The sequence below is a fragment of the Hordeum vulgare genome, chromosome 7H, assembly GCF_904849725.1.
Source record: "Hordeum vulgare subsp. vulgare chromosome 7H, MorexV3_pseudomolecules_assembly, whole genome shotgun sequence".
Taxonomy (NCBI): Eukaryota; Viridiplantae; Streptophyta; class Magnoliopsida; order Poales; family Poaceae; genus Hordeum; species Hordeum vulgare.
Genome location: NC_058524.1, coordinates 55,608,904 through 55,680,992, shown reverse-complemented (window position 1 = coordinate 55,680,992; position 72,089 = coordinate 55,608,904). Strand labels below are relative to the sequence as shown.

The 72,089-nt window shown below is 47.3% G+C and overlaps 2 protein-coding genes, 2 long non-coding RNA genes, 1 other non-coding gene and 1 pseudogene across 5 annotated transcripts; 5 read left to right on the top strand and 1 right to left on the bottom strand.

Moving 5' to 3' along the window:
- Window positions 1-3,406: 3,406 nt before the first annotated feature.
- On the top strand, window positions 3,407-3,567 carry LOC123414308. The gene has a single exon (XR_006614308.1). It is a non-coding gene; the product is annotated as a U1 spliceosomal RNA (small nuclear RNA).
- Window positions 3,568-21,280: 17,713 nt separating this feature from the next.
- On the top strand, window positions 21,281-23,851 carry LOC123409783 (anthocyanidin 3-O-glucosyltransferase 2-like). The gene has a single exon (XM_045102652.1). It carries the CDS (start codon window positions 22,220-22,222, stop codon window positions 23,714-23,716), a length of 1,497 nt encoding a protein of 498 aa, XP_044958587.1. The 5' UTR covers window positions 21,281-22,219; the 3' UTR covers window positions 23,717-23,851.
- A 1,108-nt stretch (window positions 23,852-24,959) lies between these two features.
- LOC123408268 lies at window positions 24,960-34,617 on the top strand (annotated as a pseudogene).
- Window positions 34,618-38,281: 3,664 nt separating this feature from the next.
- Window positions 38,282-38,680, top strand: LOC123408267 (probable calcium-binding protein CML16). Its single transcript, XM_045101415.1, has one exon. The coding sequence runs from the start codon at window positions 38,282-38,284 to the stop codon at window positions 38,678-38,680; it is 399 nt and encodes a 132-aa protein (XP_044957350.1).
- A 693-nt stretch (window positions 38,681-39,373) lies between these two features.
- LOC123412087 lies at window positions 39,374-40,371 on the top strand. Its single transcript, XR_006613406.1, has 4 exons — window positions 39,374-39,406; window positions 39,486-39,581; window positions 39,663-39,687; window positions 40,306-40,371. It is a non-coding gene; the product is annotated as an uncharacterized LOC123412087 (long non-coding RNA).
- Window positions 40,372-62,467: 22,096 nt separating this feature from the next.
- LOC123412346 lies at window positions 62,468-64,628 on the bottom strand. Its single transcript, XR_006613473.1, has 3 exons — window positions 64,470-64,628; window positions 63,428-63,664; window positions 62,468-62,638 (listed from the first exon to the last, which is right to left on the bottom strand). It is a non-coding gene; the product is annotated as an uncharacterized LOC123412346 (long non-coding RNA).
- Window positions 64,629-72,089: the final 7,461 nt, after the last annotated feature.

The following is a 72,089-nucleotide window of genomic DNA, read 5'->3' as shown; positions in this document are numbered from 1 at the left end:
CGTATAACTCATCGTCTCGTCGTTCCTTGAAAATATTTCTATCTAGTGCATAATACTAATCAGTATATACCTAATCTTGTAGGAGGAATTAAAGGTTGTAGTTCTAATGGAAGTTGTGTAGCATTTGTCGTGTTGATCTCAAGTTCAATTCAAATTGAGCAGCTCCAATGTGGGCATTGCCGGTGCTTCGCCTCCTTGGACCTTAAGCGAGAGGCTCCAGATTCTCTTGGGGACGGGTAGGGCAGATTGTATGGAATAGCAAGATTATAGTTCAACTTCTAAATTCACCTTTAACTCTCTGGAACAGAAGAATATACTTCATCTTCTTTATACATCAACACCATTTTTTAACCAAGTTCCAAAGAAGGGTTAGGATCTTTAATCATCAGCATCCCTCACAATGAATCAGTCTATAGTTCTTCTAAATTATACCCTAGAAACTGCTCCCCAGCGATGGTATATCTGAATTTCCATTGCACTTGGAGCAACAAACTTACGGGATCTCGTGGGAGGTACCATATGGTTCATACATAACACCTAATTACCTATAACATATAACTGCAATATAAAGACCCAATTAAAATATGGGAGTCATGTGCAAACTTACAAATGAAACTACCTGAAAGAAAGAACATAACGTGTTCATAATAGTTGTTTTGAAAAAAATAAGCAAGGAAGGAACTGAGCTTCAAATAAAAGAACAGCAAAGGGGGAAACAACTAACCTGCGAAGTTATTTCGAACACAACATTAACTTGATTCAAATAAGAGTGGACGAAATGCATAATACAGAGAATACTTGCATTCATCCCAGAAATAATGTCTGGATTGGCATAAAAAAATATATAGGAAATTGATGAGCAAATCAGAAACAACATGACTGATAATACCTTTTTGCATTGTATGGATTGTTGGAACTATCCACTATTATTAATTGTATGTACTTGGTATCTCTACTGCCTACTGTCTGGTGGAGCACGGATAGGAGGGAATCAGAAGAGAGAAGGGCGCTGCAGCGATTGGAAATAGTCAGGGAAGATGTCTAGCATCGGATGAGACTTGTCCATGGTGTTCTGGAGCAGCGGCGACAACCCTCCACCCACTGTTGGTCTGCACCATAGGCGCCTCCGGCCTAGGGTTTGCGGCTGCGACCCCTTGTGGCCAGTACACATCAAAGTGGGGGGAGATGAGGGAAGGGAAGCGGCAGAGAGAGCGGGAGCTGTGGCAGCGGCACCATCACACGCGGACGAAGATAGCGTCATCCTGTTGTCTCGTTCGTTGATGTCTTTGTCGTGCTGCCGCCGCGCTTGCCAGCTCCCGCTAGAGAGATGGGAGATCCAGGCCGAGGGCCGCTTCGACAGCAGTTGAGATGGCGAGGCGAGGTGGGCGGGGATGGACAGCCGGTGGCGGATGGCGGCCAAGAATGGTGGGCGCAGGCGGCGAGGGGTGGATCGGTGCGGGCCGTCTCTTTCTCTGGAACAACGAAAAAGAGGGTCGAGCGAGCGACGGTGTGCAGAGCCCGACTCAAGATATTATGGTGGGCCTTAAGCGGTAAATAGCCATGAGCATTAAAAAAAAGTCAAAAAAAGAGAAAAACCAAAGGGCTTGCCGGTTTAGTATTGTTATACTTATTAGTGGTATGACCTGGTCATGGGTGCCATCGTCCGCGGATCTGACCACTTGGACCGGTTCAGGGACAGGATGTGACAACTGCATACATGCAGACGGAAGCTTGCACATGCAACACCGCTCCCATGGCACCGAGAAAGGTTGAAGACGAGGAAATCTAAGACTTTTTGTTGGTTTTGTGTAGCTGCTGCAGTGCTCATATTTTGTTTTTTGAAGGGTAGAGAGTAGAGCTGTGCATGTGCATGTGCATGTATGGAAGCAGAGTCAGGTTCTGTTTCATTTTTGGAACAAGGCATTCTCTTGGAGCTGAGCCGAATTCCTCGCGTTGTCGGAAGTGGTACAGTGCCTAGTTTGAAGCCGGGTTTCACAGACATTTGATTCTTCATCTTCTCCCATGGTAGGGTAGGGTAGGGGACATCGAGGCGCTGGTACGCAAAACTCAAACTATGGATCCTGCACGAGAAGCAATATACTACTGTAGCGGCTGCGACTCTAGTAAAACCTGTGCAAGTAGGCGTTGCCGAGATGCAGCGGTTGGAACTTGGAAGGCTAGCTAACAAGCCTTCGTCCCTTCCGGCCGGCCACACACAGAAACTTACCGTGGTATACCGACGTACGTATTAGCTCCTTTTCATCGAGGGACACCGGACACGTATATCAGCTCTTTAGCTCGTAATAAAGTGGGCCTCTCTCCTTTTCTTTTTCTTGCAGAGGATGTCTGGCTCTCCTGACGGCTTGCAACTTACGAGGCTGGCCATGTGGAGAGGTCCTACATTGCGCCCTCAGCGCCACAAAACATAGTTGGCGCACACTAGCGATCCCTAATGGGCCTAAGCCCACTACTCCTTCGCTAGTTCTCCATTCGATTTTTTTCTGCTCCCTGCTTTTGCTACGCACTTAGAAAAACAAAAAACAAAATACAAAACACAAATTAGAAAAAAGATCATTGATTCCAAAAAAGATCATGAATTTGAAAAAATTTCATCAACTCTGGAAAAAAGTTCATCGTTTTTAAAACAAATCATTGAATTTCAAATAGTTCATTGAGTTTTAAAAAATTCGTCAATTTTGAAAAATGTTCATTCAATTTTTAAAAAGTTCATAGTCTTTAAAATATATTTCATCAAAATTGGAAAAAGTTCATCAAATTTTAATAAAGTTTGTTTTTTGAAAAAAAAAATCATAAAATAGAAAAATAAAAGGAAAAAGGAACAAGAAAAAATGAATAATGACTGGACGGAAAAGTACACAACGAACCGGGAAAACCGGTTCAGAAGGTTCTAGAAACTTCCTGAAACTGGGGGCTTCCCGCGAATTGCAGAAAGTATAAAAATGGAAAAAGATATACTTTTCACATTGGTTGTATGTGCCATAGTGGTCAATGCGCTAGAACGTAAACCTACATATCCTGAGTTTGAATCCATGTTGTCTTCCTTTTTTACCTTTCACAAGAGGAAGAAAACACAGATAAACGGGCCAGCCCAGCTGACATGGATGCAGGCGCCGGTTAGTAAATTGCTCTTAACCGACACCTGCATTGCCAAATAGGGTGTATATTGAGTTAATGGGACAGATACAACTAGGACCTAAGAATCCTTCAGGCCATTTCTGTTCTATAAAAGATGATGGATCACGAAATAAATATTGGTCACCCAATGTTTTTTATCGTTCGAACTAGACCGCAAGGCTAACTACACGTTTAGTCCCACACAAGAAGATTGAGAATACCGGCTCATGAAAGATGTGTATATAAGTGGAAGGTATGACAATGTTGAATCTTACTTACCTCCATGGGGTCTATGGGTGATCAATAAGGCTCATGGCCTAGATCAACGTCTCACATTGCACTTTGTGAGTGCGGTCATCTACCATCTTTCCTTGTTGGAAGAGTGAACGCCATAATTTGTCATAAAAAGGATACGCGTTCACGCGGTCCCACCAAAATTTGAATTTAAAATTTTAGTTTGTTTTACTATTTTTGTTTTAAAACTATATTGTTGTAATAAATTAATACACTCTAAAATAATATATAATTGGATCAGCATGCTAATGATATGAGTGCATGCCAAAGTCAGTTCAGATCGAAAAGATTGTACTCTTTGTCTAGCTGATACCTAGTTTGCACGTTAAAACATGGAGATCTTCAAATAAACATGTAGACTTGCCCTTCTACCATACCCCAAGATTAAATCAGAGCGGGACGACGAGTATATAGTTGGAACTTAAGGCGACCTTGAAACTTACTTACCTGGACGGGCATCTATGGATGATGAATAAGTCAGATGGCATGTTATGAGTGCGTTGTTCTACCATCTCCCTATGTGAGAGGGTAGACAGATGGGGCGCAAGCCTTGTTTTGAGTTTAAAATCTATACTCCCCGCAAAAAATAGAGAATTTGCAACATGGGTCAGGAGGAAAAGAGGAAGCAGGTTCTATTGTGTCCAGATCATGTCTCCTAGTTAACTTTACACCCAGGGATGGGCAGCCCAGCCGAACACAAAGCCCGAACCCGGTCGGAAAAATCCGGACCAGTCCGGGTCGGGCTTTGTGTTCGGCTCATGCTCGGGCTTGAAAACTAGGCCCGGTGTATATTTAGGGCCGGGCTCAGCAAATAGTCATTTTTCTCAAGCCCGACCCAAAACCCAGGTCGGGTATGCCCAGGTTTAGTTAACTTGCCCTAGTACATGTTTTTACAAGTCATTGTATACCTCAGAGGGGGTTAGCAATATGGATGCTGTCCTCAATGATGTACCAGGCAAAGTGTCGGCAGGGAAGAATGGAATTTTATGTGCACCCTATTCTGGTGAGGAAGTTAAAACCACTCTTTTTGAGATGTTTCTGTCCAAATATCCCGGACCAGACTATTTCCCAGCCCACTTCTATCAGTGGCATTGGGATCTTTGCGGTGTGAAAGTAATGGAGGCTGTGTTGCGGATTGTGCGAGGGGAGGATAGCCCGGAATCCATTAATGACACAGTTTTGGTCTTGATCCCCAAGGTACAACACTCTTCTTTGCTTTCACAGTTCAAACTTATTAGTTTGTGTGATGTGCTATACAAGATTGCATCAAATGTCATTGCAAATAGGCTGAAATAAAATTTTCCTGATATCATCTCGGAGGAGCAATCGACCTTTGTTCCTGCAGACTTATAACTGATAACATTATCAGTGCATTTAGAAAAAAGAAGGTTAAGGCTCCCGGCCTCTACATCAATCGATGCATACAACCATCTTTATGACTTATTTAACAAAGGTCTCACAAGAACATACATCAAGCCATCCGAAGCCCCACTCACACCTACAAAACGCGATAATGTGGAGTACTCTCACTTTTCATATCTAAAACCGGTGTCGTCGCGGATCCACCCACATAACGTATCAGAACTAACAGCCCGTGCAGCAGACCTAAAGCGTACACCACATGCACACGTTTTATCATCGAACCACTCACCCATCTTTAGGAGAGAAATCTGCATCATCTATGCCAGTCCGGCCATCCGTCGATGTCACCACGGCGCCCAACGACGCCACCTCCCTGCGCTCATCCATCCAGATGCGAAGACTCTCTAAGATCTGTCGTGTTTAGCACCTGCAGAACATGCATAACAAAGCGTAGCACCTATCGGCCAGGCATGACCTGACATCACCATCGAAACTCCGTGCAGGACGAAGACGCTCCACCTCCTGCCTCTGTCTTCCAACGCTGCTCCACAAACGATGCTACCTAGAGAGGAACGACACCGCAATGCCGCCATCGTCCGATCTGGAAAACCAGATCCTAGGGTTTCCCCTGAGCAGCACGAGTGGATCGACCTCCCTGCGCTCCTTCATCCAGACGCAAAGACTCTGTAAGATCTGTCGTGCGCAGCACCTACCGAACAGGCATGACAAAGCGTAGCACCTGTCGGCCAGGCATGACCTGACATCAGCACCGAAGCTCCGTGCAGGACAAAGACACTCCACCTCCTGCCTCTGTCTTCCAGCTCTGCTTCATAAACGATGCTCCCTAGAGAGGAACGACACCGCAATACCTCCATTGTCCGATCTGGAAAACCAGATCCTAGGGTTTCCCCTGGAGCAGCACGAGTGGATCGACAATAGTTACAGGACAAAACCTCCATCAAGGTAACATCGCAGAACGCCGCCATCGTCCGTCGTCGGCTCGGTTTTCACCAGCAACTATGTCCCCCCAACTCGCAGCCAGTACCCCGACGGAGGGGACGGCGCCACCACCATGGTCAGATTCAGGTTACCGTGCCACCGCCAAGACCGGATCCGGGCTAAGCCGCCGCTGTCATCCGTTGGCGCCCCTCATCGCCCCTCTGGCAGCTCCCCATCTCCAGCCCGATCCAGATCGGGGACGAGGGGATCCACCACCACCGGCCAGCCCCGCCCAACACATGGCCTGAGCTCAGCCACCGCCGAAACAGCACCGGAGAGCCGCCACGCCGGAAGCCAGCGCCGCATCCCACCATGGCCGCCCTGTCCCGCACCAGAGAAGTCGCGTGAGGAGTCGATGAGTGCCCCGCCGCCGACGGCGGCGGCTAGGCTTTGCCTGGCCGCGCCCTGTGGCGGCAGCCAGGAAGGGGAGCGGGGAGGGGAGCGCTCCTAGCGGCGGCGGCGCAGGCGCCCTCCCCGTTGCAGGCGGGGCGACGAGGGAGGGGACAGATCTCCATCTGTTGAGACTTGAGATCTTAAAAAATGGGGAGAATTTCACTTCCCCGCCTCTGCACCAACTAGTGAAAACCCCCGTGCATCATCTGTCGATTCTAGGAATTGAACTCGGGTCGTTAGGCTGCACAACCGCATCCCCAACCACTGAGCCAAGACTCTCTTTGCATTGAAACACGGTAAATCAAAGGTGAACAACTGTTGTGCTTTGAAGCTTGACACGATGAAGGCATATGATAGGCTTGAATGGGATTATCTACAAGCAATGATGTTAAAGTTTGGCTTTGCTCCATCTTGAGTTCACACGGTTATGAATATGGTACGGTCAGTCTCGTTCTCGGTTCTCTTTAATGGTGAGAGACTTGACCAGTTTATACCAAGCAGAGGTATTCGACAGGAAGATCCGATATCCCCATACATTTTCTTAATAGAATCAGAGGGCCTTTTGTGCCTCCTGAGATCCAGTTCTTCCTCATGGCAACTTGAAGGAATTAAGGTGGCTCCTATGACGCCGGTCGTGAACCACCTTCTTTTCACTAATGATTGTCTCACTAGTAGAAAAAGGGCTTTTTGCCCCGGTTCGTAAGGGCCTTCTGTCCCGGTTTTGGAACCGGGACTAAAAGGTCGTTACTAATGCCCTCGGCCTTTAGTCCCGGTTCTTACACCAACCGGGACAGATGGGCCTCCACATGGCCGCTGCGGCCAGGCCAGGCAGGGGGGCCTTTAGTCCCGGTTGGTGACACCAACCGGGACCAAAAGGCATCCACGCGTCAGCACCTGGCTGAAGCTGAGTTTTTTTTTAAAGGGGCTGGTTTAGGGGTTAATTTAGGTTGTTATATACACCAACCAAGGAGCATCCATGAGCAAGCACAAAAAGAAATAATTTTATCTTTCATCAATGAGCATCCATGAGCATGCACAAAATTTCATCAAGTACACCACCATCATACTTAAAAGTGCAGTAGCAGTTCAACACTATCGTACTTAAAAGGTTTACACTATAAAGATTAAAGTTCCATCAGGTTCTTAAGATCTTCACTCCCGCTTCTTCACCTTCTCCTCCATCATCCTGATGCGCTTAGAGCGGCGAAGCCCCAGGCCAAGCTGTGGGATGTACTCCTCTACCAGAATTGGCATGGCCCTGTCGCCCAGCTGTGGGATCACCATCGCGAGGCCATCGTCGCTGCTACTTTTGTTGTAGCCAGAGTCGCTGCTACTTTTGCTATAGCCAGAGTCGCTGATGCCGTAGACATAGCACCTGTCGCAGTACTCGCTGCTCCTGCTCCCATTGCCTTGCCAAATGCAAAAAAGTTTTTTTTAAAATGGGTGTGAGACATAGTCTAATGGATAGGAAGAAGAGACAGAGCGTACTGGCATCGTCGTCGTCCTGGTAGCGCCTTCGACACATAGTCGTGTCGAACACCTTCATGGCGAATGTGGTGTTGTCGTCGTACCTGAAGACAAGGAAGTACCCGTGCCGCAGGTCGTAGGAACGGACGAACTGCTTCCAGCCACGATCTAGGTACATGCTTCCATCGGTGTCGAACGCCACCTCCACGTCCCACAGCTTGCGAAGCCCGTTGCCCGCCTGCCTCAGCTTCATGTTCTGTGGCCGATGACCGTCCAACATCTTCACAAAATTGTCCGGCAGCACCTGCCTGCTGGAGGATTTCTCAAGTATAATCATGAAGAACTCCATCTCTGAAAAGCAGCAGAAGAGACCAATTACTACCCTTTACAACATTGTCAGTACTCGCTGCTCCTGCTCCCATTGTCTTGCCAAATGCAAAAAAGTTTTTTTGAATGGGTGTGAGACATAGCCTACTGGAGAGGAAGAAGAGACAGAGCATACTGGCATCGTCGTCGTCCTGGTAGCATCTCCGACACATAGTCGTGTAGAACACCTTCACGACGAACGTGGCGTTGCCGTCGTACCGGAAGACAAGGAAGTACCCGTGCTGCAGGTCGTAGGCACGGACGAACTGCTTCCAGCCACGATCTAGGTACATGCTTCCATCGGTGTCGAACACCACCTCCACGTCCCACAGCTTGCGAAGCTCGTTGTCGGCCTGCCTCAGCTTCATGTTCTGTGGCTGATGGCCGTTCAGCACCTTCACAAAATTGTCTGGCAGCACCTGCCTGCTCGAGGATTTCTCAAGTATAATCGTGAAGAACTTCATCTCTGAAAAGCAGCTAAAGAGACCAATTACTAGCCTTTACAACATTGTCATACAACATTTACAGCAACATGATCATTAATATTAGGTAGGACTTTTCTGCATAGTGCTCTTCAATTTTAGCATTCAAAGTAGGAGTACTTTTCCAATTTGAGCATTCAATAAGCAAAACCAAATCATAAAATAAAGTAGTATTCAAATTAGCATGCATTCAATTATAAGCAAAACTACAGCATCTCTTGTCATGCATATAGCATCACTAATACAGCTACAACCGTAGCGCCCGACGGGTATCGTCGCGGGCGGTGGACACCCAAAGAGAAGGAACCATCACAGGATCATAGCTCCAGTGAGATCCCTGAAGAACCTGCCAGGTATGGGAGAACCTGCCCTCCAACGCAACCATGTAGCGACGGACGTGCTCATCCTCCTCGCTGACACGGTGACGTACCACCTCCGCGGTGTCCGGAAGCCTCGACACCGTCACTGGCCCACGCGACCGCTACCAAACAAGGATCGGGTCAACAACGGGCTGCTTCCTCACCAACCTACGCTCCCCGGAAGGTAGCACCTCCCAATACCAGCCGGGTGGAGCCCAGTCCCAGACAGGGGCCCCCTGATCAAGCAGGTGTCCTCAGCCGAGTCGACGACGAGGATGCGGGATAGGCATCGTAAAATGAACTAAAAAATAAACTAGTTCTATTAATTTTCTTGCTAAAAATAAACTACTTCTATATATAGTAAAATAAAGTAGTTTTATTAAATCAACTAGTTCAACTACTAAGCACTTACTATAAATAAATAAAACCAAAGCTATATTCACTATGATGGTAATACTAGTTGTTAATTATCTGTCTCATATTGCACTACAACTAACAATCTAATGAACAAGAATTAATATATGCCATCTTTTGGTTGGTAAAAACATTAGATTAATTCAACTACCATAAGTTTTGCCACAGTGGCAGAAATGTTTATTCCAGTGAGCAAAAATTGCATATCCAATCCCATTGCTCATGCAGGACAACATATGATAAGCATATCAAAGGAAATGATGTTCCTAGAGTATCCGAAATGCACAAGTATCCGATATGCAGGACTACCAAAATAGGTCGAGATGCACAAGTATCAGATTCGTAGGACTACCAAAATAATGATATATGTTTCTTCTACGTTCGTGCCTACAATAATTATTTTTATCCTATAATTGTCACTTTTCAATAGTAGGCATTATTCCATGAAATTTCTAACATAAGTACTTGTACCTGTTATGGAAAAATGTCAATATCTCCTTCCTTGATCTTAATCAACTAATACGCGAATTTATTTTCTTTAGTTATTATGAGATGCATACTATCTAGATAACATCTTGCAAACTAGAACACAAACATATGGTACAAGAAATTAAAAACATTGTTAGTTTAATTTTAAAAAAAGGTTTCGAACAAAGATCTGGATGACTACAAATTTGACATATTCGATCTTTGCATATATATGAACATACAAACATGCATATTCAACAATAATATCACCAAAAAAATCAAAAATTAAAAACAATAAAAAAACAGAGTCGTGGCGGCGGCGGCTCACATCGGGGGCGGCCGGGGTGACGGCGACGGCGGCGGGGGGCGGAGGGCGAGGGCGACGGTGACGAGCGATGGTTCGGGGGCGGCGGAGGGCGACGGCGACGGCGGCGGGGGGTTGGGGGCGGAGGGCGACGGCGACGGGCGACGGCGTGGGCTCGGGGGTCGGAGGGCGACGGGCGACGGGCGACGGGTGACGGCGACGGGGCAGCCTAGCGGTGCCGTGGATGAGCTCACAGCGTCGTCGGGCGTGGATGAGCTCGCGGCACCGTGAAATCTGAAATTTTCCAAAGTGTTGCTTATATAGCAAAGGCATTGGTCCCGGTTGGCCAAAGGCCTCTTTTCAGCAGCCCAAAGGGCGGGAAACACAGACCTTTGGTCCCGGTTGGTGGCACCAACCGGGACCAAAGGCCTCTTTTCAGCAGCCCAAAGGGCGGGAAACAGAGACCTTTGGTCCCGGTTGGTGCCACAAACCGGGACCAATGCACCCCTTTAGTCCCGGTTGATGCCACCAACCGGGACGAAAGGTGTGTTCGCGGCAGTTTCGAAGAAGTTTAGTCCCACCTCGCCAAGCGATGCGCCCTGTTAATGGTTTATAAGCCCCTCTACGGCTGCTTATTCGAAGTGTCTTATAAAGAAAATTCAACCTAAAATCGAAGGGTGTTTAGGTTGAATTTTCTCTATAAGCGCATCTATTTTGTTGCAAATTTTTTGATTTTATGAAGAAAAAAAATTAGTTGATATTTTTTAGTTTTTTTAGTTCAGTCTTTTTATTAATGTTTTATTTGATTCTTTTTAGTCCATTTTTAACAAATAAATACCAACCGGGACCAAAGGGCATGTGCTGGCGCGGTGCGGTGTTATGTTTAGTCCCACCTCGCTAGCCGAGAGGGACTCGGAGTGGTTTCTAATTACTTATTTATTTTCTTTTATGATAATTCTTTTTGCTATTAAAGTTTGTAACAAAATTTTAATTACTTATTTATTTTCTTTTATGATAGTTCTTTTTGCTTTTAATGTTTTGAACAAAATTCTAATTACTTATTTATTTTCATCGAACTTCGAGAGGAGAAAGCTTAACTAGTGTGGCTCGGACATTTCATCGAACACCTCATGTGCATAGGAGGTGAACTAGAGCACCCAAATGCCCTCTCCTCGCCGGATTGAAAAAACAGAGCACTGTGGAGTGCTCTGTCGCGGCGGTGGGTATATAGAGGCAAGTTATTTGTCCCGGTTCGTGGCATGAACCGGGACTAAAGCTGCCCCTTCTGTCCCGGTTCATGCCACGAACCGGGACCAATGGTTGTGGGCCAGCAGCGAGGACCATTGGTCCCGGTTCGTGGCTCGAACCGGGACAAATGGTTCCACACGAACCGGGACCAATGCCCACGAGGCCCCGGCCGGCCCCCTGGGCTCACGAACCGGGTCTAATACGGGACTAATGGGCTGGCCAGGGCCGAACGATAGCCCTGTTTTCTACTAGTGTCTGTTGCTTTTTAAGTCAAGTAATGACGGGGTTGTTCAAGTATCAAACCTATTGGATAGCTATTGTTTGGCATCCGGCCAGAGGATCAACCATGACAAGTCCTCCATCTTCTTTAGCAGGGGTGCCCACCAATGGTAAGACACAACATCAAGAATGTTTTGAATGTACACAAGGAATCTCTCAGTGATAGGTACCTAGGAATGCCAATGGAAGTGGGGCATCCAAAGAACGGTACTTCCAGATATCTTTGGGACTCTGTTTGGGAGAAGGTGCGAGGAAGGATGGAAAAACTCTTATCTGTAGCTGGAAAGGAAATTTTGATTAAGTCGGTAGCATCCTATGGCATACTTTTGTCTTCCACGAGGTATTTGCGAGAGTGTCACTCTCCAATCCGGCAATTTTGGTGCAGCAGTAAACAAGGCCGGCTAAAGCCATGTTGGGTGGCTTGGGATGTCATGACCAAGCCTAAGCATATGGAGAACTTGGTTTCCGCGATCTCGAGAACTTCAACCTAGCCGTGTTGTCGTGGCAAGCATGGCGCTTGCTCCAGAACCCAATTTCTCTCAGCTCACGGATCCTTAAAGCAGTTTACTACCCAACAAAAGCAACATACTTGAAGCAACTTTGGGTTCGCATCCGTCCCTGATATAGAAGGCTATCCTAGATGGATGAGATGTGATCGTGAAAGGTCTTATTAAGAAAGAGGATAGGAAATGGTGAAGCCACGTATATTCGGAGTGAGAACTGGATTCCGAGAGCTCTCCTGAAGAGACCGATTACATGTTTGGTACAACAACCACCGATGAGGGTCTCAGAACTTATTAACCAGTCATCTTCTTCATGGAATGAGCCTTTTTTTCGGGGCCGTCTTTATACCTCTTGATGCAGAAGCTATTCTTCAAATTTCTCTCTGTACTCGGCACTTTGAGGACTTCTGGGCATGGAATGAAGAAAGGCGGGGAAACTTTACAGTATGTTTAGCCTATAAAACTATTCACAAAATAAAGATGACTCGAGAATCTTGGTTGGACGAACGTGAAGGACATTCACACACGGACTCTGATAGTAAAGGCTGGTCTGACTTGTGGAGCATCAAGGTCCCATCGAAGCTGAAAAACTTTCTGTGGCGGCTTGGACAACATTTCATACCAACGCCTTCTCTTATAAATCATCGTAATATGTGTTGAAATTGGTAGTGGGCTTTAGGCCCATTAGAGAATTTCAGAAAAATCTCTAAGGCCCATAAAGGTGGTGGCATGACAAGGTGATGGAAAGTTTAGTCCCACCCCGCTAGTGGATGAGAAGTTGGACCCCTTTATAAGGGTCTCTCTTCCACATGTTATTGGATAGTGAGAAGAGAAGGTGCCCTCACGCACTCCTCCGCCGCCCGCCACGACGCGGGTTGCGGGAATGAGCCGAGCTCATACCGAAGCGCTTATTTTTGCCGGTCAGGAACGGAGAATACGTAAAGGACACGACACGATCCGAAACGTCGGATCGTGGGCTGTTACCGACTCAGACGTGGGTTCGGCCCACGTTTCTCCACCCACCCGCCTTTATAAGCAGGCTATCGCCTACCCTAGCCGCCACGAGAATCAGATCGCATCTGCCTCACGCGTTCGTTCCTTTTGCTGCTGCTGCCGCCGGCGACTCCGTCCCGTTTACTGCGTACACGGTCGACGGGAGAGCAGGCCTCCGAAACCCCACCTCTCTGGTTCCTGTACGGGAGAGGGGCGATTAGGTTTTTGGGGAGCGATCACGCGACTGCTCGCCTCCGTCCGTCTGCTTCGTCTATGTCCGCGTCGCCCTCGTGATTGCCATGTCTTCACCAAGCGAAGCTGACCGTCTCGTCCGCGACAAGGCCGAAGCCGAGAAGAAGGCGACAGAGGATGCTGCCGCCGCCACCGCTGCTGCTACGGCCAATTGGCCGATCGGAGGGTATGCTATGTTTCTCTCTCTCTCCTGTTTCTGTCTGCACTAGTACTACTGCCTATATGCGTAGATGTTTCTGCTATATGCGTAGTACTTGCTAGTATACTCCGTGATCAGTATGTCATGAACCTAGTCAATGCCATGTTAGTAATTATTTCATGGATTAATCTACTCGGAAAATTGCCTATTTACTCAACAATCCAAAAACCTAATATGTGTACGAATTTTTTGGAGTAATGGTTTTGCTGGTGCACTGAAACCGGATAAGTTTACCGGTAATTTTTCAAGCGTTGGCAAACGAGAACCACCTTATGGCTCACGGCTATGAACGTGTTCTGGGTAGCCGGTGTCACTCCTATGGAAACTATCACTCCTGAACAGGAGATGATGTTTAAGGAGGCCACCGTCCTATTCCTTGGAGCAGTCATTAGCGTGATCGGAGATAAGCTGGTTGATGCATATTTACATATGCATGTTGCCAAGGACTTGTGGGAGGCACTCGAATCTAAATTCGGGGCCACTGATGCTGGGAGTGAGATGTATGTTATGGAGCAGTTCCACGATTACAAGATGGTTGACAACCGTTCTGTATTGGAACAGGCTCATGAGATAATATGCATAGCTAAAGAACTTGAGGTTCTTAAGTGCAATTTGCCGGACAAGTTTGTCTCGGGCTGTATAATTGCTAAGCTCCCTAATTCCTGGAGGAATTTTGCTACTACTCTGAAACATCAGAGGCGTGAGTTCTCAGTAGAGGACATCATCGGCCATCTGAGTGTTGAGCAGAACTCGAGAGCAAAGGACTCCAATGGAAAAGCGGTGGAAAGCTCTTCTGCTGCCAATATGGTACATCAGAGGAACCTCGATTCCCACAAGCCCAAGGGAAAGAATTCTGTCCAACAGAATACCGACTTCAAGAAGAAGGGAAAGAAGCCCTTCAAGAAGAATAAGAAGGGAGATGGCTGCTATACTTGTGGTTCAGAGGAACATTGGGCGAACAAGTGCCCAAACAAGTACAAGAAGTCGGCGCAGGACTCCAAGTCTGCCAATATGATTGTGGGCAACAATGAAAATGGTGCATCTGGGTACGGTAATTTACTTACTGTTTTACAGTTTGTGAGTCCACCGATTGGTGGGTGGACACGGGTGCAAATATTCATGTGTGTGCTGACTTATCATTGTTCTCTTCTTATCAGGCCACCGGTCGCGGGTCCGTATTGATGGGGAATGGCGCGAGTGCTTCTGTTCTTGGTGTTGGCACGGTCGATCTGAAGTTTACTTCGGGAAGGATCGTGCAGCTGAAGAACGTGCAACATGTCCCCGCCATCAAGAAGAACCTCGTTAGTGGTTCCCTTCTGTGTAGAGAAGGGTTTAAGTTGGTATTCGAGTCTAATAAAGTAGTAGTTATGAAATATGGACTTTTCGTTGGAAAAGGTTATGAATGCGGAGGTCTGTTCCGCCTTTCTCTCGCAGATTTTTGTAATAAAGTCGTGAACAATATTCATTCGAGTGTTAATGAATCTGAAGTTTGGCATTCACGTCTTTGTCACATAAGTTTCGGTGTTATGTCGCGGCTAGCAAAACTGAATTTAATCCCAACTTTCACTTTAGCCAAAGGTTCTAAGTGTCATTCATGTGTGCAAGCAAAGCAACCTCGCAAGCCTTACAAGGCTGCAGAGGAGAGACACTTGGCACCATTAGAACTCATACATTCTGATCTTTGTGAGATGAATGGTGTGTTGACTAAAGGTGAAAAGAAATACTTCATGACATTGATAGATGATTCCACTAGATTTTGCTATGTGTATCTGTTAAATACTAAAGATGAGGCTCTACACTACTTTAAAATCTATAAGGCAGAAGTTGAGAATCAACTTGAAAAGAAAATTAAACGAGTCCGGTCTGATCGTGGTGAAGAGTACTTCTCAAACGAATTTGATTCATTTTGTGCGGAACACGGCATTATTCATGAGAGGACGCCTCCCTATTCACCCCAGTCAAACGGGTTTATCCAAGGCATGGTGGGGGGAGGCTATATTGACCGCGTGTCATGTCCTGAATAAAGTTCCTACAAAAGATAATGAGGTCACTCCCTATGAGGAGTGGTCGAAGAGAAGGACGACGCTCTCGTACTTACGTACTTGGGGCTGCTTGGCGAAAGTCAATGTACCGATGCCCAAGAAGCGTAAGCTTGGACCAAAGACTGTGGACTGCGTTAATTTGGGATACGCTAAGAATAGCGTAGGCTATAGATTTCTAGTAGTGAAATCTGAGGTACCTGACGTGAAGGTCGGTACAATAATGGAGTCGAGGGATGCTACATTCTTTGAGGATATATTTCCCATGAGAGATATGCAAAGCACTTCTAGACAGGAATCTGAGATAACTCCTGAGCCTGCCATTCCTATGGAATACTATGAACAAACACATGATGAAAATCCTGAGGAGGATGACGAGGAAGCCCGTGGTAGGGGCAAGAGACAAAGGATTGCAAAGACCTTTGGTGATGATTTCTTCGTATACCTCGTGGATGATAATCCCACTTCTATTTCAGAAGCCTATGCTTCTCCAAATGCTGATTACTGGAAAGTTGCGGTCCGTAGCGAGATGGATTCCATCATCGCTAGCGGGACATGGGAAATCACTGATCGTCCCTATGGTTGCAAACCATTGGGATGCAAGTGGGTGTTCAAAAAGAAGCTTAGGCCCGATGGTACGATTGAAAAGTACAAGGCTAGGCTTGTGGCCAAGGGCTATGCCCAGAAAGAAGAAGAAGATTTCTTCGATACTTATTCACCTGTGGCTAGACTAACCACCATTCGAGTACTACTCTCATTGGCGGCCTGTCATGGTCTTCTCGTTCATCAAATGGACGTTAAGATGGCTTTCTTGAATGGAGAGCTAAATGAGGAAATCTATATGCAACAGCCAGATGGCTTTGTGATAGAAGGTCAGGAAGGAAAGGTGTGTAAGTTGCTGAAATCTTTATATGGTCTGAGACAAGCACCTAAGCAATGGCATGAGAAGTTTAATACAACTCTAACATCCGTTGGCTTTGTTGTTAATGAAGCTGACAAATGTGTATACTATCGCCATGGTGGGGGCGAAGGAGTTATATTGTGCTTGTATGTTGATGACATACTGATATTTGGAACCAACCTCAAAGTAATTGAGGAGGTCAAGTCTTTTCTGTCTCAAAACTCTGAGATGAAGGCAACGTTTTTTATGACTTATAGGTGGCATTGGTGGGTAATTTTAGTCAACTTTAAGGGCAATTTGGATGATGTACGGAAGAAGCACTATTTGCTTTATTAGTTGGTAAGATAAGATTAGTAGGTAAGATTTAATGGATTAATCTACTCGGAAAATTACCTATTTACTCAACAATATGTCAACTTCGAGTGCATGTGGCCTATGCTGGGCAGAGGACACCTGGAGGCACGCTCTGCTAGAATGTGCGGTCTCAAGAAGTACATGGGCTTCTCTTCGGACCTTGTTGTTGATCAGCTTAGCCTGAACCAACATGTTAATGCAAGAAAATGGTTGTTTCCCATGCATGGCACACTACCGCATGGCGAGTTCATCATCTTAGTGGTCACTCTATGGGTGTTGTGGGGAGCTCGGCGGAAGGCAATTCATGAGGGCATCTTTCGGAGCTCTTTTTTCATCCATGGATTTGTGCAATCCTACATAAGTGAGCTGAAGGCACTGCATACTCCAATATATACCACGCCCAGCCCGTCTACCACTCGGTCGTTAAGCTGGATAGCTCCCTCTAATGGGCTTGGAAAGCTCAATGCGGATGTTGCTGTAGCCTGTAGGGCCTTGGCGGATGATTTCTACGAAAGGAAGATCTTTGTAGCATCTGACTGCAAGGTGGTGATGACAGATATTCAGGAGAAGAACCCAACGACGTACGATGCTATTGTACATGAACTTATACATCACAAGTCTACTTTTAAAGTTTGTAATATTAGTCACGAATTTAGAAGCTCGAATTTCGAAACTCACAAACTCGTGAAACACGCTTTATCCCTAGGGCTGGACGCCATGTTTGGTTAGGACAACCTAATGGTCTTTATTTCGTCTTTGTAAACATTATGACGATGCAATAAAGCATCGGAATTTGTCTTTAGAAAAAAAAAAGTTAACTTTCCCTAGCATTGCCGCACTACTCCGTCCGTTCCCGAATCAATTAACCGGACATGACTGAATTGCAAGAAACCATCACATTTGAGGCATCGTTTGCAGAAAACCACGAGGTCATTAATCATTTGCAAAAACACCACATATTCAGTAAACTTGTTGCAAATTGCACTGATGAGGTGATTTAGCGTGGTTGCTCACTTTCTAACAAGTGGGGTCACATTGTAAGGAGATGATTTGATCAAAAATTCACATACTACTCCCTGGAATTCACAAAGACACCCCTAATCAGAAAATGAAAAAGCAATCAGCCCCCCTCCCACCCTCGTTGTGTGCCTCCTCTGAGGTGGTGGCCGACCACCGTGAGGCGGCCTTCGGCGAGACAACCTCTTTACTCCCTGGTCTTGCTAGCGGGGCGGGACGGCCTACCTCCTCCTTGGTGTTAGAATTAATCCGAGGCACTTCGTAGATCTACCGAGGACCAAGCAATCACACAAGCACGACACCGAGATTTGTTAACGAGGTTCACCGATATGGCTACATCCCCGGGGCATGACTACGGGCGCTCCTCCCCGTGACACCGTCACAATACCGCACCTCGGCCGCCCGGGCGCCGGCACACGTCGCCGGCTCCCCCGCGCACCCGTGCTATTATGTTGGCATATGTTACATCGTGTGTCTACCCCCGCTATATATGAGAGGCCTAGGATACAAGTGTCCTACCAGGACACGACTTCATATCCTGTCTAAACACAATACTACTCAGAGTCCAACTGTAACCTACCTTGTACAATAATATTCGACACAACTCTAACAAACTCCACCTTAGCGAATATTCTCCACCACCTTGAGTTCATCCATGCGTCAAACTTCCATGTACATTGGACTTGAGATACGCCATGAGCACTACTGCTACTCCCAGACTTCATGTGACTCCACCTGCAACTGTAGTCCCTTCTCGTCTTCTTCACAGTCAACCCTCGAACAAAGTTAAGTTCCTTATTACTCTACTTTGTGCTTCCAACTTCCGGAGTATCCATTCAACGCCATCACACACTGATCACTGACCTGCATGAAAGTGAACAACCCACATATTGGATGCCACGTATAAGAGTTATCTGAAGTCAACATCCTCGCTCTTCCTTGACCGTCTATCTGAAAATTGAAGGAATTTCACCGTCGCCTTGTGTCACCCTGAGTCAAATTCACAGTTGTCTCACCCTTTTTTCGAATAGTCTCTGACATGTCCCACAGCTATAGCACTACGCCTCCTTCCGTATTTGTTATCCGCACTTTGCCATGTGCACAAAACACCACACAATATACGGCCATGTACTCTCTCCGCTTTTAACAATTTCAGATTTTCCGCCACTTTCTCAGATTCTTCATGGTCAACCCTTGTCCATCAACTAGCACCGATAGACCCAGTCACCAACTTCAATCTGGTACTCGTCAACACTGCTTCAGCACCCTCTTCAAAACTTTTCTGACCACATGTCTGACCAGTAGTGTCTTGGTCTGTCGCTGTGTCCCGTGCTTACCGCACGCCTCGCCGCTATCACCGCGTCGAGCCTCTGCTGTCCTGGTCGAGTCTCTAGGGCTGCAGACCCACACCACTCAAACCCCCTACTGCAGAGAACCATCGATCATTACCGACCAATGCCGAGTATCACGTCTCTATCAGACCTCTGATACCCAATCTGATCCACGCGTCTCTCGCTATCCCACTGAAATAGGCTACGATTCTCCGAATTCTTATGCCGTAGCCCCTCCATCAGCACAGAGTGAAGTCTTCCCTAGACTCCAGCTCCACCTTCAACATGACTCCATGTAGCTGGCCATGCTACCGCACGCCTTGTCGACTTCAACCTTTCATGTGTACACAACCTTGAATCAACCCTGCGTCATAGTCCGTCGAAAGCCGCACAAGTTCTCAGACCTGTGCCACGTGTTTTCACGCCCGAGAAGTTGGCCACCATCAGCATCACGCTCCTATGTCGTCGTCGCTGAAATCACCGACATCCTATGCTTTGACCGACATCCCCATCGATCCGTCAGACAGTCCAGTCCGACCCAGCCGAAAAATATCCGGCTGCACACATGCTCCACCTTGCATCATATCCGCCACACATCTCCGTGCATTACTTGACGCACTGTGTATGCATGATCATGTCACGACGTGCTCCAGACTCCTTCGAGCCATACACACATCGCCAACCTGCTATTCTCCTGATACAACCTCGCGTGCAATTAGCAATATGTCACAAATAAAATTACTTTCATGGGAGCTTCCGTGGCTGTGCATGCCTCCACAACTCTCAATGCTCTTTTCATTTGTCTTATTGCTCTTCATGCCACGCCAATACCATATGTGCAGATTGTCTTTTTTTTATAAACAAATCTCTCTACATGCATGACCTTCACGTCCCATCACAGCTCCATCTCTCCAACAGCCTCATCCAGCCGTACGTTGCTACGCCAGCTCCTTGCCCAGCCCATGTGGGCCTTTGCAGCCTTCCGCCTGGTAACCTGGTGTCCCTTCTGGTCTGAGCCCACACAGACTGCTTTTCAACTAACTTGGTCCACTCTTGCTAGTGCTCTGACCGCTGCCCGGGACCTGCTGCGTCGATGCCTCCGGCTGCTCACTGCCTCACGATGGAACTAATCTCTACATGAAACCAAGTGCACTCCATCTTTACGTCTTCGGAATCGATCTGCAGACCACTGCCCAAACTCGTACGCGTGTCTTTGCACTATCGATCATGCGCTGCCGCCGCGTTTCTTCCGATCTAACCGAGAACCACGCCGCACCGCGCCTTGCGCCGAACAGCGTGCGTCACTTCAGCTATCCGTGCCTGCTGTCACCAAGCCGATCGCATGTGCTGCTTCCCCTCGATCTTGTCGAGACTCCTGTTGCAGCAAGTTCCACCGCCGTACGGTAGGACCGATCTGATCTGCTGTTGCTGCTGCCGATCTGCCGAGACTGCCTTGTACACGATTGCACGCTGTCATGCCTTCGGATTGCTTCTCAAGTTTAGATGTATCCCGATCGTCTCGCGTCTGAATATGCCGCGTCGGCGACTTCTTATGCACACACCATCGATCACAACATCTATTCTTCCTCTAGATCAATTCCCACGCCTTACGGATATTGCAACCTTGCTCTGATACCACTTGTTACGCAATCCTGGGTCCGCTAACACCAGCGTTTCCGACCCACATGCATCAACAGGCCCAACCGGAGAGCAACACCGACTTATGACAGGCCTTGGGCCCTCTACCCCCAAAAGACTAGCCTGTTAGGAGGGGACACCCTCACCCTTATAAGTCGTGTTATGTCTCTTTCCACAACCGATGTGGGACAAAACCCAACAATCTCCCCCTCACAAATCGGTCACGCATGGGCCTGCTAACACCAGCGTTCCAGCCCACCTACCATGACCGACGACCCGTGAGTCCATCGAGATTTATTCCGGGCACCTGGGCTCTTATGGCATATGTTACATCGTGTGTCTACCCCCGCTATATATGAGAGGCCTAGGATACAAGTGTCCTACCAGAACACGACTTCATATCCTGTCTAAACACAATACTACTCAGAGTCCAACTATAACCTACCTTGTACAATAATATTCGACACAACTCTAACACTTGGTCGTCGCAGCTGGCAGGCGGCTGGGCAGCTGGCTAGCAGAGCTCTGTCGGCCCTGCCGCTACTGCTCGTCACTTGCTCGCCCCTACGCCTTAGGGGAGTCGCCCGTCGCGCTCGTCGGGGCTGCAAGAGGAGGGAGACCACGTGGCTGACCCCGACCTTGTGTGGCCGTGCTCAGGTGCGCCGTTAGGGTCGTGCATCATCGATATGAATAATGCCGAAGAGGGATGGGTGTGAGGCGGCGCTAGGAGGTTGCACATCCATGCCGAGGAGCACCACGCGTCTGACCCCGACGCCGACAAAGCCGCCTCGTCCTCCACACGCGGTAGAGTTGCTGCTCTCGGTGGTTGCGTCGCCGGAGGTCGAGCAGGGCGGCGCGCTGCCTAGTCTCGTCATACCAGGTGGAGCCGCTGCTGCTCGTGGCTCGGCCGGAGCAGGGCAGGCGTGGTGTACGTGCTGCTTCTCGCTGACGCAGGGCAGACGCGGTGGAGCTGCTGGTGCTCGCCGGCGCCGGTGGAGTAAAGGTAGGGGAGCCGCCATGGCATCCCGACGGTCAGCAGCTTATGGGGGAGGGGTTGATTGCCTTTCTTTTTCATATATAGGGGTGTATGTGTTAATTATTTGCTGAGTCAGCTCCTTACAACCGGGTTTTATTTATCAGAAAATGATCAAACGGATTAAATCGACAATACTGTAAAAAGTTTACTGAATATACGGTATTTTTCTATAAATAATTAATGACCTCGTGGTTTTCTGCAAATGATGTCTCGAGTGTTTTTTGCAATTCACTCACGTGACAGCGATGCCAGGACCATTTGTTTGTTGCTGCACCTACCACCCAACAAACTGGACGTACTGATGCCATTGTTGGTGATACTCACTCACTGAGAAAAAGCAATCGACAAAGAAAAGGGTAGCCAGCAGATCAGCAAGCTCTTGCTCCATGGCAGCAAATCCCACCATCGTCCTGCTGCCCGCCTGGGGCGTCGGCCACTTCATGCCCATGATCGAGGCCGGCAAGCGCATGCTCCAGTGCAGCAGCAGCGGCGCCCTCTCGCTCACGGTGCTCCTGATGCCGGCCCCGACGGCCCAGGCCGCGTCCGACATCGCCGCCCACGTACGCCGCGAGGAAGAAGAAGCCGGCGCCGTCGACATCCGCTTCCTGCGCCTCCCGCCCGTGCAGCTCCCGACCGACCACACGGGCGTCGAGGAGTGGATCTCCCGTATTGTGCAGCTCCACGTGCCCCACATCGGGGCCGCCGTCTCCGCCCTGGCCTGCCCGGTCGCCGCGCTCGTCCTCGACATCTTCTTCACGCCGGCGCTCGACGTGTCCCGCCACCTCGCCGTGCCGGCGTACGTCTACTTCACCTCCGGCGCGGCCATGCTGGCGCTGTTACTGCGCTCGCCGTCGCTGCAAGACGAGGTGGATGGCGAGTTTGAAGGCGCGGTGGACGTGCCCGGGCTCCCGCCGGTGCCGCCCTCCTTCCTGCCGGAGACTTTGCTGGACAAAAGGAGCCCGACTTACACATGGTTCCTGTACACGGGGAGGCGCTACATGGAAGCCAACGGCATCATCGTCAACACGGCGGCCGAGCTCGAGCCCGGCATCCTCGCCGCCATCGCCGAAGGCCGGTGCACCATCGGCGTGCGCGCCCCGACGGTGTACCCCATCGGGCCGGCAATCTCGCTAAGAAGCCCGCCAGCCGAGCAGCCGCACGAGTGCGTGCGGTGGCTCGACTCGCAGCCTCGGAGCTCGGTGCTGTTCCTCTGCTTCGGGAGCAAAGGGATGCTGCCACCGTCGCAGGTTCACGAGATAGCGCGCGGCCTGGAGCGCAGCGGGCACCGTTTCCTCTGGGTGCTGCGCGGCCTGCCGGTGGACACCACGACGGGCGCGAGAGACCCAACGGACGCGAAACTCGCCGAGCTGCTCCCGGAGGGCTTCCTGGAGAAGACCAAGGGGAGAGGGCTGGTGTGGCCGACGAGGGCGCCGCAGAAGGAGGTACTCGCGCACGCCGCCGTCGGCGGCTTCGTCACGCACTGCGGCTGGAACTCCATCCTCGAGAGCCTCTGGTTCGGCGTGCCCATGCTGCCGTGGCCGCTCGCCGCCGACCAGCACCTCAACGCGTTCGTGCTGGTCCACGGGATGGGCGTGGCCGTGCCGTTGGAGATGGACAGGGAGCGTGGGAACTACGTCGAGGCGGCGGAGCTCGAACGGGCGGTCAGGTCGCTGATGGGCGGCAGAGAGGAGGGGGTGAAGGCGAGGGAGAAGGCCATGGAGATGATGCGCGCCTGCCGCAATGCTGTGGAGCAGAGCGGTTCTTCCCACGCTTCGTTGCAGAGGCTCTCCGAGGAGCTCGTCGGAGGCGCGGTGCTGCCGAAAAGAGGAAGCACCACTTACACGACGTCCGCGCAGCCGGATCACGTGTCTCCTCATGTGTAGTCTTTCGTGTAGCTCCAGGGTGGCCGATGTAACGTTTCTTTATGTCCACCTATGTTGTGCTTTGGAAATAACTAGCAAAATGGCCCGTGCATTGCAACGTGAGAAAAATAATTAAATCTTCAATGATGCTGATCATATTATGTATTACAATTTTTAGGACATTTTTTAAAATGCATGAACATTTTTTGAATTAGCAAATATTTTTCAATTGCACTCAAAAAATAATACACAAACTTTTTTTTTGAAAATCATGGACTTTTATTGTTTTCACCAACATTTTTTACAAAAATATGAACATTTTTCTGAATATGCAAATATTTTTACAAAAACCCTGAGCATTTTTTGAATTCACAAATATTTTATGTTTTCTTCAAAAAAAAATTCAAAATTCTCAGTTTTATAAATTGAAAAAAAAAATCAAAGTTCTAAATTATTTAAATTAAAAAATGGAACGGAAAAATTAAAATAAAAAACAGACTAAAAACAGAGGCACAAACTGTTTTTAAGATTTTAAACGGACTTTTGTTTAAAATCATTGAATTTTTTATTTTATGGATATTTTCTCAAAATTTAAACATTTTTTTGTATATGCAAACATTTTTCAAAACTCCTGAGTAGTTTTTGAATTCTCAAAAAAATTATGTTTTTTTGAATATTTTATTTCAAAATTATCTGTTTCTTAAAATTTAGAAAATTTATTTGAAGTTCTAAATTATTTAAAGTACAAAAACAAAATGGAACTGAAAATAAAAATAAAAAAACTAAACCAAAAAGAACAGGCACCCACGCATGGGCCGGCCCAAACTGGTGTGCTGCATCTTTTTGCAACGCCCAAAGCGTAACATAGGAGGTGCCTACATGGGCCGACCCAGTCCAGAGATTTTCCTGTTTGAAACGTTTTTTATGACTTATCGGTGGCATTGGTAGGTAATTTTAGTCAACTTTAGGGACAATTTAAATGACGTACGACAGAAGCAATATTTGCTTTATTAGTAGGTAAGATTTCATCTGCCAACTCCAACGCACGATTTGTTCGTATTGGTTCGTCCTCCTTTTCGATGGATTAGGATCTTAAAAAATACACAACAATCTCCTCTAATAATAAAACCACGGATCGCTTCACATAGGGCCACCGAGTGGTGGCGCGGACAACCGGGACGGGGGCACGCCAGCATCGCCGCCGCCGCTGGACGCCACTCCCGTCTCCGATTGTGGTGATGGCCTCGCCCCGCGCAGCTTCGCGATGACCTTGTCCCTCGACGCCCACCTCTCCGCAGCCATCACCTCCTCCTCCGACGGCGAGGACCGCATCAACGCGCTCCCCGACACCCTCCTCTGCAACGTCGTCTCCCACCTCCCCGTCAAGGACACCGCCCCCACCGACGCGCTCTCGCACCGCTGGCGCGGGCTCTGGCGCGCCACCCCGCTCGCCCTCGATGACGCCCACCTCCTCCCGTCTCTGGTCCCCGCCGCCGCACTGGTGTCTCGCATCCTCGCCTCCCACCCAGGCCCCTTCCGCGCCGTCCGCATCACCGAGATCCCCATCGACGGGTCCAGCGAGGACGACTTTCCTCGCGCTCGCGGAGTGGCTCGGCCACCTCGCCGACAAGGGCGTGGAGGACCTGACCCTCGTCAAACGCCCCTTATCCTTCGACGTGCCCGTGCAGCATCCCGCGACCCTCCTCCGCTGCGGGGCCTCGCTCCGCCGCCTCTACCTTGGCGTATGGTTCTTCCCCTTCACCACCAACCACCCGCGCGGCCCTGACATCTTCCACAACCTCCAGGAGCTCCGACTCTGCCACGACATCACGGAGGAGCGCGACCTCGAGTACGTGTTGGCCTGCAGCCCTAAGGTGAAGACCCTCGCGCTCATCTCCAACTACGGCTACCGACCGCGTCCGCGTTGGCAGTCGCAGCCTCTGCTGCGTGCTACTCTCGCATTCCCTGGCGGACAAGGTCGCCGCCGTGTCCGCCCCAAGCATGCAGCGCCTCATTATCTGTTGGGTAACGTAGCATAAATTCAAAAAAAATCTATGTTTATTCAGATCTTCCTATGGAGAGATCAGCAACGAGAGGGGGGGTGAGTGCATCTTCATACCTTTGAAGATCGCTAAGCGGAAGCGTTGCTAGAAAGCGGTTAATGGAGTCGTACTCGCGGCGATTCAGATCGCGGTGTGATTCCGATCTAGTGCCGAACCACGGCACCTCCGCGTTCAACACACGTGCAGCCCGGTGACGTCTCCCGCACCTTGATCCAGCAAGGAGGAGGGAGAGGTTGGGGAAGATCTCCGGCAGCACGACGGCGTGGTGTCGATGGAGAGACGAGGTCTCCTGGCACGGCTTCGCCAAGCACCGGCAGAGAGGAGGAGAAAGAAGAGCAGGGCTGCGCAGAGGGAGAGGGAAAACTGTGTGTCAAACAGCCCCGAAACCCCCACTATATGTAGGAGGAGGGGAGGGGGGTGCCACCCCTAGGGTTCCCACCCTAGGTGGTGCGGCAGCCCCCCAGATGGGAGGTGCGGCGACCAGGGCAGGGGGAGGGGGTGGCGCACCCCTAGGTGGGCCTTAGGCCCACCAGCGCCTAGGGTTTCCCTCCCCCCTCTCCACCTCCTGCGCCTTGGGCTGAGTGTGGGGGCGCACCAGCCCACCTAGGGGCTGGTTCCCTCCCGCACTTGGCCCATCTAGCCTCCCGGGGGCGTGGTTCCCTTCTGGTGGACCCCCGGGACCACCTCCGGTGGTCCCGTTACGTTACCGGCGACGCCCGAAACACTTCCGGTGTCCAAAAACCATCCGTCCTATATATCAATCTTTACCTCCGGACCATTCCGGAGCTCCTCGTGACGTCCAGGATCTCATCCGGGACTCCGAACAACTTTCGATAACCTCGTATAACAATTCCCTATAACCCTAGCGTCATCGAACCTTAAGTGTGTAGACCCTACGGGTTCGGGAGGCACGCAGACATGACCGAGACACCTCTCCGGCCAATAACCATCAGCAGGGTCTGGATACCCATGGTGGCTCCCACTTGCTCCACGATGATCTCATCAGATGAACCACGATGTCAAGGATTCAATCAATCCCGTATACAATTCCCTTTGTCTGTCGGTATAGAACTTGCCCGAGATTCGATCGTCGGTATACCTATACCTTGTTCAATCTCGTTACCGGTAAGTCTCTCTACTCATTCCGTAGCACGTCATCGTGTGACTAACTCCTTAGTCACATTGAGCTCATGATGATGTTCTACCGAGTGGGCCCAGAGATACCTCTCCGTCACACGGATTGACAAATCCCGATTCGTACCAACCCAACAGACACTTTCGGAGGCACATGTAGTGCACCTTTATAGTCACCCAGTTACGTTGTGACGTCTGATACACCCAGATCACTCTTACGGTATCCGGGAGTTGCACAATGTCACGGTCGAAGGAAAAGACACTTGACATTAGAAAAGCTTTAACATAGGAACAATACGATCTAGTGCTATGCTTAGGATTGGGTCTTGTCCATCACATCAATCTCCCAATGATGTGATCCCGTTATCAATGACATCCAATGCCCATGATCAGGAAACCATGATCATGTATTGATTAACGAGCTAGCCAACTAGAGGCTTGCTAGGGACACTTTGTGATCTATTTATTCACACATGTATTACTGTTTCCTGTTAATACAATTATAGCATGAACAATAGACGATTATCATTAACAAGGAAATATGATAATAACTATTTTATTATTGCCTCTAGGGCATATTTCCAACAGTCTCCCACTTGCACTAGAGTCAATAATCTAGTTACATTGTGATGTATCGAACACCCATAGCATTATGTTGTTGATCATGTTTTGCTCGTGGAAGAGGTTTAGTCAACGAGTCTGCAACATTCAGATCCGTGTGTACTATACAAATCTCTATTACTCCACTCTGGACATGGTCCTGGATGGAGTTGTAGCGGCGTTTGATGTGCTTCGTCTTCCGGTGAAACCTGGGCTCCTTGGCTATGGCAATGGCCCCAGTGTTATCACAGAAGAGTGTCATTGGACCCGACGCGCTTGGAACCACTCCAAGGTCGATGATGAGCTCCTTCATCCAAATTCCTTCATGAGCCGCTTCTGAAGCAGCTATGTACTCCGCTTCACATGTAGATGCTGCCACGACTTCTTGCTTGCTGCTGCACCAGCTCACTGCCCCACCATTCAAAACATATACGTATCCGGTCTGTGACTTAGAGTCATCCGGATCTGTGTCCAAGCTAGCATCGACGTAACCCTTTACGACGAGCTCTTCGTCACCTCCATAAACGAGAAACATTTCCTTAGTCCTTTTCAGGTACTTAAGGATATTCTTGACCGTTGTCCAGTGTTCCATACCGGGATCACTTTGGTACCTCCCTACCAAACTTATGGCAAGGTTTATATCAGGTCTGGTACACAGCATGGCATACATAAGAGAGCCTACGGCTGAAGCGTAGGGGACATAACTCATCTTCTCTCTATCTGCTGTCGTGGTCGGCGACTGAGTCTTACGCAATCTCATACCTTGCAAAACCGGCAAGAACCCTTTCTTTGAGTTTTCCATATTGAACTTCTTCAATATCTTGTCAAGGTATGTACTTTGCGAAAGACCTATGAGGCGTCTCGATCTATCTCTATAGATCTTGATGCCTAATATGTATGCCGCTTCTCCAAGGTCCTTCATTGAAAAACTCTTGTTCAAATAGGCCTTTATGCTCTCCAACATCTCTATATTATTCCCCATCAATAATATGTCATCCACATACAGTATGAGGAAAGCTACAGAGCTCCCACTCACTTTCTTGTACAGACAGGCTTCTCCGTAAACCTGTATGAACCCAAACGCTTTAATCACCTCATTAAAGCGAGTGTTCCAACTCTGAGATGCTTGCACCAGCCCATAGATGGAGCCCTGGAGCTTGCACACTTTGTTAGCACCCTTAGGGTTGACAAAACCTTCTGGTTGCATCATATACAACTCTTCCTTAAGGTTCCCGTTAAGGAACGCTGTTTTGACGTCCATTTGCCAAATTTCATAATCATAAAAGGCGGCAATTGCTAACATGATTCGGACTGATTTCAGCTTCGCTACGGGAGAGAAAGTCTCTTCGTAGTCAATTCCTTGAATTTGTCGAAAACCCTTTGCAACAAGTCGAGCTTTATAAACGGTTACATTACCGTTTGCATCAGTCTTCTTCTTGAAGATCCATTTATTTTCTATGGCTCGCCGATCATCGGGCAAGTCCATCAAAGTCCATACTTTGTTCTCATACATGGATCCTATCTCGGATTTCATAGCTTCAAGCCATTTCTTGGAATCTGGGCCCGCCATCGCTTCTTCATAGTTTGAAGGTTCACCGTTGTCTAACAACATGATTTCCATTACAGGGTTGCCGTACCACTCTGGTGCGGAGCGTACCCTCGTGGACCTTCGCGGCTCAGTAGTAACTTGATTCGAAGCTTCATGATCATTATCATTAACTTCCTCTTCAGTTGGTGTAGGCGCCACAGGAACAACTTCCCGCGCTGCGCTACTTTCCTGTTCGAGAGGGGGTGTAATTACCTCATCAAGTTCTACCCTCTCACTTACTTCTTTCGAGAGAAACTCTTTCTCTAGAAAGGATCCGTTCTAGGCAACAAAGGTTTTACCTTCGGATCTAAGATAGAAGGTATACCCAATAGTTTCCTTAGGGTATCCTATGAATACACATTTCTCCGCTTTGGGTTCAAGCTTTTCTGGTTGAAGTTTCTTCACATAAGCATCGCAGCCCCAAACGTTAAGAAACGACAACTTAGGTTTCTTGCCAAACCATAGTTCATACGGTGTCGTCTCAACGAATTTAGACGGTGCCCTATTTAAAGTGAATGCTGCAATTTCTAATGCGTATCCCCAAAATGATAGCGGTAAGTCGGTAAGAGACATCATAGATCGTACCATATCTAATAAAGTGCGATTACGACATTCAGACACTCCGTTGCGTTGCGGTGTGCCAGGCGGCGTCAGTTGTGAAACGATTCCACACTTCCTTAGGTGTGTGCCAAACTCGTGACTCAAATATTCTCCTCCACGATCAGATCGTAGACACTTAATTTTTCTGTCACGTTGATTCTCGACCTCACTCTGAAATTCCTTGAACTTTTCAAACGTCTTAGATTTGTGCTTCATCAAGTAGATATACCCATACCTACTCAAATCATCGGTGAGAGTGAGAACATAACGATAGCCACCGCGAGCTTCAACGTTCATTGGACCACACACATCAGTATGTATTATTTCCAATAAGTCAGTTGCTCTCTCCATTATTCCTGAGAATGGAGTCTTAGTCATCTTTCCCATGAGGCACGATTTGCATGTGTCAAATGATTCAAAGTGATCAAGAGACTCTAATAGTCCATCAGTATGGAGCTTCTTCATGCGCTTAACACCGATATGACCAAGGCGGCAGTGCCACAAGTATGTGGGACTATCATTATCAACTTTACATCTTTTGGTACTCACACTATGAATATGCGTAACATCACGATCGAGGTTCATCAAGAATAAACCATTCACCAGCGGAGCATGACCATAAAACATATCACTCATATAAATAGAATAACCATTATTCTCTGACTTAAATGAGTAGCCGTCTCGCATTAAGCAAGACCCTGATACAATATTCATGCTCAAAGCTGGTACTAAATAACAATTATTAAGGTTTAAAACTAATCCCGACGGTAGATGTAGAGGTAGCGTGCCGACGGCGATCACATCGACCTTGGAGCCATTCCCGACGCGCATCGTCACCTCGTCCTTGGCCAGTCTCCGCTTATTCCGCAGTTCTTGCTTTGAGTTGCAAATGTGAGCAACAACACCGGTATCAAATACCCAGGAGCTACTATGAGCGCTGGTAAGGTACACATCAATAACATGTATATCACATATACCTTTAACGTTGCCGGCCTTCTTGTCCGCTAAGTATTTGGGGCAGTTCCGCTTCCAGTGACCCTTTCCCTTGCAATAGAAGCACTCAGTCTCAGGCTTGGGTCCATTCTTTTTCTTCTTCCCGGCATCTGGCTTACCGAGCGCGGCAACGGCTTTGCCGTCTTTCTTGAAGTTCTTCTTACCCTTGCCCTTCTTGAAACTAGTGGTCTTGTTGACCATCAACACTTGATGCTCTTTCTTCATTTCTACTTCTGCAGACTTGAGCATCGAGTACAACTCGGGAATGATCTTCTCCATTCCTTGCATGTTGTAGTTCAGCACAAAACCTTTGTAGCTTGGTGGGAGAGACTGGAGGATTCTACCAATTATAGCATCATCCGGAAGTTCGACTCCAAGTGAAGTCATACGACCGTGTAACCCAGACATTTTAAGTATGTGCTCACTGACAGAACTGTTCTCCTCCATCTTACAGCTAAAGAACTTGTCAGAGACTTCATATCTCTCGACACGGGCATGAGCTTGAAAAACTAGCTTCAGCTCTTGGTACATCTCATATGCACCGTGTTGCTCAAAACGCCTTTGGAGCCCCGTTTCTAAACTGTATAACATGCCACACCTAACCAGAGAGTAGTCATCACTCCGCGTTTGCCAGACGTTCAGAATGTCTTGGGCTGCTGCGAGAGCGGGAGGGTCACCTAGCGGCGCATCAAGGACATAAGCCTTTTTAGCTGCTTCAAGGATGAGCTTCAAGTTGCGAACCCAGTCCGCATAGTTGCTACCATCATCTTTCAGCTTGCTTTTCTCTAGGAATGCGTTGAAATTAAGGTTGGCGTTGGCCATCTACAATATTTATAAAGACAACTTTTAGACTAAGTTCATGACAATTAAGTTCATTTAATCAAATTAAGTATGAACTCCCACTTAAATCGACATCCCTCTAGTCATCTAAGTGATACATGATCCATGTTAACTAACTCGTGTCCGATCATCACGTGAGACAGACTAGTCACCATGGTGAGCAACTTCATGCTGATCGTTTTCAACCATACGACTCATGTTCGACCTTTCGGTCTCTTGTATTCGAGGTCATGTCTGTACATGCTAAGCTCGTCGAGTCAACCTAGGTGTTTCGCGTGTGTAAATCTGGCTTACACCCGTTGTATGCGAACGTTAGAATCTATCACACCCGATCATCACGTGGTGCTTCAAGACAACGATGCTTCGCAACGGTGCACACTTAGGGGAATACGTTCTCGAAATTTGAAGAGGGATCATCTTACTATGCTACCGTCATTCTATGCAGTAAGATGAAAAACATGATAAACATCACAATGCAATCATATAGTGACATGATATGGCCATTATCATCTTTGCTCTTTCGATCTCCATCTTCAGGCATCGCATGATCATCATCGTCACCGGCGTGACACCATGATCTCCATCATCGTGTCTCCGTGAAGTCGTCACGCCAACTACTACTATCACTACTACTATAGCTAACCGTTAGCAATGAAGTAAAAGTAGTAAGCACATGGCGTTGCATCTCATACAATAAATTAAGACAACTCCTATGGCTCCTGCCGGTTGTCATACTCATCGACATGCAAGTCGTGAAACCTATTACAATAACATGATCATCTCATACATCATACATGCAATATCACAACTTTGACCATATCACATCACATGTCAAACCCTGCAAAAACAAGTTAGACGTCCTCTAGTTGTTGTTGCAAGTTTTACGTGGCTGATTTGGGTTTCTAGCAAGAACGCCTTCTTACCTACGTGACAGCCACAACGATGATATGCCAAAGCTATTTACCCTTCATAAGGACCATTTTCATCAAATCCAATCCGACTAGAGTGGGAGAGACAGACACCCACTAGCCACCTTTATGCACGATGTGCATGTCTGTCGGTGGAACCAGTCTCACGTAAGCGTACGTGTAAGGTCGGTCCGGGCCGCTTCATCCCACAATACCGCCGGAAAAGAATAATACTAGTAGCGGCAAGCAATTGACAAATCATCGCCCACAACCTTTTGTGTTCTACTCGTGCATAGAATCTACGCATAGAAAACCTGGCTTTGATACCACTGTTGGGTAACATAGCATAAATTCAAAAAAATTCCTACGCTTATTCAGATCTTCCTATGGAGAGACCAGCAACGAGGGAGGGGTGAGTGCATCTTCATACCTTTGAAGATCACTAAGCGGAAGCGTTGCTACAACGTGGTTGATGGAGTCGTACTCGCGGCGATTCAGATCGCGGTGTGATTCCGATCTAGTGCCGAACCACGGCACCTCCGCGTTCAACACACGTGCAGCGCGGTGACGTCTCCCGCACCTTGATCCAGCAAGGAGGAGGGAGAGGTTGGGGAAGATCTTCGGCAGCACGACGGCGTGGTGTCGATGAAGAGACGAGGTCTCCCGGCAGGGCTTCACCAAGCACCGGCAGAGAGGAGGAGAAAGAAGAGCAGGGCTGCGCCGAGGGAGAGGGAAAACTGTGTGTCAAACAGCCCCGAAACCCCCACTATATATAGGAGGAGGGGAGGGGGGTGCCACCCCTAGGGTTCCCACCCTAGGTGGTGCGGCAGCCCCCCTAGATGGGAGGTGCGACGGCCAGGGCAGGGGAAGGGGGTCATGCACCCCTAGGTGGGCCTTAGGCCCACCAGCGCCTAGGGTTCCCCCCTCTCCATCTCCTGCGCCTTGGGCTAAGTGTGGGTGGCGCACCAGCCCACCTAGGGGCTGGTTCCCTCCCGCACTTGGCCCATCTAGGCTCCCGGGGTCGTGCCCCCCTTCCGGTGGACCCCCGGGACCACCGGGTCCCGGTACGTTACCGGCGACGCCCGAAACACTTCCGGTGTCCAAAACCATCCGTCCTATATATCAATCTTTACCTCCGGACCATTTCGGAGCTCCCGTGACGTCCAGGATCTCATCCGGGACTCCAAACAACTTTTGATAACCTCGTATTACAATTCCCTATAACCCTAGCGTCATCGAACCTTAAGTGTGTAGACCCTACGGGTTTGGGAGCCACGCACACATGACCGAGACACCTCTCCGGCCAATAACCATCAGCGGGGTCTGGATACCCATGGTGGCTCCCACTTGCTCCACGATGATCTCATCGGATGAACCACGATGTCAAGGATTCAATCAATCCCGTATACAATTCCTTTTGTCTGTCGGTATAGAACTTGCCCGAGATTCGATTGTCGGTATACCTATACCTTGTTCAATCTCGTTACCGGTAAGTCTCTTTACTCGTTCTGTAGCACGTCATCGTGTGACTAACTCCGTAGTCACATTGAGCTCATGATGATGTTCTACCGAGTGGCCCAGAGATACCTCTCCGTCACACGGATTGACAAATCTCGATTCGTACCAACCCAACAGACACTTTCGGAGGCACCCGTAGTGCATCTTTATAGTCACCCAGTTACGTTGTGACGTTTGATACACCCAAAGCACTCTTACGGTATCTCGGAGTTGCACAATGTCACGGTCGAAGGAAAAGACACTTGACATTAGAAAAGCTTTAACATACGAACAATACGATCTAGTGCTACGCTTAGGATTGGGTCTTGTCCATCACATCATTCTCCCAATGATGTGATCCCGTTATCAATGACATCCAATGCCCATGATCAGGAAACCATGATCATCTATTGATTAACGAGCTAGCCAACTAGAGGCTTGCTAGGGACACTTTGTGATCTATTTATTCACACATGTATTACTGTTTCCTGTTAATACAATTATAGCATGAGCAATAGACGATTATCATGAACAAGGAAATATGATAATAACCATTTTATTATTGCCTCTAGGGCATATTTCCAACATTATCTACTGCACGCACACCAATGAGGCTGACGGGGTCATCAAGGTCAAAATAGGCCATGCTCCCGAGCTCACCGTGCTCGGCTACTTGGACACGGCCACCCACCAGCTTGAGATCGGCAACACCATCATCAAGGTAGTCCATCCTATTCTCACAAATCTTTGAGCGCTATCCTATATATCTGGTTTGATTTGCTGCATTTGCATGATTGTCTGATTGATGTTGCGATGATGTGCAGGCTGGGGTGACAAATGTTTGCCCGAATATAGTGGTTCCAAGCGTCAAGGTGCTAGCTCTCAAGGTCCGTTTCAGAGTGCCTAAAGAAGTCAGAACTTTGCTCTGTTTCTTGAGATGCTTTCCTGGAGTAGAGACCTTACACATCATGGTTGTGAGTTTTACTTCTACCCTGTAGCTCTATCTCTCTGCATTTAAAATTAAATTTCCAATTTTTACTGCTTGCATTCCAGCATTAGCTTGCTGAATTGTGTTTTATTGATTTTGCAGTCTAACAACGACTCTGACCACTACGATGACCCGAGTGAAGTCAAGCCAGGGGACAAGCTCAACTCCACATTCTAGAAGGGGGTCGGTTCGATCAAATTCTTGAAGTCGCGCGTCAAGAAGACGGTGTTCGACCATCCAATTCAATCTTCATAGTGAATCCCACGTCTTCTCTGAGATTGTGTTTGTTTGCATGAGTGACGGAGACATTCCTGATAATTGGGCATAAAGCCTCGTTGCGCAGTTGGAATGAAACTATCTCCATGTTGTTGCCAAAGCCTGGAGGTGTGATAGTGGAATCAAGATTGTAACGCGCTCGGCCTCCTTTGATGATTCTATAGATGATGTTTCGTTTTACCAACTTGATGCTGAATTCCATTCCATTCAGGTATTGACAAAATTATGAGATGTGCAATTTCTTGGGAGAATCTAGCACTTAACAGCTTGCTTCTATTGTGAGAGAGGCAGTCCTCCGCGCAGCTCCATTGTACACTTCCCTCATGGATCTCCTTAGGTTGGATCTTTTGCAAGAGCAAGATGTTGTTTAGGGTCACAACCTGTTCTCTTCTATCAGATATCACGTTTCCATTTTCTGTATTGCCACGATATTGATTCTTGTAGAGCATAATAACAAACAAGCAGAGACAATGATCTTCAATATGATTTCTCTTAATTGTGATGAGCCTTGCATCATGACACAGTAACATCTGCATGTATATAAGAAAATAAAGTAATCAAGAGATGATGCAGTTTTCCCTTAACAGTTTATTGATAGTTTAGCCTCTTAGTTCCTTCCTTTGTAGTAGGTTTTTTTTGTCATCTTAAAGTTCCTTCTGATACAAGAGGCACACATTTGGGTCTGTATTTGAGAAAAAAAGACTGCTATTAAATGACGTGCGGAACAAATGATGGTATAACTTTCGCATCCAACTCTTCATATTCAGCGCATTATGTTTTTTCTTTTGTTCCTAAAAATCCATTACTATGTACCTTTTGAAGATAAAACAGAATGAGTATGTAAACCTTTTACAATAAATCATAAATAGTAGTTGTTGGAACATTGAAAATAAATGTTTGGCAAATAATAAAATATTCATGATTTTTTTAAAAGTTCATGTGTTAAAAATGTTAATGAAGTTGAATAAATTTTAACAATCCAAGAAATTTTTATCGATGGAAAATATCCTAAAAATTCAAAAACTGTTCGTGACTTACAAAAGAGTTTATTCATTAAAAAAATGATCATGCATTTCAAAAAATGTTTTTTAATTTAAAAATATTTGTTAAATAAAAAAATGTTCGTGAATTTCAAAAATTGTTCCAATAAATTTCAAAAAAATGTTCGTCAATTCAAGAAAATTGTTTAATTTTTCCCAATTTTGAAATTATCTTCCAATAGTATTAGATATTCATGAATTCAAAAAATATTCTTACTTATAGAAAATGGTTATGAATTAATAAGTGTTCACTAATTTAGAAAAGTTTCACGCTTTCAAATATGTGCATGATTTTAAGAAAATGTTCAAGATTTCATGAAATTGAAAGTAATAGTTTATCTCGATGATGTAGCAAATTTTGTTCGCCCATTGAAGATTATGATCTTTTTTCTCCCGTTGCAACGCACGGACCCTTTTACTATCTCTCTCTCTATATATAAATTGGGTAGAATTTTTTTTGCACAAAAAGTCAATCACACTATTCATTTCTCGACTGAAAACGTGCTATTAGAGCATGGTTAATAGTATAGCCAACTGCTGGTTATAAGCCATCTTATAGTCCATCTTATAGCTAACTTGTATAATAGTTAGCTATAAAAGAGTATTAATTTTATCATATACTAGTAAGCATGCATGTGCAACACACGAATAACCGTACATAAAAAATTCCTTGTTCATAAATATGATGAATTTCTCCGTAAAGAACATATGAGATAATTAAAGTAAATTTGAAATGCACCCTCTACATGACCTATATATACTTTGGAATTCCTGAATTTACCATTTGGTCTTGCCAAACCATGTAAGATATATTTACGTAATAATAAAATACGCAATACTTTTGCCCGTCCATAAACAAATTTCTCAAAGATGTTATAAATTAACCACTATGACATCCATAAGTAAAGAAAACGATTTGATTTTCTTTTAAAGCTGCCATCATGCTTTGTTGTTTTATTAGTGGTTATACCCATAATAATCATAGATGCAAAAGTGCCACAGTTAACAAGAGACCAGGGTTTGATCCCCAGCTTTCATGCTTTTTTCTCGCCCTTTTTGTCACACACGTCCTTCCCTCATCTATGCATTTATGGGCCGACCAATCTGCGGGGCTTGACTCCCCTATTTTTTTCAAAAGTTCTGAGATTTTAATATTTGTTTTGACAAATCATAATATGTATGTGAGCTCAATTTTTTTTATGAAATTGTAAAGTTTCCACAGATCCAAAAAATGTTGGTGGTTTTGCAAAACTGTTCATAAATTATAAAGAAACACGATTTGAAAAAAATGGTCAGCAAATAAAATCATGTTCATGATTTTTATAAAAAATATTGTATATTAAAACATATTACGGAAACCGAAAAAATGTCCATGAAATTTTAGAAAATGTTCACCAAAATACAAAACAAAAGGGAAATTTAAAATTCGTTCCCTAATTTTAGAAAAAGTTCATTGATTTAAAAAATATTTGTCGAGTCAAAACTATGTTCATGAATTCAAAAAATGTTCATGCATTTCAAATAATGCTCGTAAACAAAACTAATGTTCGTTTGATCTTTTATTAGTAGTATAGATGTTAATTTTTTTTTCTAATGCAAATAACCCTCGAAGCCCACACCCACCCCCGAAGCCCACTACAGCCGTTCCAACAACCCACCCCGAAGCCCACTACAACCGCCCCCCAGGGCAGGCCGACACCCACCTCCGAAGGCCACACCCACGCCGAAGCCCACTACAGCCGTCCCAACAACCCTCCTCAAAATGACCAAACCACCCCCACCTCCAATACCCTCCACTACACGCACGCCCGTAATTACCTCGAACCTCCAGCCCCGTTTTCGTCATTACACCAGCACACTCACATGCCGGCGGCTTCCACAACACTCACACCACACACACACTCGAACAACAACTCACACCACACAACACTGGGCGGCGGCTAGGGTTCTAACCCACCCTATCCTTCCTCCAATCCAACCCAGCCTCCTCCTAGATCCGATCTCCTCGACGACGACCCCTCGCAGCTTCTCGCCGCCGCCGCCGCCAAGAAGGCCGCCAATGAAGAAGGTGTTCTCCCGCTTCGACACGGACGGGGACGGCAGGATCTCGCCCTCGGAGCTGGCGGCCGTGTTGCGCGCCATCGCGCCGCCAGTCACCGAGTCGGCAGGGGGCCGGGAGGTGGCGTCCATGATGGACGAGCTCGACACCGACCGCGACGGCTACGTGGACCTCGGCGAGTTCGCCGCCTTCCACGGCCGCGGCCGCGGGGAGCGCGAGCTGGACGCCGAGCTGCGCGATGCTATCGACGTCTACGACATCAACGGCGACGACCGCATCTCCGACGCCGAGCTCAGCAAGGTCATGTCCTGGATCGGCGAGGGATGCACCGCCAGGCCCCGCACCCAGCATCATCCCTGGCCACCGATTGCGTCTCGTGTTGTCGCCGATGGTCGATAGAGGAGAGGGACCCCGTAGCCGCCGACGAAGGCAGAGCCTGCTGCATCTCGCATGGCCTCCGCTGCTCGATGGAGGAGAGAGACCACGCCGCCCGTCGACGTAGGCTGAGCTTGCTGCACCCCGCTCTACTGTCGCTGCTCGATGGAGGAGGGTTGTGTGCCGTCGGGCGTGTGGGTACGCCCACATTCTAACAAAATTTATCATACAATTTTAACTTTGGCTGGCTTTTATTCTGTTTATCATCTTATTCATGCTCTCTGTGGACACTCCAGACTGCAGAAGTGGGAAGTGTACGCAGACGATACATCCAATTCAGAACAAGAAATTTGAGGGCTCGTGGGTTGGTTGCATTGCCATTGACCTAGTGAAAGTTGGCTGGTATTCGACACATCTTGCTCATACAGATACTTTTGTTAGCTGTATCCAAGTTTTTCGTATACACTATGTATCTTACTTTGTTTTGAATTGTACTATTTCCAGGCATGTGGTACTTCTATGTGCTGCCCTCCAAGCTTGAGTATTGATATGTTATCCTGTTGTCATGAGGAGTCCATTGGAGACTCTAGAACCAGAAGAGATCTTTCTTTCTCTCGTGATTAGAAAACACAGTTATTACTGGTCATGTGTGCTTGCACTTATGATGCATTGACTCAAGAAATAGAAGAGATCTTTCTATTTTCTGAAGAGACATGTACACAATATAGCTGGGCACTATTATACCTAAAGGTGACTATGAGTTCTTGTTATCATATAATTCATATCTGGAAAAGGTAACAAGACTCATGTTGCTTGCAAACTGCTACAGGGTTACCATTCCTTGCAGTCCTATAGGATAGCTCATGTATTATGGAATCAAGGGCGTAAGGTTCTGGCGTTGGCGCTGCAAAGCCGTATCAGCGAGGTGAACCTTGATTTCTTAAGAAGCAGTTTTTTAGCATACATTTATGTGGACTAACATATGGTGCCCGCCTTCTCCTTTCAGGTTTTTGCAGTGGATATACACCCAGGTATATTGTTGGTGTATCATAATATCTGTACAAAATTGTCTTATATTTCCTGCTGCTGTGTTTAATACCGGGGTTGCTCTTTAGCTATATGATGTTTGGCTTTTCCACTAAAAAATAGCTACTCCCTCCAATCCATATTATTTTCTCTGATTTAGTACATGATGTTTAGTTTTTTTTATCGAATGATGTTTAGCTTCTTCTACTACCTTCCTGGAAATATGTTTTGCCGCCTTAACTACTGCATATGGGTCTGCTGCTTGGGAATATGTATGTCTGTTATGTTATCCTTGTAAATATCTTAACCTGAACCAAGGTTTGTCTTTGTAATTTTTTCACTTTTTGGAGGCATAGAAGCATTGCGTTTTCTAAAACTTGCTTACACATGAGGCTGCGATTATTTTTTAATTTATGAATTCATAAGCATCAAATCCTTAAATATATCCTCATGCTCACATGATGTTTGGGGCATGGGGCCTGGCTCCCGGGAAATAATACATGGTTTGTCTTTTGAGTTTTGAAAAGTAAATCTGTCATCTTAAGTGGCAGCTTTGTTATATCTTGGTATGATATGGTAATGTTAGTTTGTTCTCTTAACATTCTTTATTGCTAAATCTGCAGCTGCCAAAATTGGGGTAGGAATATTGCTGGATCATGGAACAGGTCTAGTCATTGGTGAAACTGCTATTGTTGGCAATTGGGTTTCATTAATGCAGGTGCCATGCATCACACTCTTCTTGCTATTTTTTAATTTAAAATAAAGTACTATTCAATACAATTTTTAATTCCATCCACAGTTTAACTTCTTTTCCTTCTTGCTTGGTTGTTGGCCCACTCACAATATCTTGTTTGCTATAGTTTCATTTGTCCTTGTGAAAATAATTGAATATATTTCTTCCATGTGCTTTTACTATACTAAATAAATGGATAACATGATTCAGATAACGAAGTATCTATCTGCACACCACTTTAAAAACTTTTGGTGAATCTAGATACACATAGGGTTGTATCTACTGTTTTGAGCATCATTACCAATGGGCATGGAAAACTGGGTCTGTGTTTCATTTTCTTGTTCAGCTTGAAGTTGTCCAATGAATGCATCATCCACATTGTGCGAATAATGTTCGCCAACCATTTGCCCCTGCAGCTCAATCGTGTCCACATCTATGGCACCTTAGTGTTAGTTTGGTGCATGACATCTCATCAGTTATATGAACAAAACATAAGCATGCAATATGAGCTCATTTTTACCTCAGGACATAGGCACGGGCGTATTTGTTTCATTTTGCTGGTCAGTAAGCACTGGTGTTGAACCAGCTTTCTTATCACGGGCCTCACAACGTCTCTTAAGAATGTCATCTTTATTGCGTGCATAATACTCTCTGTTTCTCTGCCTCTTTAATTCTTTAGGGTCTGCATAAATACACACAACAAGTTGGGACATAAACAACAATAACATTATTAGAATTTAGGAAAGGTTGATGATAGTTACCCGAATTTTGGTTGTTACTTATGTCCTGAAGTGGGGTGCGCGCCCCCGCACCGTTGGAATCTGACATATCTTAGCCTTCATATGAATATTGATGTCATTTAATTTTGAGAAGCATGATTAAAGATGTTAGATAATTGCAGTAGCCAAAACAGTTACCATAAACAACATGCAATTACTATGGTCTAATTTAAAAATATAATAATCATGCCACAAATTTTCTTGCTAATACTTATCCCACCCCAAAGCCTTTATTTGTGTTTGGGGCTTGTCATGATAAATGATTGTTAGAACTTAGGATAGTAACCTGTAGAATGATTAAAAGAATGATGTCTATATTTCACCAGACCTTCTGCTTGTTCAAACTGGTGTAATTTTTATGGAGGGTACATGCAAGCTGAATAATGAAACGAAGGATACATTTAGCTCTTAGCTAAGCTGGGCTATAGCCCAAGTAACTTATCCCGGCTTTGTTGTGCTAGCCTTGGCTAGCTGTTTGGTTTAATCTCACTAATCCTAGCTTTTGGAGAATAGTTATGTTTTGTAGGGAAGCCCCCTCAGAGATCCATATGAGTTGCCAAAGAGTTGTTCTTGTGTGCGATTTTTTGCCCAAAGTGCAAGTGGATTTGGCTCACACAGCTAATTTTGAAACTATCCTAGGCTACATTGCCGCCAAAGAGTAAATTCTGGTTGTTTCCAAACGCACAACCTTGCTGGGCTAGTTTAGGGGTTTTCTTGCTTGATGACCAAATATACCGGAAATTATTTCATCACTAATTTTTTAATTCATAAGCATCAAATCCTTAAATATATCCTCATGCTCAGATGATGTTTGGGGCATGGGGCCTGGCTCCCCCGAAATAATACATGGTTTGCCTTTTGAGTTTGAAAAGTAAATCTGTCATCTTAAGTGGCGGCTTTGTTATATCCTGGTATGATATGGTAATGTTAGTTTGTTCTCTTAACATTCTTTATTGCTAAATCTGCAGGTCCCAAAATTGGGGAAGGAATATTGCTGGATCATGGAGCAGGTCTAGTCATTGGTGAAACTGCTGTTGTTGGCAATTTGGTTTCATTAATGCAGGTGCCATGCATCACACTCTTCTTGCTATTTTTTAATTTAAAATAAAGTACTATTCAATACAATTTTTAATTCCATCCACAGTTTAACTTCTTTTCCTTCTTGCTTGGTTGTTGGCCCTCTCACAATATCTTGTTTGCTATAGTTTCATTTGTCCTTGTGCAAATAATTGAATATTTCTTCCATGTGCTTTTACTATACTAAATAAATGGATAACATGATTCAGATAATGAAGTATCTATCTGCACACCACTTTAAAAACTTTTGGTGAATGTTTTTTTGTTTTTGTATAGAACTGTGAATCATCCAACTCACATGAGGTGGATAACTTAGTGGCTCGAGGAAACATTCCAATTTTTCTGTACGAGATACTATAAAAAATAGTAGCAAAACATGAGGGGTGCTTGTTTTGGCCTTTCTTACCATGCATGTTTACCTTCAGTTTTGTAAAAGCTTTTGTGACAAATGTAATCCTCCCTTTGGTTCGATGTAAATATATAACCGAAGTATGGCCTTCCTATGTGTGTTCCCACGGTGGTTTCTATTTGGTCCAAATTTAATTATAGAAGGTTCATAATTGTTCTTTACGAAAAGCCATAGCAGGAATGGAAGTTCACCAGCTTACCAGGTAGGCCTTTGCTACAGGGTGTTATGCAGGACTTGGGCTTTTTGGATAGAAAAAAGCCAAACCCAGATCATATATTCTTATGGATCATGCAAGGAACTTATTTTCAACTGATTATAAAAACATGAGTAGTGTGCTTTAGCTCTGGAAAGCTTTACGATCTAAATGTTTCTAGACAGTGATTCACTCAAGTTAGTTGATACATACCTGTTAGATTCGATTTGTTAAGTACCTTCTGTGACCTTCTGTGACTTTTAGTTAGATTCGATTGTTGATCCTTCTAGTTAAATTATTTTGAACTGATTATAAAAACATGAGTAGTGTGCTTCAACTCTGGAAAGCTTTACGATCTGGTATACTTGTTTCTCTGTAATCTCAAAAAATGCAAGAGAACTCAAACTGTGCACCTGTGCTTCCTTTTTGTATCTGCAGCCGCGTTTCGTCGTGTGGCGTCCCGGTTGTCTACCTGCCGGATGGACTCTAGGCTACTCCTTTGTCAGTTGGCGATGGCGATGCTGCTCGCGGCAACAGTTCGCGATGGCGGCGGCGGCGGAGGCAGAGTCGTATGGGGAGGGGAAGGGGGAGGCAGATGCGTACGGGGAGGGGGGGGGGCGGAGGCGGAGGCGTACGGGGAGGGGGAGGGGGAGGCGGAGGCGGACGGGGAAGGAAGGCGGAGGCGGAGGCGGAGGCGATGGCGATGGTGCAGAACAGGGCTGGTGGCTGCCGTTAATTGTGTTTAAATTTCTGTAGTTGATTGGCTCGTTTTTTTTGCGGGGAGGTGCAACAGTTCGCTATAGGAGGAGGTGGAGCACGGTCAGCCTCTGGTTAATTTGGTAACTGCACACCGTCATGGTGCATGGATGGTGGAAGGCCGTTAGATTGCAATTTGTTGACTAATTATGTGGTGGTGATTGGTGTTTGTTTTTTGTGGGTGTAATAGCTGTGTGTACTTAGAGAAGTTTTCGTTTGATCTTTTATTAGTAGTATAGATGGCTCACCTTTCATTCTCACAAAGCACCTACGAGCACGTGCTAGAGCTAGCTCTTCACGAAGAGCCTGCTTCCCTTCTCTCTCCTCTTGTCTCTCATCCAACTTAACAAAAATATAGTATTCTAATTCTTACAACCTGCTGACTGTATCTTATTGTACTTGCTCTTAGTTAGGAGACCACTTCAAATCCAAAAAGTATGCCGCATAAATTGCATGCATTGGTCCTTCAGTTAATAGATGAGGCCTAATTAATATGCATACAACTAGTACTACTAATGTAATGTGTCTTACATTTTGAGACTATCTGATTTTCGTAAGATGCATAATGCACCGAGACGGAGGGAGTACCTGGTTTGCTTCCGCACTCACGTCGAACGGACAAACACATGCTTGCTCCTCCTCCGTCTCGAGGACATATGGCGGCCGCATAACTACCATCATCGTTTAAATTAAATGCGCATGGGGTGGCGGGTCCTGATTGTCAGCTACCCTATTAGGTCGTCATCCTTCTTAAAATGGAAGTCGTGGATGGGCCAGTCCACGGCTTCCACTTCCAAGTCCGCCAGCATTGTCCATCCCCGACACGAGCTAGCAAACCCTAGCAGTCGTCATCACACCCACCCCCTCATCGAAATGACGTCCATGAGGCCAGTTCCTCCTCTGGTAGCCACCGCTCCAGTAGTTTTGCGGTGCCCACACCACTTGCTCCCTCGGTGTTTGCCATTGTGTCGCATGTGGCCCCGCAACGCAATAGGTCGTATGTCTTCGTGGACATTTGTGGGCGCTATTGGAAGACCACGATGCCACTCCAGTGGGGAGATGCCCACCTCCGCAACAATTGACATCTCTCTGTGGATCGGGTGCCAATCCCTCCGATGTCGTTGAGCGATCGTGCCCGCCATGAGGAGATCGACCGACGCCATGCCCGCCCGCCATGAGATCTGCTATACAACCGCACGTATGTCATTGATTTGCCTCTATGGGATGTGTGGCTCTGCGACGAGCTCGACCTGCGGCAACAATCCTTTTTTGTCGGTCGTCTTCCTAGCTCGCGCGGACCGCGTCGTGCTCATGCTGAGAGCCCGCCCTAAACGTGTGGGCGTAGGCGTGCACGCGGCCTCACGCCAACGTCATTTCCGTCCCCGTCCCTGCCACCACCACTTCCAAGACCGATGAGGAGGAGGCCGAGCTCATGAGGCATGTCATGGAGGACTCCATAAATACCCACGATGAGCGTCAATGGAAGGGTCTGGAGCCCCAGTTGGCCCTCTCTGCGGCCGGCGACGTGGCCATCCCGATCTCCCGGAGCTGGAGATGGCCGTCGTGGTCAAGGAGGAGGTGCATGAGGAGGTGGTGGAGGAGCCGCTCATTGCCGTGTGGAACCCGCATCTTGTGGGACAGCGGTGCAGCTGGTCATCCACAGCGTCAGAGATGGCCGACTTGCTGGGTGTCGGCCCATGGTCACCCACACCATCGCAGTCACCTCTACAGGAGCAGGAACCACAAGAGGAGGTAGTCCCGCGCCGCAAGTGCCTCCGGTCTGGCAGGGGCCGCCACCGCCAGCCCACCTTTGGCAGCCACCTCCATACGTCGACCTCATCTGCGACGAGGACGACTCGGACGGCGGCTCCTCAAGACGACGGCCTCACCGACGACGGACCATCTACTTTATTTCATGTCTTTTAAGTTTTATTAATTTAATCAAGAACAATGTTAAACCTGACTATCATGGACATGTGGACGTTTGAATATAAATATTTATGTTTTTTTATTTGCAACGTTTATTTGGGTTATTATTGGGCCAAAATTTCAGTCAAAAACACGGCCACTTTGAGACAAAGCCAGATCTGTTGGACGCTTTTGGGTCGGGTTGCATATTTTTGGAAACTCGGAGTTGGCCTGGAGGATATAAAACGGCAAAATAACAGGCCAACAGCCCACTCAACAAGAAATCGATGGATGGATGATGGACGGATTGTTATGGGACGTCCTATGACGCCTTCAGCGCCGGTTAGGGGAACCGGCACCTGAAGCGCTCCTCCTTGTAAGCCGGCCCATGTAGAATGTGTTGGTCATTAAAAAATAAAAAAACTTCATAGAATTTTAAAAAGTTCAGATTTAAGAAAAAATTCAATGATTACGGAAAAAAAATTTCATGATTTTGAAATATGTTCATGGATTTTCAAAAACTTCACATAATTCGAAAAAATCGTCAATTTTTGAAAAATGTTCATCAATTTTTATAAACAGTTCATTGACTTTGAAAAAAGTTCACGAATTTTAAATTATGTACACCAATTTTCAAAAAAGTTCACAGATTTTAAAAAAGTTCATCGATTTTCAAAAAAGTTCACCGATTTAAAAATAATTAATCAATTTGGAAAAACAATAACGGACTAAAACACACACAGGATCTCTAGATGGGCTAGCCCATTGCAGAGCGTTGTAGGCGTCGGTTAGCAAAATTTGCCTATAACCGGCGCCTGTGGCGCTAAATAGGGTTTGTCGTGAATGGCATCCAAAGGAACAAAGGTGGCTCATACTCAAGTGTTGTGCGTGAGATCAAAGCTATTGTGCCACAGTTTGAAAATATTTCCTTCATCTCCGAAGGAAGGTCTGCTAATATAGAGGCTCATAGCCTTCCTAAGCATGCTTTCGGTCTGGATTTGGGGTGTCATCTTTGGCTCCTCAACGCTCCAGATATTCATTGTATCCCTATGAACATCATCGATTATTAAAGTGTGTTTAGACTAAAAAAATAGTGTGTAGTTGTGGTTCTAAGAGAATTTTCTTTTTTGTGGGGCTAAGAGAATGTTTCTGTGATGCTGCTTTTGTGGTCTTGCCTGATCAATTTGAATATCAATGAAGCATTTCTGGTAATTAGATGTTGACTATGTAATTCTCTGGAGATGCTTGATTGATTTATGTTTGCCATATTTTCTGGATCCGGCTTGAGCGTGCTAGTTTATCTAGCTATGTTCTTTTGTGTCACTGAAAGTCAATTGTCTAAAAGAAATGTGCAACTGAATCAAATAGGCCTAATTGGAGACCATAGTAATCTATTTCTGTGTGCTATTGGTGAACTAATTAGAACAATCACATGTGTATTTGTTGTCAATTTCTTTTAGATGGAGCACCCTGTCTTAAAATTCTAGATCCACTCCGTAACCCTAAATGTTTCATATATTGAGTAGGGTTGCTTTGGAGACAATATTTGTTTCAATGGGTGACTGAAGTTGTTTGGTGCATACTTGTGGTATCTTTACATGTTTCGACCGTGTTAGTTGATGGTGGTTGTTTCGCCCTCTTGTGAGCTCCTATTCCATACTGAAATCATGGGATTGCGGCTATAATACTCTGACGATGGGCCAACCCATGAAGCGCTCACTCGCTTAGCCGGACTCCCTGCTCCTCTCGCTCAACTAGCTTTTTTTCCGCTTGCATCAACGCTAGCTCCGAAATTGGCTATCTTTATTTTTCATTCGAAAGAGATAGTTAAATTGGAAGATGATCAAGGATTTTCAAAAACATTAAAAAATCATGAATTATACAAAACATTCATGTATTTAAAATACACTTATGTTTTCAAATCACAAATACATAAAATTTTCAAATTTAAGAAACATTCACAGACGTTTAAAATGACCGTAAACTTAAAAAATGTCCTTGAATTTAACATAGATATTGAATCTGAAAAATATGAATTAAATAATTATGTATTTTAATGTTATTTATTTTAGCAAGCGTCATGAATTAAAATGTGAAAAAAATAAAGGGAAAACTGAACAACACACACCCTTGCGAGCTCCTCAGCGACGCTGACACGCTGTTACCCTCGCAACACCAGGACGTGTCAAACCAAGGGAGTTGTATCTCTATAGGTAAAAAAAAAGATATTATTATTTTTTGTCATTTTTACATATGCTTGAGGCGTTCTAGAAAATCAAACAAGCCCAACCTGAGTTTTTTCTGAACATAGTATAGACGCAAACGCTTGTATAAACATTCATTCGCTTATCCTTATGACACACACGTATACCCTATTTTACGAGCAACTTCGAGGGGCTGAAGCGGTATATCATACTGAGATTTACGAAATCCTAAATGTGCATCACGGAAAATATTGAAATAAATTCAGAAATAACGTGATCATCAGGACTAACTCCGCTGGATTGGGGGTATCACTCTCCTTCTAATCATCCAATCACAGTTCGCAGTCCACCGTACTTGAGCTTAAAATGGTGTAGTGCATTGTACGTTCTTCCAAAAAAATGATATGCATCGTACGTGCACATCTTTACCTAATAATAAAGCAAATAGTATTTCTGGTCGTCGATCGCGGTATTTACTCTAGAGTTCACAAGAATTACGACCCTATGCCATCCGTAAGTAGAAAAAATGACACATTTTTTTAAAGAGTCACCAGCGTCGCCTTTAGCTCATGTAAAAGCTATTCCATGCCAAACAACAAGCACACCAACAGCCTATTGCTTGAAACCTTGCAGTCCCACGCAGCTAACCAAGGTCTGATCCCCACTTCTTCCATTTTTTTTCTTCCTTTTCCTCTTTTCTCATTTCATGTGAGCGCAAGATAGAACAGCCTCGCCCAAGTGTCATCTTATCCGATGGGCTAAATCATTTTTCAATTTCGGCCCAACCATTTTCATTTTAACTTTTTTGGCAGATTCAAGTATTTTTAAAAATATTCATATCTTTCAAATGCTAACTTGAAATTTAGAAACTTTTATAGAAAATCTCTAACAAATGTGTACATTCCAAATATGATATCATCTTGCAAGATAATCATTTTAAAAATTATTTTTAAAATGTGCACGGGTAACACATTATTCTAAAGTATCACTAAGGAGGAACACCACAAAAACGTGAATTGATACCGACAACTAGATGATATTTTTGTTGTCTAATAAACTAGACATAACTTTAGTTATTTAAAAAATCATCCTACCTTTATATTTGCCCACAACATCACTTATTATGTTGTTTCTCGTATGGTATTGTGAAAGATTTCATATGATTTTTTGATGTCATCGAGTGTGTGTATAAGGGTTATTTCTTTTCTTCCGTTGTAAAGCACGTACATGTTTGCTAGTATATAAAGATCTAGATTTGTTGAGATTCATCGAAGCGTATCATCAACCCAGCGGCGTGCGGGCCGTTAGAGCCTCAACATATTTAAACTGCATGCATGCACGAACACATCGTATAGTGTACTTCCTCCATTCCTAAATATAAGTCTTTAAAGAGGTTTCATTAGTGGACTACATACAGATGTATATAGACATACTTTAAAGTGTAGACTCACTCATTTTGTTCTGTATGTAGACTCCTAGTGAAATATCTTAAAAGACTTATACTCCCTCCGTTCCTAAATATAAGTCTTTTTAGAGATTCTACTACAAGATTACATACGGATGTATATAGACATACTCTAGAGTATAGATTCACTCATTTTGCTTCGTATGTAGTCACCTAGTGAAATCTCTTAAAAGACTTATATTTAGGAACGAAAGGCGTATTTAGGAACGGAGGGAGTACATGCGTGCGTGCATGTGTTTGTGTCGCTACCGTGGACTTTGCATCCTCATAGTCATTCGCGCGTTGGGTCGTTCCCGCCGACATGCTGAAGAAGCGAAATGTGGGCATGGACAGAGGTTTAGCCGTTGGGTCTAGACTCTAGACCAACAGTTGAGAAAATCGTCGCGGCTTGACAGGTCCTCGGTTTACCGAGTTCATTCAGAGAGATGGCAAAGAAACACAAACATACTACAAGGCGATGAGCGCGTGGCCGCAACGACGTCCACAGCAGCGACGCAAGCAGGAGGGGTCACGGCCGGTAATTAAAACTTAAAGCAACACATTATTGGAATAAGCCACGGCCACTGGTACGGTCGGGCGCGTCGGGTGCGCGCGGGACGTGTGAGACGCACTGGTGCGGTCGGGCTCGTCGGGTGCGCGCGGGACGTGTGAGACGCACTGGTGCGGTCGGGCTCGTCGGGCGCGTCGGGTGCGCGCGGGACGTGCGGGAGCGTGGCGAGCGTGCGGGCAGCTCTACGTGCATGAGTCCATCCTTATGTTAGTGTTGGTTTGTATTAGTCTCCAAGTTTGTTAGTGCATGCAGCAGGGGCCGATGGAGGCAGCCGCGTCGTGCGTGCAGGAGCGCGCCGTGCGCGTGGCCGGGCTTAGCGGATCACGGGTGCGTGGAGGAGTGCAGCGCAGTAGTAGTGCGTGTGTTCACTGCGTATAAAATATCCCCTGTGTACTGCTTGTAGAGGTGGCCAGAGAGTTGGATAGTGGAAAGAGGCGTTTGTGCGCCTGGGCGTTTGAGCGCCGGGAAAGCCCACTGTTGTATCTAGTTCTTCTTCTACCTCTAGCCACACGAGAAAGAGAGTTGCGCCAACAATTGGTATCGGAGCAAGGTGACATCGGGCGCCGGCGGCTATGTCGATAGTTCCGTACGGAGGCGGCGGTGCGTCGGGTTCGATGCATCTCCCGCCGCTGGTACCGACGGGCTACACCTCCTGGGCAATCAAGGTGGAGGCGATCCTTGATGCTGGGGGGCTGTGGGGCGTGGTGCAGCCGGTGGACGGAGCGGCGGTGGACGCCGGGAAGTGCAAGACGGCGCGGGCAATGTTACTCACGGCGCTGCCGGAAGACTTGTTGATGCAGGTGGCGGCGAAGCTCACCGCGAGGGAGGTATGGGACTCCCTCAAGGTGCGTCTCGTCGGTGCCAATCGCGTGAAGGCCGCACGGCTGGCATCGCTGCGCGGGGAGTTCGACCGCCTGCGGATGGACGACGACGACGATCTGGATGCGTACGCCGGGAAGGTCTACGACATGGCGGCGAGGTACGCGGGGCTTGGGGCGACCCTCGACGATGCTGCCATGGTGAAGAAGTTGCTCGACACCGTGCCGGACCGGCTGTACGCCGCGGTGGCCGGCATCGAGCAGTTCTGTGATGTGGAAGCGATGGCGTTCGAGGAGGCGCTCGGGCGGCTGAAGGCGTTCGAGGAACGGACGCGGCGGCGCACCCAGGTCAGCGGCCGGGCGAGCGGCGAACACCTGCTGCTCACAGCGGCTCAGTGGGCGGCGCGGCGGAGACAGCAGGGCGGGCGCGGCTTCGGCGACCACCAAGACGACTGTGCGGCGAGCACAACATCGGGCAACGGAGGGACGCGCCATGGACGCTGCTACAAATGCGGGGAGCACGGGCACTTCCGGCGCGAGTGCCCGCAGCTGCGGAAAGGACCGGCGACGGAGCAGGCTCTCCTGGCCGACCCCAACGTCGACTACGATGGACTCCTCTAAGCCGTGGCTTAGGGGGTGTGTGTTGGAATAAGCCACGGCGACTGGTACGGTCGGGCTCGTCGGGCGCGCCGGGTGCGCGCGGGACGTGCGGGACGCACTGGTGCGGTCGGGCTCGTCGGGCGCGTCGGGTGCGCGCGGGACGTGCGGGACGCACTGGTGCGGTCGGGCTCGTCAGGCGCGTCGGGTGCGCGCGGGACGTGCGGGACGCACTGGTGCGGTCGGGCTCGTCAGGCGCGTCGGGTGCGCGCGGGACGTGCGGGAGCGTGGCGAGCGTGCGGGCAGCTCTACGTGCATGAGTCCATCCTTATGTCAGTGTTGGTTTGTGTTAGTCTCCAAATTTGTTAGTGCATGCAGCAGGGGCCCGCGTCGTGCGTGCAGGAGCGCGCCGTGCGCGTGGCCGGGCTTAGCGGATCACGGGTGCATGGAGGAGTGCAGCGCAGTAGTAGTGTGTGTTCACTGCGTATAAAACATCCCCTGTATACTGCTTGTAGAGGTGGCCAGAGAGTTGGATAGTGGAAAGAGGCGTTTGTGCGCCTGGGCGTTTGAGCGCCGGGAAAGCCCACTATTGTATCTAGTTCTTCTTCTACCTCTAGCGACACGAGAGAGAGAGTTGCGCCAACACACATCAACCGAATCTACCGTCTCCCACCGGAGTGCATGGCGGGGGTGGCGCCCGCGGCCGCCGCGGAGGCTTCGTCCCCGTCGACTTGTTGGGCTTGGGCGGAGGGGGCGCCTTCGCCGGCACCCTCTGCCCCAGCGACCTCGCTCCCCTCGCCACAGATCTCCGGCCACCATCGGCTCCCTCCGCCGCGCTCGGCGCCTTCACTTCGCCGCTCGTGCCAACGGTGTAGCGCGATGCTCCGTCGGGCATTGCACATGAGCACAGTAGGAGGGCAACCACGAGCAGGGAGGTGACCATCTTCTTGCAGTACATGACGAGTACGTGTGCAGTTACCTACCGAGCTAGTGCCTAGTACTCGTACCTGTTATCTGTCCAAGTGCAGATCATCGTCGAAGCCGTTCGTATATATAGGTGGTTGATGAGGCCGAAGCTCCACGGTATTTATCTGGTACACATTCACTGTACCGACATGTTGCCACCGAACAGCCCGGCATATGGTATCTTGAGTTCTTGACAAACACAACCGGCGGCCATGCATCGAGGCGGCGATCGATGCTTGGCTGCACATTTCAAAATACGTGTGTATCCGCGCGTTTGTCAACTTGCATGGTTTGTCTGCTGTCATCATCAAGCTCTAATATCTCTGGAAATGTGTGGTTGCAGTTTGTGAACAAATAAACCATAAATTTTGAATTACCAACGGAAGGTTTTGTGCCAAGAGTACAAAACAGTATAACATCATAAGATCATCAACATTCTTCAAAAAAATAAATAGAAAAGGAGAATGACCCCGGTCTTACGCACTCTCATAGGTCGTCGCCGCCTTCTTCCATCAATCCATCTTCAGAGCAGGTACCGACGCATCAACCTTGTTAGGCCTGCCGTCGACGTCTCCAGGGCGCCAGAGAGCGCCTCCTCCCTACGTGCATTCATCATCACGCATACGTCGCCGAGACTTTGTTGCGCCTCTTCGCCGAGACTCCAAGATGTTGATGCGTCATAGAAAACGCTGCTCCACCGTAAATGCCGTCCACTGGTCCCTCAAGCCTGTGCACCCCTCCATGAATGACGCCATCAAGAGGGGTACGACAAATGAGTGTCGTCGTCATCCGATCGACTGATCTAGGGATTTCCCCGGAGATAGAGGATATGGGTTTAGAGCTTCTCCACGACGATGCCTTCAAGAAGGGGATGACGCAAAAAAAAAGCCATCATCGTCGACCTTGGAAACGTGCCAAGTGTAGGGTTTTCACCCGGATCCGCTCGAAGACCCACCATCCAGCACCGTGTGCACGGGACTGCCACCGATCATCGTCGTCGCGCATGAAGGTCGTACCGGTCTGATCGGGTTTGATCGGAGACCAGGCCCACTGCCTCCGCCGCCTAGGTCAGATCTGATCTATTAAAAATTAAAATCTTGATAGGGGCCACACCGACACATACCCCTTCTATCATAAATTATTATTATTATTCAAAACGGAGGCAAAAGAATTGCCTCGTCGATTAATTAAGAAGAATAAAATTGTCGAGTTAATTTATGACAAATAGGGCTAAACCCGATACAATAGTATCATAATTGGACTACTCACCAATCACGAGACCCCCAAGCAAACATGCAACCTGCCAAACCCTCCCAACACATAAAAACCGTAACTCTGGCGCTTGTACAACACAATTGAACCCGACAAGAATATCTCAACAAAAGATTGTCCACCACGCCAAAACCACAAAGACGACCCAAACCATGAAGATGAGCCGAGGGACCGAGAGTTATCCATTAAGTAGCTGCGGGCGCCTTACCTATGGCACCACTCTTCTTGCCTTTGCACCTTAGTGACTTCTCCTTCGCTATACCGGTATGAGGGCAATCAACCGCCTTCTTGCATTTGCCCTTGAATGTCATTCCCGTCAAGAGGCAATCAATCACCCTTCAAGTTTCAGTGCTAATAGCATCCACGCTGGCAAGCAGGTCACAGTGCTCTTTTGCAAAGACGACATTTGAATTATCCGTCGGTGAGGGTGGAACGGGTGCCAAATCCACATCTGAACGCCCATGCGAGTTCACCTCACGCAGCTCACATGTCAAGGTTGAATCATGTCCCTCACACGTGGTTGCCTGCGTGTTCACCATATGATCCACCGATAGCGGCGCATCAGAGCTAGGACATAATACTTGAAGCTCAAGCATCACTTGCAACACCGGAGGCACAACAACGGCAATGGTCCCACCCTCAGCGGTAGACAACACGGTGAGCAAGGCAGACGATGATGATGAGTTGTTCACGGCTCTAGGTGATAAACAACCATAGAGCTCCACAACCCTGTTCTCCATCGGGCCACCAACGTCGACCTCACTAGGAGCACATGGCATAGGAGCACACTGCAAGACAACCGACACAATAGAGAACTTCCCCAAAGAAGCCTCCACTCGCTCCAGAAAACTCCCAACATGAACTAGGAGCTCAGCCTGGGCTGCTAGAGTGGACTGGAGCAGTACATCGGATGGGGTTGCCGGCTCCACATGACCAGAAACAACCTATGCCCCACTAGTGAAGAAATGGTAGCCAAAATTTACATTGGTGACACGTCGTTTCTGGCCAAAACCAGCATTTATATTTTCAAATAGTGCTGGCGTGGGGTAAATTCATATGCCATAGCTATTAGCTTAGTGTTGGTGTTGTACATTAGGACCGGCGTTGCGCATTCACGACCATTAGGCCCATGCCATCACTAGTCAACTCCCGACACAGTAAAACTTCTATCCTTTTTCGTCATCACTCTCTCGATCCCCAACTCCACATGTCCCCACTCCTCTTGATTAATGACGCCGCCCCGTCCGATGTTGCCCATCTCCATTGGGCGCCGCCCCGCCCGCCCCCGCCGACCGATGCCGCCCCACCCACCGCCGCCGGTGCCCGACACCCAACACTCAAGCATAGGTACATCTACTCTAGCTATCATCCCCACCATATCTAGCTAGCTACTAGAAGGCATCTTGATTGATTTTGCTACTTCATTAGATAAATTGTTGTATTAATAGCTATAGTAGAGCATGTAGCTGAACTGTTGTACTAATAGTTTGTGTAGAACATGAGTTGTGTAGTGACACAAATTGTCGTGATAGATAAAAGAGCACACTATAATTCATAGTGATTAGTACATATACTAAGTTATGTTCTAGTTCTTGCTAACAATTATGTTCTAGTTCTTCCTACCAATTCTGAAATCAAAATTTTGCATGTTATTTTGAAACAACACTTATGGACAATTCAGCAAGCAACAACGAATCGATGGGTGACATGGAGAAGAGGAATCACCGGAGATTAGAGGGGTTAGAGCATCTCCAATAGATGGTCCAAATGTAAAAATACTTAATTTTAGACCATCTGGGGCAAAAAAAAAACGCTACTCCAACAGACGGTCCATATGTAAGAAAACATAAAATTGGACCGCGGCCTCTCGGTGATGTAAAAGTCAAAACTTGGTGAGGCAAATTTACATCACCAGGTGCAAGTGTGTAAAAAAACCGCGGCCGCGCGCCAACGCCCAACCGCCAGTTCGTTTTTCCTTCAACCTCCCGACCGCGCGGCCGCGACCGCCCCTCCCCCCCTCCCGTGCCTTCTGCTGCCGCCATGGCCGAAGCCGACGACCCTCCGCCTTCTCCGTCCCCGCCGCAGCAGGTGGGCTGACCCACGTCGCCGCCACCGCTGTCGCCGCAGTGAACTCGCCATCCTCCGCCGTCGCGTCCAAGCCGCCGCCCCCCGCCTGCCGCCCCAAATTTGCGCCGCCCCGGCCGATCGCCCCTGCGTTGACGGTTCCTGCGAAGGCATCGAAGCCACGGAAATGGGCGGCTAATCGCTCCCGGAACCCGGCCGAAACTACGGCCCGGCCGGCCAAAAAATCGAAGGCAGCTGTGGCAGCTCGGGCCGACGACTCGCAGCTAGGGCCGACCACGTACTCCAGCAGCCAAGGAGCCTATCCTCCACCTCCGCCACCGCCATCGCCACCGCTGGCCGTGGAGGAAGATTTGGCCACGCCGACGACCACCGCCTCCAACATGTTCGATGAAATGTCGCAAAGGTAAAAAAAATATTATTTGCTCTCGTTTGTTGTTTCAAATTGAAGTGATGTTGAATGTTTGTACGTTCAATTGTAGTCTTGATGACGAAGCTTTTCTTCACACGGCAAATTTGGCAAATGATGATTTTGTGTCGCACGAGTATGTATCACAAGAATATGAAACCCAATATGGTGATGACAATCTTGACATGGACGATGAGGACTTTTTTGCCAAGTGAAGAAGTGGAAATTATACCAATGAGGAGGATGTGTTGAAGTGATATTTTAACTCAAAGCGCGGTTGTACAATGAGTGAACAGCAGCCGCGCGGTCGCCGACAGGTTTTTCATCTTTGATTTGGACCATCTGTTGGAGATGCATTTTTTTTACATCTCCATTTTGGACCATCTGTTGAAGTTGAGCCTTTTTCAGAGATGTAAAAAACACTTTTTGGTGCTCCAAATTGGACCATCACCTGTTTGGACCGCCGAAATTTGGACCATCTATTGGAGATGCTCTTAGAGTGGAGCATCAAAAATCCCAAAGAAGACAATGCCACGATGAAGAATGAAAGGGATAGGTTGCTCAAAGAGGATGCTAATGCCCTCACTAAATCAAACAAACTGAGGGAGCTGAGGGATGAGTTGACAGAGGAGAGGGATAAATTAAAGCTGAAGAAAAAACAACTAACAACAGAGAGGATTGATCTACACACAACCGTTGCTCATTTTAAATAAGATGGAGAGAGCAATCTGAAGAAGATGCACCATCTTCGGATAATCCTTCATGATGAAGAGTAGTTAGTTGATGAGTACTAAGTTTTAAATTATGTGTTTATGAGTATGCTTAAATGATTAGTACTAAGTATTAAACTATGAAGTTGATGAGTTTGTTTAAATTATCAGTATCTTTTGTGAAGTTTAAGCTCTTAGTTTTTGAAGTAGTATTTTTTTATTATCAAAAAACAAATTACTGGCGTGAGACCCAACGCCACCACTATCTTTTAAGTATGACGTCATATTAATGGTGTCGGATGTCTATGCCAGCAAGGCCATTTTTGCCACGTCATAGCTTGGTTTTTCTGCAGTAGTGCCCAGGCCCTGCGATGAAGCACCTTGGAGGGGAGATGGGATTTCACTGGACCCTCACAAGGAGCTGGAGCTTGGTAATGCTCGATGCCGGGGCGAGACCGTGGCGGCATGGCAAGGCATGCAAGTAAGCTGAATGGACGCCAAGCATTGCAACACCCACGAGGCCAGTGGACATTTTCCAAACAGTGGGAGCATCTCAGTGTATCTCTGCAATCGGCCACGCGATGCCCAGGAACAAGACATCTGCAACACCTACGAAAGAGCCAAGCCGAGATCGGACGACAGGGCGGTGCCGGTGTTGGCGACGCTGGACGGTGCTGACCACGTCGAGTCAACTCCTCTTGCCATCCTCCATTCGCTCTGCCTCATGCATCATACACATCTCAGTCGATAGAGTTGTCAGGAGAGAGCTTTTGGCAGCCAGCGGCGTCGACGGGGCCAACTCCTCCTCGTCGCCATCGTCGACATCCAGGTCAGCAAGAAAGGCACGTGGCACAGGCCACCCTATGTCCAAGATCACGGTCGTATCACTCGAAGGACGGGGCCAGCACTAGCATAGCGGTGAGACGATCTCGAGAGGAAGATGGGCCGCTGGCAGGGCCGAGTAGGAGACGGTTGCTGCCGTGGACGGCGGTGGTAGGACGGAGGCCACACCAGCAGGTGGAGCAGAAGCGAAGGGCGCTGTCATTGTCGTAGATGTCGTCTCCTCATTCCCGAGGAGCGTACGGGTCACCCTCCGCCCATTGTCGACTGGGTCGGAGTGGCGGGACGCGAGGGCGACAGCGGCGAGAGAGGTGGCCGAAACTTGAGCAGCGGGCGACATGGAGAAAATGCATGGCATGGCTGAAGCGACCGATGCCGTCACGACGGACGCCGATGTGGCCACCATCGACACGACCGATGCGTATGTTGTTAGAGCATCTCCAACAGCCGCGCTCGCGCCGCGCCTAAAAAACCTGTTTGCCGCGCGCTCGTCTGGTTTGCCGCGTCGCGCAGCGCTGGCTCCAGCAGCAGCTTTAAAATGCAGCGCGCGCGCTCCGCTCCAGCAGCGCGCTAAAATGCAGCGTGCGCGCCGCTCCAGCAGCTTTCAAATATAGGGCATATGAACACAAAATAGTTTGAAACATTCATCAAAATGCAATGAACATGTGAAATTTTTAACACAAACAAGTTGATGAATAAAAGTCATGCCCACAAGTTCATTCAACCAAGTTCAAAATGCAAACCAAGTTCAAAATACAAGTTCATCCAACAAAGTTGAAGACATAAACACATCAACCATCTTCCTCGTCTTCTTCCTCTTCTTCCTCTTCTTCCGCCGACGATTCTTCCGCCTTCGAAGATGAATCTTCCTCCCTAACCTCATCACGCACCGCATCACGTGTAGCTCCGACGGTCTTGGCAAGTTCTTCAACGGCATTTTCATGGGTATGTGTGTGAGGCACATCGAAAGACATTCCACCCATGGCCGGAGGTGCACCCATGCCTCCCATGGCGACCGGAGGTACACCCATGCCTCCCATGAGAGAAGCAAAACTCATGCCACCCATGCCTCCCATAGCGTTGGAGGGTGCTCCAAAGCCACCCATGCCTCCCATAGCATTGGAGGGTGCTCCAAAGCCACCCATGCCTTCCATAGCGTTGGAGGGTGCTCCAAAGCCACCCATGCCTCCCATGGTGGCCGGAGGTGCACCCATGCCTCCCATGGCGCCGAAGCCACCCAAGCCTCCCATGGCGCCGAGGCCCATGCCTCCCATGGCGCCGAGGCCACCGCCACCCATGCCGCCAAGGCCACCGCGGATCATGGCTCTTTTTTGAATCAAGACTTCTTCACGGGCAAGGTTGACATATTCCTTTTGCGCATCATTGAACAAAGATGTGTCCAAGAAGAACAAGTGCTTTTCCCATTCCAACAACTTACCTCGCTCCTCCATGCCCACCTTCCTCTCCTCCAATGCCACTTTCCTCTCCTCGGCGGCCACCCTCCTCTCCTCGGCCGCCAACCTCCTCTCCTCGGCCGCGGCATCTTGGTTCCTTGTCATTTTCCTCACCTCGTTCGCTTCTTTTCTTGCCTTCACAATAGCTTCCATAGCATTTGTGAGCTCATCATCTCCTTTCCTCTTCTTCTTTTCGGTTTTGTCCTTCTTGCACCCATCCGGTCGTTTTGGTTTCGAGTATGAAACCGAGTTGGGTGTGGGGCTTCTCTTGCCGTCATCACTTGATGCATCATCCTCCTCCTCATCATCATTCAACTCAATTGTGCTCACCCTCCTCGTTGGTGGTGTAATTGCCCGCTCTTCCTTTCGGCGCCTCGACAATGCCCTCACCCTCCTCGTCCACCTCAAACTCATGGTCGTCCAAATGGATGTCATTGGTTTGAGACCAATGCGAATTGTTGGACCCAACACCCATTGTTGACATGTATGCATCATCGTTGAGACTACAAATGCAAATATAAGCTATCTATATGACGATGCATTGAAAAAATAACAAGAAAATAAAAGTTGGAATTTTTTTCACCTTGGGAGCATTTCGTCGAACACGTGGTGCGCGTCGGCCGCCGGCTCAACGAGTGAGCTCATCGGCGCTTCGGTAGACGCCGCGCCCGTCCGCCGCCCTGCAAGCTTCTTCTTCGCCTTCGAGCTGCCGGAGCCGTCCGCCGCCTTCTTTTTCGCGGATGTTTTTCCTTTCTTTGGCTCCGACGCATTGGGGAGCTTTGACGGCGCGGCGGCAGCACGGGACGGCGCCGGCGCGACCCCACCCGTCGGCGTGGTCATCCGCGGCGGCAATAAGAGGCTGCGCGCGAGGCCGACGGTCGGCGGAGCTCCGGTGGCGGCGGCGGCGCCAGCGCCAACGCTTGCCGCGCTAGGGTTTTCGGCAGCGGCGGCGGCGGCGGGGGCGGGAGGGTCGCGGCTGTACAGCGGGGTCAGCGGGGCGCCGGTGTGCGCGTCCATGGTGGCCGGGGCGCTGGCGCCGACGCGCGTGGGTGCGAAGGAGGAAGGAAAGGGCGAGTTCGCGCGCGCGCTCGAGTCTGCCGCGCGCGGAAGTGGACGCCCGAAATTAACCGCGCGGGATGAGGCTATGGCCAGCGCGCCCAACTCGTTTTAGCGCGCGCGCGTTTTTTGCGCGCCCGCTGGAGCTGTCGGCCGCGTTGCGCGCGCGCTATAGTCCCTTTTTTTGCGGCGCGGCGCTAGTATAGCGCGGCTGTTGGAGATGCTCTAATGGCATGGGACATCGAGTTCGAGCTCGAGGAAATACAGGGAGGCGTTCGAGCGCCGGGCAAACCCTAAGTCTACCCCGTCTACCCCTCCCTTCTTCTTCCTGTGTTCGTCGGATCGAGTAGCAGCGAGCACCAGCACGTAGAGGAGAGCACGCCGGCTAGGGTAGACACTATCATTTAGTATCAGAGCCACCAGTTTCGGGAAGGGCGCGTGGAGCTCGCCGGCGATGGCGCTCGTCCCCTACGGCGGCGGGTCGGGGACCTCACTGTCAACGCCGGTCCCGATGCTCACCGGCGGCAATTACACCACCTGGGCGATCAAGGTTGAGGCCAACCTCGACGCGGCCGGACTGTGGGAGGCGGTCGTGTTGCCGGAGGACGCGGCGGCGGCGGTGATCGCGAAAAAGGATAAGCCGGCGCGGGCGTATCTGCTCTCAGCGCTCGCGGAGGATCTTCTGTTGCAGGTCTCGGCCAAGAAGACGGCGGCGGAGGTCTGGGCCAGTCTCAGGGCTCGGTACGTCGGAGCGGATCGAGTCCGGGCAGCGCGGCTGGGCACCCTCCGCGGCGAGTTCGAGCGCTTGCGGATGGAGGAGGACGAAACGCTGGATCAGTTCGCGGGCAAGCTCGGAGGCATGACGGCGCGGTTCGCGGGGCTCGGGTCGACGCTGGAGGACGACGCACTGGTGAAGAAGCTGCTCGATTCCGTGCCGGACCGCCTGTACGCGGCGGTGGCCGGAATCGAACAGTTCTGCGACGTCTCCACCATGGCGTTCGAGGAAGCTCTGGGGCGCCTGAAGGCGTTCGATGAACGGCTGCGACGTCGCGGACAGGGAGGTGGCGCAAGGGAGGAGGGACAGCTGATGTTGACAGCTGAACAATGGCGTGCGCGGGAGCGACGTGGGCGCGCCGGTGCGAGGGACGACGACGACGGCAGGAGCGTGGAGTCGAACGCTCGAGGGAGTCGTCGCGGGCGCTGCTACCACTGCGGCGAACGCGGCCATTTCAAGAGGGAGTGTCCGAGCAGGGAGAAGGCGGCGGCACCGGAGCGAGCCCTGATGGGGGAGATCGACGTCGAGGACGCCGGGCTTCTCTAGGCCACGGTCTCGGGGGTGATTGTTAGGAAATAAGACCGTGGCGATGAACTCGACGCGGCCGGAGCGTGTATGGGCACGCACCAGACGCGTCGGGTGCACCGGGTACATGGTGTAGGCGTGCGTGTGTAGGTGTGTGTGGTGCACGGGGGTGCACGGGTGCGCGCGCACCGTACGCAGGGATGCAGGAGGAGGCCGTTGGCGAGCTGTGCGGTGATCTTGTGCATGACCGTTGGAGCTGGGCGCGAGCTGCGCGGGAGCGTGTCGTGGCGGAGAGCGCGGCGAGCGGATCATGGGCGCGAGTGGGTGAGGGTTCGTGCCCGGTCACTGGCCCTGGGTATAAAGCCTCACGGCGACGTTGTAATGGCATGGGACATCGAGTTCGAGCTCGAGGAAATACAGGAAGGCGTTCGAGCGCCGGGCAAACCCTAAGTCTACCCCGTCTACCCCTCCCTTCTTCTTCCTGTGTTCGTCGGATCGAATAGCAGCGAGCACCAGCACGTAGAGGAGAGCACGCCGGCTAGGGTAGACACTATCATATGTGGCCCGAGGTCGAGGATGGGCAGCCATGGCCTCACCCGGCTAGGAGAAACACGTGGCCTGAAAGAGGGCATGGAGAGGGTGTTGGACCTGAACGGGGCACGTGCAGGGGAGGCCGGAGCTAAGAGACCAGGGTGGCGCCGCCACCGGCGCACGCGCATTCACGAGAGCCATGCCCACCTTGCGAGATACGTATATCCCTATTCACCGCAGTTTCCTTTTCAATCACAAATTATGACGTCACTAAGCCACTAGTAAGTGCAATGCACGTCTTTATACTAATATAATTAACATACAATACAGTATTAACTAAAATCAATTTACATCCATAGATCATAAATTCCACTTATCAGATAAACAATAATATGTATAGTCATTTCATAATGCAATGAACTTGTGTTAAAGGTAAAAAAAAGAAAACACCTTTATCATAAAAATATAACCCTGAAAATTTGTTGAACAATTTTAAAATCAAGACAAACAAATGAATGAATACATCCTCTAATGTAGGCTTTAGGCTTTAGGTAATTTAGGCTTAAGCGATGCCACTATCATCGGGTCACATGCACCATCACAACAACAACCAGCACTAACACCTTCACTATCTCCTGCGCCCTTTCGTCACCGGCGAGAACCCGCTCTTCCCCAACCATGCCACAGACCGTCATGGGCATGCAGATGTCATAGTGGCACGCAATACTGCTCCTGGCATGAGCGAACATGCAAGATAGTGCCAATGCTACAGTTTGGGGGCATATTACAACTGGAATATACACCCAATATGAACTCAAGTAGAAGCACTCCCAATGATCTATTGTTCCTGGAGTGAAGCATATCATGTCACTAAAATATTGATGTTAAGAAGGCAGTAAAAAATATTCTCCGAGCAAATGTAATTTTGCATATTCCTTCCAAATGGTATATCAAGGCAATGGTATTGTGCTGTGCAAGGCAGAGTACATCTATGTGCAGTGTTATTGTGAAGGTGAAGGCAGAGTATGGCAACTTAGAATTTAAATGCACGCTAGAGAATTTTCGATTTCAAAAATATTTACCTTTACTTTTTTAAAATGTTTTTCCATCGAATAATTTGAAATTTCTTGCATTATTCATGGTGAGAGAACTGGATTGTTTTATATCTCTCATACGCGGACTACTTCAAGTTAAAGAAGCTATTGTTGTAAACCTATACTATTAACTTCAGAAGAAATGACTTGCACGTTCAGGTGTCAATCTAAATAAAATTCTTAGCATTAAGGGTATTTGCAGTTTGCAAGAGCACAACAAATAAAGCCATTGGTTGTGATAATAGTGAGTTTCCTTACTAATTTTCATTCAAAGTTGTGCATCCTTCAGCGAATGCCGCTCTATTTAAGAGGGCAAACATTTGATGATGTTCCGTTAAAGGAGTCTATGAAAAGCAAGAGCTAGATTAATTGTCATTTATTTAAAAAATAAAGAGTACCATTTCTTATTTATGGATAGGACACAAAGTAGTTCAAAGTACATACTTCAGAACCTTCAAACTTGACTAATATAATGTAACTTGAAATCAAAATCTTATCAAACAAGTAACGATTGACAGGATAACGTTGAGAGAAACACATACTGAATTAAGCTCGTAGAAATTCAGAGAAGCATGTACTGAATTAAGCCTCATGGGAAAGGATGTCGCTTGGTGTCCAAGGCCTCAACGTGGCGGCGACGGCGGCCCGGTGAATTATGATTATGAGTGGAATAAATCAACATAAACAATATTGTAGGAACTTACGAAGCAAATGAGTAATGGGCATAGAATGAATGTGGAAAACTCTGTAGTAACAAGTTCATCCAATGCACCATTTATCTGTTTCAAAAAATAAATGGTAAATAAAATTATAAGTGAACAGAAGAAAAATGCATGGGTATAAAAGAAGGCCATTAAAGGTTCAGATAAGAAAATTGATATATTTATTCTGCATGATTTACGTAGAGAAAAATGCTTAACTAAAATCTAAATGTTTGAACCATGCATGATTAACAAAATGGTGGAGGTTATGTAATAACCAAGCACAGTTAACATGGAAGACTCGAATACCTCGGTCATCAGGACCATCTCTTCCGGAATGCACCGGCAATAACAGGATCTACCTTCCCACCATAGTGCCCTTTGTACTGACGAATATGAAGTGCTGCAGTTTGGTCATGTTGATCGGCGGCTGCCTAGTGGCCGCCACGTCGGCTCCTTCACTCACCGGGAGTCGGGCGACAACAACGATGAGCGGAGCTAATGACAACGGTGTCGTGGTGAGTAGATGTACTGATCGACGGCCGGTTGATCCGTCGTATGGTGTTCGGCGGTCGGCGGCATGGTTATTGGTATTAGTTCACCTTCTCAAATCCTTGGCACCAACTCACAATGGAAAAGTGATAAATCAGTAAAAGCAGAGGCGTCAAAACTCTGTAACCGGTTACATTGCGTGTCAGTGCCAAATAGCATTAAACTATTGATTTGGTAAAACTTCATTGTTTCACATAGTTGCTTAGATGCCAACACCAAATTAGAGTGCCACATTACTGAAAATCTTTCCCTTATCACAACATAGTAGAAATGAAAGGGGTCACGACATCTGGTATTGTAAGAGCGAGTTATTTGTTATCTAGTGATTCACCTTGTATATGGTCCCGCATACATGGATGACCTTCATTCACCCGCATCAGACAACACATTCCCCAATCGCGATTCAGGTGGTGCACAAGGAGGAAGGGATGGGCCTGGAGGTAGCGTCCATGTTTTCCCACTGGTTGCCCCTGGTTGCCGGTGTGCGCCTGCACCTTTTGCGTGATGAGAGAGGAGAGCCGCTGCAGCACATCCTCGTACTCCTCCATCGCGCCACCTGCAACCCAATCCCAACCAGCCGCTCACATCAACCATCATTACGATACCCAACCCAATAGGCACCGCTAGGGTCGAGCTGATCTCACCTGCGTGCGCGGCGGCGGTCGAGGACTCCATGGTGCGAGGGGGATCGAGTGCGGCGGGTGTGGGAGGAGGGGAAGGGGCGAGGACGCGAGGGCCAAACGACGATGCAAGGTGAGGTAGTCCAAGTTCCCATTGACGGCGGTGCGAGGCGAGGACGGCCACGTCCCTGGCGGCGGCATGCAGGCACCGAAGAGGCAAGGGGTGCGAGCAGGGGTAGGCGGCACCGTATAGTTGAGCAATAAGCGGGCGTCTTGTTTCCGTGCGAGGATGTGGGATTTGTGCTAAATGGGGGACGACAGCGTTTTCGTCCGCCAGAAAAAACACTAAACGCACTTTGAAGGTGGGTTTGTTTAATTTCGACGGTTACATTAAATTAAGTTATGTAATCGTCTGGCTGTAATTTATTTGTGTTGTTCTGTGTACCTTTGATTGGGTGGCTCTAGAGATGAATATGTTGGCTTGTTTATTAGTAGTATAGATTAGTCTAGGCCATGAGCCTTATTGATCAACTAGGTAAAAGCATCTACACCCAAAGCCCTCATACCGGTCTCAAATGCAGGCCGTTCGGTCAGTGCCCCGTGAGGAAAAAATCGACCCAGACGGATGCCCTAAGAAGGCCTCAATCGCACGGGCTGGCCGTCACACCTCATATCCAGCACACATATAGGGCATATATGAGGCTGTCGGGCATGTCCGGGCATGCCCACCACGTGAGCCTGGCCCAACACGGACCCCACAACCAGACCGGAAACCCTAGACATCCATCACTTCACTCTCCGTCCACTCCACTTCCATTCTCCCACTCTTCAATCTGAAGGCCGGCGTCGGAAGCAGCTTCGATGGATTGAACATCGATGTAGAGGAGGTGGCCCTTTGCATCGCGTTGCGTCGGTCGCTGTAGGACCAAGGTGGCCCCGACAATGGCAGATCTTCTTCCTCCAGACCCGTCGCCCGTCGACGGAGCGCGGACATTGTCGCCGCCGTTCCCGCCAGGCATGCAGCTTCGGATGCTCCCGCTCTGGCCGGTGTGCTCCAGTTCAGGTACGACACTCACCTTCACCAAGTTCTACTCCGAAAGTGGTGCCTGCGCCGGGGACGGGGCGCACGAGGACGCTGAAGTCCAAGGCGCGTGCAACCCACCGCGAGCGACAGCGGGCGAGGAAGAGGTGAAGGATCTGGCGGCGCGGCGTTCGATCGCGATCGCGCTGGTCGACCCCGAGGACGCGATCCTCGCAGGTGTCCATCGATCGCAGGTTGTCCGGCATGCGGTGCAGCTCCGACAAGGACGACGACGACGCCTCCACCTCTGGCTCCGATGAGGACGATGATGATGACACTCCACCGCACACCGACGCCTACATGGAGGATGGACACAGCCACGCGGATGATCGGAAGGGGAAGGGGTTGACAAGGAAATGGTGACTTCCTCCACTCTTTCCTATTTTGTTTACATTTTAAGTATGTTTAAGTAGTTTGTGGTTTGAATTTGTCGATGAACTCCGATGAATTATGCTCCTTTTGTTCGGCGATGCAGTGTGATCTGATGAACTGTTTTGATCTACTTTCTTTATGTAGTGTTGTATGAGTTGTATGGATATGAGGTTTCGGATATAAGAGACGCGGATGTGAAAGAAAACAAATAAGACGTACCCGATCAGTGTTCGCGGACGCAACCGGGGGCGTCCTTGGACTTATGAGGACCCATATTAGTAAGGTTCGACTGTAGATGCTCTAAGTATGTTTTGAAGTTTCCCCACCCTTCAATTATATACTCATCTTTCGTGCGCCCATCTTTTTAAACTATTCATAATGCAAAGTAACATATAGTAGTAACATGCATATGGAAAGAGGATTTGTGGCTCTCGGGTGCCACACACCCTTATATGAATATAGCAATAGAAAACATATTAGAAAATTTTAAAAAAAACTGAAATTTTTGGATATGAAACCTGGGTGCCTGTTGCACACACTTGTTCGGTTACATGGGGAATGTGTGCTCATGGCGATGTCAGTAAAAAAGACAAAAAAATCATATATGTAGAAAAAACTGAATGTAACATATGTCGGATCATAACTCTTGTGCTGTGGATACCATGGGCATCCATTTCCCACGAAAATAAACACGGGTGTATAATGGGCATACAAGTTTTATATCCCAAAATTTCAGTTTTTTTTTAAAATTTTTACTGATATTTTATTTAATGAATTTTTATTTTATGCTCATGGTTCCTTAGTTGTACTCCATTCGCTCATTTTGTGTCCTTTTTGAGCAACTTTTGGAGGGGAGGGGGAGTGAGAAAAATATGAATGCAAAAACCCGAGACATGGGTAAAAGTGAGAAAAAAATTAACGAATGGGAAAAAGTGAGTACAACTAAGGAACGAGGGGCATAAAAATAAAAATCCCTTTATTTAATGGTATTTACATATAGGGGAGTGTGGCATCCAGGTATATTAGTAGTCTAAGTTACTACCTTCACAGTGTATAATAACATAGGCATGATAACACTAAACCTTTTATTTATCAAATTATAGACTAATTTGCTTTTGATATGTGTTATGTTATTCATAGGATGAATAACTAGTTGTGTTATTCAATTTCTTCCTCTTCTTTATGGATAGTCTTAATAGTTCGTATTTATATGGTACTTTCTTTGTAAATTAATATAAGAATATTTGGATAATTAAAATAATGATCTAAATGCTTTTATGTTAATTTACGGAGGGAGTACAAAAGTAAACACAATTACCTTGGCCGCTGCCCTCGTTAATCTCAAACGGCATCATGCAAGTGGCTAACAATTATTTTCTGGCCCATCTGCTTTTAAACGGTAGAGTCATCGAAATCACTAGTTAGCGTATACACCTTTCAACGATTATTCTCACCACCACAGGTTGCAATAATTGGCACACTGCATGCGTGCCACATGCCGCAACCTGGGAGTTTTCCTTTTTTTTGTAGCTCCGTATTTTCAAAATGTTTTATCTCCTAAACTATGCGTCCAAATCTCGAACCGTTTTCACCGTTGGCTTTTCTTGCGTCGAGATCTTCAAAACTAGATCCCATGTTGATAGGTTTTGACGAAAAAAAATTCACAAAAAAAATGGACGAAAAATCCGTGACTCACGCGATAGAAAAAAAAACAGAAAATGTGTCTCTCACGAAGGCAAAACCGTGTCTTCCGCGAAAGCAAAAACGTGCCTCTCACAGGAAAAAAGAGCAGAAAATGCGTTTTTTCCTATCAAGAGATGCACGGGCGTGCCTCTCGTGAAGGCAAAAACGTGCCTTTCGCAAAAAAAAACAGAAAATGTGTTTTTTCCCTTTCCAAAACCGTGCCACTCGCAAAAAACAACACAAAAACCCATTTTTTCCTTTCCGAGAGGCACGACGCGAAGGCAAAATCGTGTCTCTCACGGAAGCAAAACCGTGCCTCTCGCAATAATAATAATAATTAGAAAACGTGTTTTTTCACGTAAAGAAAACAAAAAACACTGTTTTTCGCGGAAAAAAAAATTGAAATATATTTTTTGTCCAAAAGCTACGAAAGACCGTAAAAAACCAGAACACCAAAACAATCCGGAAAAAACCACTCAAAAAGGCGAAAACGTGTGCGAACAAATAAAAAAACAAAATCTGAAGGGAACTCTCAGAGCGTGACACGTGACGGCGACTGGGAATGCGTCAAGTAGCGGTGCGTGGAAGTGATCGCTGGAACGCTTGTAAGGGAGTTCTCGCTAACTATTTGCTCTCCTGAGTGATTGATTAAAGGACGAATAGTATGCCGAACAGGGGTCCATGACTTGGCGGGCCCACTATAACTGAATATGGTTGAACGCAAAATAACATACCGCAAAATCTTACTATTATATTAATATTAAAGCTATTAAAGGAGGATGGAACGTCGTGATGGTTTAACCTTCCGCTCCTATCGCTAGCTTCCTCTCACCCACGCCCTCCACCGAATTTTTCCTTACCCTTCAAAAACCAGAGGCAAGTGTGTTCAAAGAAAGAAAACCAGAGGCTAAACAGGGGGACCAAGAGATGGTTCAACCTCTCCCTCGTATGATCCCACGCGTAAAAAAGCTGCAGGAAAAAATACCACGTTGGCCAGTAAAAAAAAGGAAAGCACGATCTCCACCTCTTCCCACGACCTACCATATCTTCCTCAAGCACCAGAACAACCCGCAACCGTCCTCTTATGCGACCACTCGACACCCCTCCCTCTTCTAGTTGACCATAGCCCACGCTCCTGGGCGACGATCGTCTTGGTGTTAACTGTCGTCACGACTCGAAGGAGGCGGCGCTTCTAGTCCCTGTTTCGTCGGCGATTGGCTGTGACGTATCCAAGTTGACGCTGGCAACCGGCTATGTGAAGCCCATCTTTGGATCTTCCCGTCAGCGAAGTCGATCCTTTGCAAGGGTTTCTCTGTGCTGGTGCGCTCTGCCGTCGGCCTCTCTCCCCTTCACTCGGGTACGCACTGACCAATCATTGACCAATGGCGGAGTGTGCGAGGAGTCTCCAGACACGTGTTGCAGGCTATAGCCTTAGGTTTGGTCTACTCTTCTACCTTAATCGTGTTTAAATAATTCCATTAGGCCTTGTTTGATACTAGGGTTTTTGAGGAGATTAATGGGGATAATCCCCACAGGGATTGGGTGAAACCCTAACCTTCACCCAATCCCTTCAAATCCCCATTTATCCCCAATCCACTAGGTAGGGGTAGTGTATTGTGTATTGAGAAAAATGCATTAGAATTTGGGGATTTATGGGAAAATGTGGGGATGATACATGTCAAATACAGTAGAATCAAATGGTGTTATGGAATATGTGGAAATTTAGGGATTTGACCGGGATAATCCCCACTAATTCCCTAAAATACACTAGTACCAAACAAGGCATTATTGGTAGTTATCACGAGGGACCCGTCATATGTCGATTAAGTATTTGCTATTATGGGATTTTCATCCTTATGATGCACAATTGGCATATAAGGCAACATGTACATGGTCAAAAAAGCGTTGGGCGCTGAATCCCGTCCTCGAGAAGGCTTAGGAAGATACCTAGACTCCTATGAGGTAGTATCATCGGGTAAAGCTAGGTTATGAACAATGTCAACTCATATGGGGATGCCAAGGAGATCAATTGGATTTGTTTACCCATGAAGGTAATCTTCATCCTTAGTTGTTGCTGCACGACAATATCTTTTAGTGTTTCTATTATTAGAAAATAATTCCTAATGTACACATTGCATTTGCCAATGTAACAGCATGATTAATCTCAATCTGGGACGATGCATTATTTTCTAAATATGATCAAACATCATCAGATATATATTTTTGAACAGTCAATTGAACATGCTACCAAGTACCAACAGGAAAAAAACATACTTGCATTTTCTTAGATGGTATATAGGACCTTAATACCAATTGTCGGACTGCTGACATACTATGTATATTGTAACAGAACTACGTGGGTGATAATATCATTAGAAAAACATGAAAGAATTACGATGGTTGTTAATTTGCTCGAAGTGAGTGTAAGCTACAATAATGCTTCATATAAAATTATGTATTCTAGAGCTTTTCTTTGCTAGGTAACTCTAAAGCATGTGGTTGAAATAAATCTACAGTGTGAGAAAGAATTTGCATATCCACGAGGACTACAATCTGGTGAGACCACACAATTTGCACGACACCAGACAAAGCTTCACTACAGAGTTCCGCATAGGGACATGCTTTTTGCAAATGTGAGGTTTTTTCTGGGGACGAAGCAATACTTATTGAGGCTGTATTAAAAAATCGATCATTTTGTTGTAGAATCAGAGTGCTAATTAGATATGCTCTTGTGTGGTTGAATCTATGCTAATCGTTCAGCGTCTCTTTTTTTATCACAAGGTCCCGAAGGTATCATTAAAACTTTGCGCTAATTAGATATGCTCTTGTGTGGTTGAATCTATGCTAATCGTTCAGCATCTCTTTTTTTTATCACAAGGTCCCGAAGGTATCATTAAAACTTCGAAAATGATTAGTAAAATGTCAAACACATATGCTTTCTGCCATCTGGTAGATGAAACTGGATTGTATAAATGGATACTTTATTTTCAAATGGAACATGTTGTGCACATATCAAGTGCATGGATAAATTAGTATCATTTCGCCTGCGCATTGAGCTTATAATTGTTTTCTGAATAATGTGTCATATTTTGATTCCTGTCAAAATGACCATTGCTATGTTCTTTCTAGAAATTTTGTATGTTGCCTATGGTGACAATAATTTTATTTTTTGGGAGATTTGATTGTGCTCCCTGCTTTGTCAGGCATATGTATCTATATTGGTAATAGTTTAATTTTTTTAATAATGTAAGCTCTCAATTTCCATTTCTTTTGAAGGGTACATTGTGAGCACATAAACTTTTCTGACAATCAAATTGCACATATACTACTTTATTTTGGTAGTGTATTGTCTTAAGCACTCATCAAAACAGTAGAGCTATTGCACAATTCTTTCCCCACTTATGCCTTCATACATTTTTATATGTGCACCCTCTTCTATTATTTTTTATGACATTTATTCTTGTCTTTGAAGTCTGGATGTGTGCAGAACTACTTCCGCGGTGAAACGACATTTGGTGAGTTGGGGTGTGTCATATGTTCTCACAGCTTGCCGTCATCAACCAAGGTGGGCATCAGTCAATATTGAGCTTGACGAGTACATCATCAAAGTTGATGTCCTCTCTTGACACGTCACTAAGCTGCTAATTTTTTTGTCAAATTGGTAAGGAGACACTTGGGTAGGAGAAAAGGAAGCAGAAGAGCATGGGAGATGAAGACGTCGAACTCGTGCATAACATAATAACCTTTCAGCCAAATTTCACCATGTTCTTTTTTTGCTACTAGATGTTGATAACCTAAACTATGCACAAGCATTTACATATTCTGTGTGATGGTAGTATTCATCATGGTTTTATGTTAACCAACCATGTTGGTTGTCCTACTTAATGTGCATGTCAATCCTAACTCATCACAATGCTCTCGATTTTCAATCATGCTTGGAGCTTTGATCTTCAACTATACAAAATCGGAAATCATGTCTAAGGCTCAAGCTAATGCTGAAACTTGGAGTTTATCCAAATCATATTCTTTTTGGGTTTTAAGAGCTTAGACTATCTTTTGCATTCATCTTGGCTCAAAATTTTTAATTTGTGTTTGTCCATGATGAAAGCCCAACACACATAGTGCTTGATTTGTTAAGCTTTTTTTGTTCTCAAGGATGTTAAAGGGAAACCAAGAGGAAAACCTTGAAGTCAAG

Coding starts and splice junctions, on each gene's coding strand:
- LOC123408267 (XM_045101415.1), top strand. CDS start 38,282: ATGAAGAAGGTGTTCTCCCGCTTCGACACGGACGGGGACGGCAGGATC.
- LOC123409783 (XM_045102652.1), top strand. CDS start 22,220: ATGGCAGCAAATCCCACCATCGTCCTGCTGCCCGCCTGGGGCGTCGGC.